Genomic DNA, 63,935 nt, shown 5'->3' on the forward strand with positions numbered 1-63,935 from the left:
TCCTTCTCTCTATCTCACCGAGGACCACCGTCAACAGTCGCCACCGTAGATCGAGCGGTGATTCAATGCATCTGTGTTGGGCTTTGTCTGTGGATGGTGGCGGATCTAGTGGTGATAGTGGATCTAGCAGTGAAGGCGAGTTTTGTTGGATCGACGATAGATTTGTTGGTAGTGTTGTTGGATCTAGTGATGGCGGTAATTTTGTAGATAGAAATGGTGGTGCACGGTGATTTTTGTTGATGTGGGCGGTGGTGGTGGATCTGGCAATGGAGACGAGTTTTGTTCAATCGACGATGGATTTGATGGTAGTGTTGTTGGATCTGGTGATGGCGGTGGCGATGATTTTGTTGATACAAACAATGGTGCGCAATGGTTTTTGTTGATATAGGCAGTGGTGATGATGGTATTTGTTGACACATGTGGTGTTGGTGACTCGGCTACAGATTTGGAAATTTTTTTGGTGGTGGTGGTGGAAAAGGAAATGCTGTGGAGCGGGATAGGTGGAGTCGGGGTAAGGTTGGGGAGGGGGAATATTTGTGATCAATTATTTGGTTGATTTTAACCAATAAATTGATTAATATGTGATCAACAAATAATTTATGACCAATTTTTGATTAATTGTGGTCAATAAATTGGTTAATTGTAATCAACAAATAATATGTGATCTATAAAATGTGATTGTGACTAACAACTTATTAAGTTGTGACCAATTCATTTGATAATATGTGACCATTAAATAAGTTGTAACTCATAAAATTTGTAATCGATAAATGAATTGTGACATATAAAATTTTTGATCTGTGACCAAAAATAATTTGTGATCTATAAATTTTGTGATCTGTGACTCAAAAATAATTTGTTCTTTGATCGAAAAATAATTTGTGATCAATTAATTCAATAATTGTGAAAAAATTGTATAAAATTGTGACCTTAATATTTTTAATTAATTATTTCATAATACAAATTATAATTAATATTTGATTTTTGAAATTTTAAACCTTGCTTCTCAGTTTTGAAGTAAGTAATACTTAATCTCTTATTAAATTTTCCTGTTCGTCATTGGATTTTGGGGCATCTAATTAAAATATAGGCCTAAATATGTGTAGAGACCATGTCCTTTAAGGTTGCATTTCATGATGGGCCCAAATATTTATATATATATATGACTTTTTATTTTTTGTTCCATCCCATCAACACAAGAATCTCAAGAGAAAGCGTATCAAGAAGGGAAAAAAACTCGCAATCAAGAATCAATATCCAAAATCCATAATCAAGAATGCGGAATTAAAGATCCATAATCAAGATCCAGTAATAAAGAATCATTCACAATAAAATAAGCTACGTTCCGCATTTAATTATTCTCTTCGTGATTTGATTAGAAGATATTTAAAATACGGAAAGAGTTTCCAAGATCTTAAGATTTAAAACTTTTAAAATCGTTTCCAAGTTCTTAAGATTCAAAACTTTTAAAATCTAACATGTACCATGCGTAATGAAGGAAATTTGAGGACATCACATCTCTCGTATTAGTAAGTCGAGCTCCATTTTTTATAGTTCCCCAAAGCCCAATTGCTTTCTTTACTTCTTTCGACTCGCAATATAAAAAATTAGCATGGCTAATTGACTCTACTTAGTGCCTCATATCTAAAACATCGATCGATCATTGGATCCCTTCTTATGGCGCAACAAATTACTATTGGTAGACGAAGGATTATGAAATACTCTCCAAAGGAAGATGCATGTCTTTGGAGGCAGTCCTAGCCGCCACATCTCGTTCCACCTACCTAGCAAAGAGTTTCTGCTCGATCCCTTATTCCTCGATTTCGTCTCTTGCAATTATTATATCCTATTAAGAGAGATTTTCATATCGAAAAAGTTGAAAACATTATAAGGATTTAGGCTCCTATTAATAATGTTGACCTTTTAAAATGAAATTCAAGTCTTAATATAGTATCAAAACCCATTAAATTTCAACGAGCAAATCGATTCAATTAAAACAAAAATAAAATAAAATTAAACACCCGAATTTCAAGATTGATTTATTCAAATGAGCCACCTCCCGTGAGGATATGTTAAGGAATAAAATTTCGCATTGAATAAAAATAAAAACATAGACTGCTTTATAAAGCTTTAGATTATTCATTTTAATAAGGTTGACATTTTAAAATATAACTCCAAATCTTAATAGAATTTGATAAAACTTACGAAATTTATAAAATGTAATGTTAAAAATGAAATATTAAAAAATGACAGGCCAAACAGGGGTTGAATAGTATAGACATCATTCTTCTTAAAGTGCCGTGTCTTGACCTTCAAATTTTTAATCCAATGATGAGCGGTTTGGTCAATTGTCGCCAACCAAGTTTTAAACCAAGCTATCAGTCATTATTCATTGTCCATCCTTCATACTTAAAACGCTAAGAGTCTGTTTGATTGCAAAGATAAAATTTGGGTAGAAAGAAAATAAGTTGAAAGGAATTAAATTGCTTAAAAATTGTTTTAGTCGGCATTGACAATTAATAGTGTTTGATTGATATAATTTTTCACCTGAAAAATGTTAAAATAAAAATGTCTTTCAGTGTTCATTTGACTTTATTTTTAATGAAAATTGTCAATTTAAGGGATATCCACTTTTAAAATTGTTCCTATAATTTGTTTCCATTGCCCAAAAAAAAAGATCAAAGAATTATCTATATTTTGGTGTTCGTTTGACTTTGTTTTACATGAAAATTGTCAATTTAAAGAATATCCTTTTTTACAATTGTTCCTAAAATTTGTTCCCATTGCTAAAAAAAAAAATTAAAAAAAAAAACAAAGAACACAAAAAAAAAATGGTGGAAAACCGATTCTCATTGTTTTGATGAGAATTGATTTTCCACAAAAATAAGAAAAATGCACATGTGTGAGCAAAACATAGAAAATGAATTTCATGAAAAATAAATGCAATGAAACACCAAAGAAGTTGGAAAATGGAAAATTTCATGGAATTCAATGCCTATCAAATATGGCCTAAACTTTCTTCACTTCTCGAATATTGAAAGCCAAAACTATCTACAAAATCATCAATTTATTGTGATTTTGTTGGTACTTGAACTTTTATATATATTAGTGAGTGAACGTGTGGTTAATGTTTAAAATAAGAGTGTGTAAGTTTTAGAAAAATTCTTTTATAAATTTGAAAGGCATTTTTCATATGAACATTTGAGAATTTGCATATATTTGTACCAGGTATTTTCCTGTACAAAAGTTTGTGGGAAATTTCTTTATGCGGAATATACTTTTCTATATATATTAGTTCAACCTAAAATATGATTTAACACACTCAAACTTTGCCCCTAATCCATACTATGATTATTATAATGAAATATCACCAAAATATGCAACATAATAATATCTACACCATTGCATTAAAAATGATTTTCATGTTGACAGGCACTATGCAGAATCGTAAATTATGTCTTAAAATGTTAAATGCAATTTCATGTATCAACCTTCTTTCAAAGATCTAATTTTGTAAGATTGCAAAAATGTAATTAGAACATTAGAAAATAATGTAGACATAGGCATAACCATATAGGGAGACAACTTCTTCAAACTTTTCAAAGTTTAATTAAAAAGAATTTTAAATCGAATAAAAAATTATTTACAATATAAAGAAACTTTTTTCAAAAAATATAATAAAAACAAAACAAATTAGACAAAAGAAAGTTACTAAAATTAAATAAAGAATATAGAAATATTATTTAATTAAATTTGAAAAAAATAACTTTTATCATAAATAGAAAAGATTTAAAAAGAATTTCAAAATTTTTTCTTCGTGGGAGCAAACACGACGTCGTGTTGTTTTCAATCATTTCTCCATTTTCATACGCCAGTACACTGCAACCATCATCTCCACTGCAATTTTCCTCTATTTTCACACATTTCACTTCTTGCAATACAATACTAATAAACAAAAGAAACTAAATGATTTAACAAATTAAAGAACAAAAAAAGAATTGCAAGCAAAAATAGAAAAAAACAAAAAAAAAGATTATTATAAAGCTTTTTAATTAAATTGAAATACTTAAAGTTAAAAATAAATATTATTTTTTAATTAAAATTGAAAAAAAAATTACATTTTATCATAAAACGAAAATAATTAAAGAATTTTAAATAGGAAAAAAATATTTATAACACGAAGAGAAAATAAATTTTAAAACAATTTTCAAAAAAAAAATAAAAAAAATTAAACAAAAGAAAGTTATGAAAATTAAGTAAAGTATATATAAATATTATTTTAATAAAATTGAAAAAATTAAGTTTTATCATGGAGAGAAAAAAAATTTTAATCGAAAAAATAATTATTTAAATATGAACAAAATAAATTAAAAAAGAAAAAAATGAGAAAAAACGAAAAATAAAATCCAGGAGAACCCGAAAACCTCCATCATGGATGGAGGTTTCTCCAGATGATGGAGGTTATCTAAAAAATAATAATAAAAAAAAAAAACATAAAAAAATCTTAAACTTGATGAAGCATGCAAAAATAGAAAAAAAAAGATTATTATAAAATTTTTTAATTAATTTGAAATAATTATAATTAAATATTCTTTTTAATTAAAATTGAAAAAATTACATTTTATAATATGAAGAAAAAAGAAATTTTAAAACAATTTTCAAAAAATATATAATAAAAAAATAAATTAAACAAAAGAAAGTTACAAAAATTAAATAAAGAATATATAAATATTATTTGATTAAAATTGAAAAAATTAAGTTTTGAAGAGAAAAGAATTAAAAAGAATTTTAAATAAAAAAAATTTTATTTATAATATGAACAAAACAAATTAAAAAAAAAAAGAAACACAAAAAATAAATTCCAAGATAGAAAAAACAGAACCCTAAAACCTCCAATCTTGATGGAGGTTTTTTTCCAAACCTCCATCTTGAATGGAGATCTAAATAGGGACAGATGGACTAATTCAGATGTCATCTTCTTCAGGACATAAATTTCATATACTCCTTTTGCTATTGAATAATTTAGACATATCTAGACATAAAATTTTGAAACATCAAATCAAAAATATAAAAACCTCTTTAATTAAAAAAAAAATCTCCAAACTTCAAAACATTAATCATCTGATAAAAAACCTAAAACCTCCAACCAGGATGGAGGTTTTCCCTACAAATGGATGGAGGTTCCAAACCTCCTTCTTGGATGGAGGTCTAAACAGGAACAGATGGACTAATCCGCATGTCATCTTCTCCAGGACATAAACTTCATATATTGTTTGTGATATTGAATAATTTAGACATATCTAGACATGAAATTTTGAAACATCAAATCAAAAATCAAATAAACTTTTTGATAGAAAATAAATCTCTAAACTTCAAAACAATAATCATCTAATAAAAACAAATAAATAAACAAGAGCTAGCAGCACGGAGCAACTATTGCTCCATGCAACACGGAGCTCCTGCTCCTATTGGATGGAGTTTTGCTCAGCTACACTTATTTTGAGTTAAATTCATCATTTTAAAATCTATACTTCTCTACCAATTCAAATCAAACTAAAGTACTAAATTCTCTAAAATTCATCAATTCACAAAATAAATAAATAAATAAATAATCACAAAACGAAAAGATGAATAAAAAGAAACTTATATAAACTAGTAGTCTGCAACTCGATTTCGATCTGATTTCAAGGAAGAAAAAGAAAGAACATCATGCATACAAAAGCTTGCAATGCTAGTTTCAATTAAAAAAAAAAATGTATTAGATGTATACAATCTATTTTATTTTATATTATACTTCAAAAAATAGAACAAAAATACCTAGAATGCAAGTAGATATCTGAGGAGCTGATGAACCCATAATGATAGCACGTGCAATTGAGCAAATTATAATTCCAATTTTTTTGATTTCTGGAAAGAAAGGAAAGAAAATGAAGAAGAGCAGAGGAATGGAGAGAAATGGTCGGTTGAATGAAAAAATGGAGAAATGGTATGGCTATGTCTAGTTCGTCCAACACAATAAAAAATAAATAAATGTACATGACAACATATATTGGCGATATGTTTCCAGCCAATTCCTTCGCTCGTTTAAGATATATATATATAGAGAGAGAGAGAGAGAGAGAGAGAGAGAGAGAGAGAGAGAGAGAGAGAGAGAGAGAGATTGTTTTATTTCCAATAAACTAGAAAGATATTGTGTGACTAATAATAAACTAGTAAGTTATATTGAATCAGAAGAAAATATACACAAAGTAGTCGAGGTTTAAAATTAAACCAAATCATTATGTTTTAAGTCTACATTTTTCTCAAATCATTTAATTTAGCTCGTATGATTTTGATTCTTTGAGAATTATTTATCTCTAACACTCATTTTCAATCACACATTCTAAAAATAATGATTATTTTTCAAGTTTCTTTATAAAATTTTCTTAATATTTTTTAAGCACGCATTCACCAATTTTTTTTTTTTTTTAAAGAATTCTTTCCCAAAATATCTTTATCAAGCAAGCGCATAGTTTAGTTTAGGCGCTTGTTTGGGAGAAATTTTCAGCCAAATTATTACCTTTGGAAGCAGAATTCTTCTCGTTGACAGCACTTTAATTGCCTGGTTGTGTCTTGTGTGTGATCCACCTTGGAAAAAAAGGTCAAAAAAGCACTTTCTTGGCTTTAGATTGAAGTGTTTAAAATAACTTGATTTAAGAATATGTCAAAAATCGTCCTAACTATAGTGCTTACAAATTTAAGTCTAGTTTGACATCCATTAAATCAAATTTCTTTTTTTTTTATTAAATTTATTTTCAATCGCACATTTACACAATAAAAATATTTTGTATGTAAATCAAAAATATTTTTTTCATATTTTTAACCGTATATTTCTTTAAAAAATTACTATTTTAAAACTCACTTTTCCTTAAAAAAAAAAACTCATTTTAATGGACATCAAATGGGGGGCTTAGTTTATAACTTGTTCTTGGGCCGTGAAGCCTGTTTCACGGTATTTCTTTAAAAGGAAAATTTCATATCTATGAAATTAAGTATGTTTTATTTTAGAAGTTAGAAATAAGGTTTAAATCTTCAAAAATCAGATATTAACTAGCTTTTATTTATGAAATAATTAATTAAAAATATTAAGTACACAATTCTATAATATTTGATCACAAATCAAAAATTTTATCCTTCAAAATTTATTCATCGATCACAAATTTTATAAGTTACAATTTAAATTTTTATGTCACATATTATTTATTGATCACAAGTTATCGATCACATATTATTTATTAGTCACAAATATCTAATTTATTAGTCACATTATTTATTGGTCACAAACAAACTAATTTATTTGTTACAATAAACCAAATAATTGGTCGTAAACACAACCACCCCACACCATTCCACCCATATCCACACCGCACCATCATCACAACCACCATCACCATCGCCAACCACCACCACTACACTCATTGCCACCGCAACCGACATCGCCAAGGCTAACACCTCTACCTGCATCATCAACAAAAACCATCCCAAACCTCAACACCACCAAATTATAAAAATCACGACCACCACTCCAACGGCCAAAATCAACACCCCACTACCACAGTAAGATCCACCACCACCTATATCACCGCCATCACCACATGTACCATCACCACCGCAACCTATCACTGCACTAGCATCACTAGAAACCGCCTCCAACTGTTATGAATTATTGAGTTGTACCATAAAGCCTTTACCACCACCACTCTCACCGCCGTCCCCAGCATCTTCGCTTGTTGTTCGTGTGATACCTGCAAGCGTACGAGATCGTTGACAAATAATAATAAGTGAGTTAAGAGTTATCGTCCCATGGGAAATAAATTCAACTTAAATTTACTAGTTTCGTATGGAATTCGAATTATAAAAACAAAATAAATATTGTGATTTGATTTAAACTAAACTAATCTAAGAAAGCAATAAAAATTGGGGTTTTATCAAATTATGGAGGATTATATTGGATTTGACTCCGCTTATTACTATTTATTTCAATTTTTAATTCGTAATCTAATTCCATTCACGTGTACTTGACAATCAATAACGCTAAATTATTCAATGCTCTTTTTCAAGACACAAGAACCTATGATTAACACGACCCGATCCTATTCCTAGTCCGAATTCATATGAAAATCATGCATTTAGTTCAAGTTATCAATAGGATTGCATGTATGATAGATATTATTCCTAATCCTAACTATACATTTTAATTTTGCCGCGTTCTAAACTCATTGTGAGTATTCCTACACTACAACAAGCAACTAACTATTCAATTGGTGGCCAAACAATTCAATAGTGCAATGGGAATGCAAAATTAATCTAGAAACACAAGAATTAAACTAAATTACTTGTCTTGAACTAGAAATAAATAAACAATAGGGTTCGTCTCATCCAATACATGAAGGAAATTAGCCTAACATGATGTTGGAATTTAATAAATAAAAGTAGAATGACATCACCAAAAATTGATGGAATGTGAATAATTTCAATCGCTTGTGATGTCCTCTGCGTATCTCCAGCCAACCACTTTATTGTTAATTCCAGGAAGTGTAGCTGCTGCCCTTTATGTGTTCGTATGTATGCGCCAACTTTATTAATTGGAATTTGAAGAAGTCAACCTGCTGTCTTCCAATTCTGCCTCCGTTTCCGTAGGTATATATTAATAAATCTCAGCAATGGGGCAGCCTCTTTAATTTCCCAGTTATTCTTCTCAAGTTGTGCGTGTATATCTGATGACAGCAGCCTCGATTTCTGTGAGTATATATCACAAATTCCAGCACCTGGCAGCCGGCCTTATTAATTGAAAACTCCTCTAATTCAGCAGCAAATTCCCCTCCAAGTCTTTTATGTATATTCCCCACAAGGCAGCCCTCAACGTGTGTGCAAATTATAATATTGGATGCCTTCTATTTTGGCGTGAGAATTAAGATGTATACTATAATTTAGCCCACAATTCTCCCCAATTTCGGCGTGTGAATGTCAGAATGTGTATACTATTGGCTCACCAAAGCAGCCCAAATTTTGCCGGCATGTGAGAATATATATTATAACCTAGCAGCCACCGATTCTGAGTCCAATTGGTAATCCCTTGGGCTTTAATGAATTTCTTTTTGATTTCACTTTGTTGAAGATTAAGAAAATTATTCTTTCCATTCTTAGGCTTGATTGATTTTTCCATTCCCGGTTGTATATATATATTACACTAGGATTGATATATTTAATTAGTTTCCATGTATAGGTTATTTTTCCTTTTGTAAAGATTTTGTACAATGGCTATTTAGTGTCATCCTTCAATTGTAATTAAACAATCCTTTTTTCCTGCATATCGTATTTCAGCCCTATTACTTTTGAACTTGGTATTAGAGCTTGCCATTGGACTATCTATATCTCCATGGCTGAAACATATACCCCGGAAATTACTGCTCCAGAAAAATCCCTCCAGAAAGGAATTTCTTCACCCAGTACACCTATTATTCATGTTCAATCCGAAAATTCTGGTTTTTCTGCTGGAGTTATTCTTACCGAAACAAATTAAGACGTATGGTCACAAATTTTAGAGATGCAAATTTCTGGTCGAGAGAAAATAGATTACATTATGGGAAAGGCACCTGTCCCAGAACCTGCAGATGCTAACTACGGCAAGTGGTATGCTGAGAATCAGAAAGTTAAGGGCTGGTTACTCACGTCTATGTCGCCTGAAATTATGAAACGCTACCTTCGCTTACGGACAGCACGAGAAATCTAGACTGCCCTCGCCAAAGCCTTCTATGATGGCTCGGATGAATCTCAAATTTTTTCCCTGAACCAGCGAGCCTTCTCTACCAAACAGGTTGGTCACCTCGTATCTACATATTATGGTGAGTTGATTGAAATCTTCCAAGAGTTGGATTACCGTGATAAAATTGTTATGAAAGACCCGGATGATGTAGTTATGTATAAGAAATATGTTGAACGACTCCGTGTCCATGTCTTCCTGAATGGATTGGATGTTGAATTTGAGTCACTTCGTGGTGAAATACTCCGCAAGGACCCTCCTCTTGATTTGGAAGAAACTATGCCTATGTTCATTGCAAGGCTGCTCGTCGCCAAACCACTCTTGGTGAAACTGCCCTCCCTGAACCTTCTGCCATGGTAGCTCGTGGGGCTAAACTACATCAGACCAAGCATCGTAATGCTGGATTCCAGGAACATCGCTGCACTCATTGTGGTGAAAGTGGACACACCAAGTCTCGTTGCTATGAACTAATCGGCTATCCGGAATGGTGGGATCCTACCAAAGCTCCTCATAGGCAGAATTCTAAATCACATGCACAAGCATCTATAGCCGTGGTTGAGCCCAACTCCCATTTGACTGGTGCTGCACCTGAACCTGCCAAAGCCACTTCTTTAGTTGTTGCTACAGGTAATATTGGTAAGGCCTTTAATATCTCTACTACTATTGGTAATAATATATGGATAATTGATTCGGGTGCAACGGATCACATGACCTTTGACATTAGTGGCCTTCAATCACTTAAACCCCCCACTCAACCTATCATGGCTACCGCTAATGGTGCCTCCGCTCCTGTAATTGGTGAAAGCTCCATCACTTTAACTCCCAATTTGAATTTAGACTCTGTTTTAATTGTTCCATCTCTTAATCATAACTTGTTGTCTGTTGCTCAAATAACTACAGCTTTAAATTGTGTTGTGATTTTTGGTCCTAATGTATGTGTTTTCAAGGATATACAGACTCATAAGACAATTGGTTATGGTACTAGAAGGGGAAAGCTCTACTACCTGGATTTAATACCGCAAAGCTCGAATCTGGTGGCCCACACTCATTCACCTAATGCATGTAATACATCTCAGAGTTCTGAAATTTGGGTTTGGCATAGGCGGCTAGGTCATGTATCTTTTGGATATTTACATAAGTTATTTCTACAGTTATTTGTAAACTTGAATGTTTCGGATTTTAAGTGTGATATTAGTGAGTTGGCTAAAAGCCATCGTGTTTCATTTCCACGAAGTATGAATAAAAACCCAACTCCTTTTATGGTTATTCATTCTGATGTATGGGGTCCTGCTCATACCACTTCTCTAGGTGGTGCCCGTTGGTTTGTTTCGTTCATTGATGATCATACTCGCATGACTTGGATTTGCCTAATGAAAGCAAAAAATGAAGTTAGTTCCTTATTTCGAAAATTTCATCAGATGATAATTACACAATATAAGTCTCATATTCAAGTTCTTCGTACTGACAATGGTGGGGAGTTTGTTAATAATGAAAGTCGTTTTTGAATTCTAATGGTATTGTACATCAACCCACATGTCCCTATACCCCTCGGCAAAATGGAATCGCGGAGCGCAATAATCGTCATCTCCTAGAAGTTGTCCATGCTTCCTTGTTTGGAGCCAACATGCCGGTTAAATATTGGGGTGAGGCTGTTACCACTGCTGCTTATATCATTAATCGGGTACCCTCTAGCTCTCTTCAATTCCAAACTCCATTTCATGTCCTTCATACAGCTATACTTGCTCCAATTGTTTCAAATTTGCCACCTCAAATCTTTGGTTGCGTTGCGTATGTGCATTTGCCCCAATCTTTGAGAAATAAATTGGAACCAAGCTCATCGCTGTGTTTTTGTTGGCTATGCCTCACACCAAAAAGGGTATCGGTATTATCACCCTCCTTCTCAAAAATTATATGTTACGCGTGATGTTGTATTTCATGAAGAGGACATGTATTATTCTGTCCCTACGGCTCCAATTCAGGGGAAGAATCACAATGAATTGCAGCCTCGAATTGACTCTTTGGACACATGATAGTGGTGATACATATGATCATGCAAATTTGGAACCACTTTTACCTCAATCAAGCTCTCCTGTACCTGTTAACCAATTGTCTTCTCAGACTGATCCTCTCATCGAAACTCAGGTAATTTCTGAACCCTCTCCTGCACTTTATCCTAAAATACTACCTGATAGATCAACAAGAGGTAAACCGAAGATTAACTACGAACCCATCCTTAATTCTAAAGCTAAATATCCCATCAGTAACTCTGTGTCTTACCATAGGTTGTCAAAGGAAAATGAATCCTTTGTAAATCAATTATCTGCTGTATCTATTCCTAGTAGTGTACAGGAGGCATTAAATGATCTTAGATGGAAGGAAGCAATGAATGAAGAAATGAGGTCCCTCCAAAAGAATTCAATATGGGAAGTTGTTGACTTACCTAACGAAAAAAGGCCAGTTGGATGCCGTTGGGTCTACACCATTAAACATAAAGCAGATGGCACAGTTGAATGCTTCAAAGCAAGACTTGTCGCCAAAGGATACACACAAACATATGGAATTGATTATATGGAGACATTTGCACCAGTAGCCAAAATCAACACTGTCCGCATCCTTCGGTCTTTTGCCGCGAATTTGGACTGGCCCCTACACCAATTTGATGTAAAAAATACTTTTCCGCATGGAGAACTACAGGAAGAAGTATATATGGAATTACCCCCTGGATGTAATGTACAAACTAAAGCTTGCAGACCAGTTTGTAAACTGAAAAAGGCCCTATACGGCTTGAAGCAGTCCCCTAGAGCGTGGTTTGGAAGATTTATAGGGGGCTATGAAGGCTTTTGGATACAAACAAAACAATTCAGATCATACTCTATTCTTGAAACATAACAAAGGAAGGATCACTGCTTTGATCGTGTATGTTGATGATATGATAGTAACGGGAAATGATTCGGAGGAAAAGAAGGCACTGCAGAACTACCTCTCTCGTGAGTTCGAAATGAAAGATCTCGGTCAGCTGAAATACTTTCTTGGGATTGAAGTGTCCAGATCAAAGAAAGGAATATTTCTATCCCAACGAAAATATACCTTGGATTTATTGAAGGAAACGGGTATGACAGCATGTAGCCCAGTTTACACGCCTATGGAAGAGAATTTGAAACTAGGAATATATCCCAACCAAATTCCTACCAATAAGGAATGCTATCAGAGATTAGTTGGGAGGTTTAATATATCTTGCACATACGCGTCCTAATTTGGCTTACGCGTTAAGTGTTGTCAGTCAGTTTATGCACTCTCCAAGTGAAGAGCATATGAATGCAGTCACTCGCATCTTGCGCTACTTGAAATCGTCTCCTGGGAAGGGTATCATTTTTACCAAAGGAGATAACTTGGATATTGAAGGGTACACCGATGCAGACTAGGCTGGGTCAATTGAAAAAAGACGTTCTACATCTGGGTATTTCACATTCGTAGGTGGAAACCTAGTTACTTGGCGTAGCAAGAAACAGAATGTAGTGGCCTTCTCTAGTGCTGAGTCTGAATACAGAGGAATGGCAAAAGCAATATGTGAGTTATTGTGGATAAGAAACTTGATGCAGGATTTATGTATTGAGCAAATTCGCCCTATGAAGTTATATTGTGAAAACAAGGCAGCATGTGATATTGCTCACAATTCGGTCCAACATGATCGAACCAAACACGTTGAAGTTGATCGACACTTCATCAAGGAAAAATTAGAGGCAAAGATTATTGAAGTGCCCCATGTCCGATCACAAGACCAGCTTGTAGATGTGCTCACTAAAGCATTACCAAGCCAAGCATTTAATAATATTCTCGACAAGTTGGGCATGTGTGATATCTATGCACCAACTTGAGGGGGAGTGTTGAAGATTAACAAAATTATTATTTCCATTCTTAGGCTTGATTGATTTTTCCATTCCCGGTTGTATGTATATATTACACTAGGATTGATATATTTAATTAGTTTCCATGTATATGTTATTTTTCCTTTTGTAAAGATTTTGTACAGTGGCTATTTAGTGCCATCCTTCAATTGTAATTAAACAATTCTTTTTTCCTGCATATCGTATTTCAACCCTATTACTTTTGAACTCACTTCTCATTCCATTGGTCTAAAGTCCAATTTAATTTCCTTCCAACTTCTTTCGTACTAGAATTTCAATTCCATTTAAACTCCATATTTAAAAGCCCACCAATGCATTATTTATCTTCAATTCCTTTAATTTTCAAAGTGTGAAGTTTAATCCCCAACTTTCATCCAATGGCCAATTTTATTCCACGTACTTTACATTTTGCCATTTTCGCCCGTTTTTGCTCCTTTCCTTCATTTCCTTTTCATTCATAGAAATCCACCTATTAAATATAAAAACAACAATTTAGGATATATTTTATCAAAATACTATTAAATATCGCTATTTTAGAGCCCCGAATAAGTGTACAAAACCAAAACCAAAACCAAAACCAATATCTCACCACCATCACTAAATCCACCACCACCAGCAACAATCACCACTTCACCAACAGCCGAAGTCCCTAGCTTCACCCTGTCAACGCTGCACCATAGAGCCCCTATCAAGTTGTAGCAGCGATAACAACGATGAAGCTAGGCAGTGGCACTCAGAGATGGTCTTCAACGATGACAACGTTTGAGAGAGGGTAGAGAGATAGGAGTAAAGAGAGAATAAGAGGAGATGAAAGAGAAAATAATTTAAGGTTATTAATGGGTGTATAATATTAAAATATTGATTTATAATATTGAAAGTAATTTATGATTTTGATTAAATAAACTTTAGATCAAACTTTTGAAGTTGGATCTAAGAAGATCTGATTGGGTGCAATTTCCACATCTTTAAATTTTGGGCGCTTAAGCCATACTTGGTGCTTTAATGGTTAGGGATAAGTTAGCTCTTGGAGTTAATTTCCCAAATTATCATTGAACTTTGTGCAAAACTTTAGGATGGTCCTTAGAGTGTTTTTCTGATAATTTTAGTTGTTCAAACTAATTAATAGTCGCTTAGTTAGTAGAAGTAACATTCAATCTTATATCGCTCGTAAAATGCCAAGATGGTTAATTGATTGAATTCTCTTGCCATGCGAAAAAATAGTTGTGAAGTTATTTTCACAAATGGACACTTAGGGTGTGTTCGATTACATTTATTTTCTATGGAAAATATCAATTTTTCATCCAAATTTTTACTTGAAGTGCTTGACTGCTATTTTTTTCCCATGGAAAACATTTTTCAACTTTTGAAAATATGCCTAATTTTCCTTGATTTTAAGGAAAATATTTTTCTTGAGTAGAGATGGTTTTTATTTTCCACAAAAGATGGAAAATATTTTCTTTTCTATGTGATATTTTCCATGTCAATCAAACACATTCTTAGATTTATTTATTCAAAATTTAAGTAGGTTCTTAAAAGTGTTTTATCTAACTCATTTAGTCACAAAAAAAATAATCAAAAGTCCAAACGTTGATCATTTTGTTAGTGAAAGTAACTTCAAATCTGATGTGGCGCCCTTTAAATGTTTGCATAGACAAGCGAGTGTTGAATACAAGTGGTCAAGCCCAATTGTCGTTAAAAATTCCAAAATTCAAATTAGATTTAACTTTAACCTGCACTCAATGTCCCACGATCTTGCTCGAAGAAATCTTTCACTTAAAAATAGGGTGCAGTCGAGCCAACCCCATTTGTTGACCACACCTGTTGATACCACTATAGCTATTTCATACATTTTTGAGGTCATTAGTGCATCTCCAATGCAACCATATGTACACGTGACAAGTAAAACGGGAATGGAAAGATGCTATTAGCTATATAAACTATGTCGTCGAAATTTTTAACAAATTTTCGACCTGAACTTACATCCCACCTTACTCTCTGATTATGTTTATCTATTAATTAATAAATCATCATTAAAAACACCAGCAAACAGCATTAATTAATCATGCGTCATAATTAAAAAACCTACGAAATATACTAGCGGTTAGACTGAAATGGAATGGAAATAATTCCGATGGGTCCAAATCATTATTTCGATCATTTCCTGATAAAGAAATAAGAATATGCAAACATAAACTATTCAATGTATTTAAACAAATAATAATAATAATAATAATAATAATAATAATAATAATAATAATAATAATAATAATAATAATAATAATAATAATAAATACTCAACACTCCTCAGTTTTCGTTAAAAATTACTATGATTTTAACAATAATTCAAAAGCAAAGTAAATATTCGAAACACCTTAATGTAACTTTTCAGATGGTAGAAAGAATCACATACTTCTCAAATAGCAATTAAATCATTATTTTTTGGTAAAAATCTTTTACATAAAGTTCTGATGCAATATTCGAGCGTTACTAGGAACAAAAATGCAGCTAGTAATTAAATTTTGCAAGCTTCGATCACGAGTTAATTTTTCCAATGGTCACTTAACTTAGGTTCATAGCTTTGATTGGTCACTGAAATTTAAAATGTCAAGTTTTGGTCACTAAACTTAGATCCATATTTTCGATTACTCACTGAAATTTAAAATGTCGAGTTTTGACTATTGAAATTTGAAAAATGCTGTACATTACTCAATGTAAACTCAATATTTTTTAAAATTCAACAATTATGTTAGTTAGTAATGTACGACATATTTTAAAGTTCAGTGGTCAAAACTCAACATTTTAAATTTTAGTGAGCAATTTAAGACATGGGTCTAAGTTCAGTGAGCAATCGTAGACATTGACTTAAGTTCAGTGACCAAAATTCGACATTTTAAATTTCAGTGACCAATCAAAGACATGGACTAAAGGTCAGTGACAATTGGAACAATTAACTCTTCAATCACCGACTATTTAGTCACTTCCAGCTGCCTTATTTTGTCATCAATAATTCAAGTCGACATTCGAAAAATATGCATTAGGAAATAAAAAGGGTATTTTGACTTCAGTCTAATTTAACATACATACATAAATGTATTGTTCTAAAATACTCGTCTAGGCTTTGTCTAAGGTTCACCTAAATGCGAAGTTTGATCTCGTTATTTAGTCGAATTTTATATTTTTTATGTCCAGACGAAAGAGTTTAGAACTTGACCTTATTGTTTAATCACACTCTACGTTTTTTTAAAAATCGAATAAACGTTTAATCACGTGAATCGTAAGCAACGGACCAACTGTGGGTCATCTGTGTGTAACGGTTATAAAGGAGTGGGAATAATAAGGTGAAACTTGAAAGTGCGTGCCTCTATGTTCATCTAATGATTAACTAATCAGAAACGGTCAAACCAATGTGATCTCCACTCACACAATATATAAATTCACAGGCCCGGATCACCGCATGACCATTTCTTTCTATTCCCTCAAATTCTCCACGACTCTCTTCTTTTTCGGTATCTACTGCGTCTTTCCCTTTTCCCTTTGGTATTTCATTATCCTTCTTGGATTCTTTAACTTAAAAAATATATATATAGTTTACCCATTTGTGTTTCTTTAAATATAAAACAGATTCTTCTTGATTTTCCTTGCTTTTCTTGATATCCGCGTTCCTTTTAGTTTCATCATTCTTTTTCAGAGAGAACTGAGAAGGAAGAAGGGGTCTTTTTAATTCCCGAATGTACTGTAATTGTTGATGTCTTCGGCTGTTGGACTGGCTTCAACTTCCAAGAACATGGGGTTTGACGAAAATAAGGTTGATGACAAAGAGGGCACCCCTGTTTCTGAAACCAATGTAACAGGTTCGGATCATGTCGTCCCTGTGGTGGAGCCTGAAACTGAGGATGAAGATGATGAAGATTTAGAAGGGAAAATCCAGCTGGGTCCTAAGTGCACTCTCAAAGAGCTATCGGAGAAGGATAAGGTTCGTTATTTCCTGGGAATGTCCATTTTTTCTTCTTTTATTTCTGCTGATATTTGGAAAATTCAATTATAGGAGGATGAGAGTTTGAGAAGGTGGAAAGAACAACTTCTTGGAAGTGTGGATATCAATTCTGCAGAAGGTAATTATTTTCTTGTTAAAGTTTTTCATTGATATTGATCCATCGTAGATAAATAATAAGGAGATTCGAATAGTAGCTCCGATATTTGTGTTTTGACGTTTTTAACTCACTGTGGAATTATAGAAACTCTTGATCCAGAAGTTCAGATATTGAGCCTGGCAATAAAATCCCCCGGTAGGCCTGATATTTTTCTTCTAGTCCCCGAGGCTGGAAACCCAAAAGGCCCGTGGTTTACATTGAAAGAGGGAAGTCGATACAGCCTTAAATTCACTTTCCAGGTTAGCAACAACATTGTGTCAGGCCTCAGGTACAGGAACACGGTTTGGAAATCTGGCATCAAAGGTTGTTTACCCTCTACTTCTGTATGTTAATATGTTAATATCCAACAATCAGATATTTTGAGTTTCTTATGACTAAAATTCTTTATTTGTACAAATCTTGTCATCAGTTGACAACACGAGAGAAATGATCGGAACTTTCTGTCCTCAATCTGAGCCTTACACTCATGAAATGCCGGACGAGACAACCCCTTCTGGCATCTTTGCGAGAGGATCATATTCAGCTAAAACACAGGTAAATATTACCTTTTCCCTATCTTTTCCATGTACAACGCATTTATTTTGCATCAGCAGATGATTAACAAATGAAACGTTTTCACTTGTTACAATTTCTCATCAAAATACAGAGGGACAGCTTCTCTTAATTGTTCTGGGTAAGGAATAGCCCCAGACATGAATTCTCTTCACCTGTCAACGAATTCCTAGAATTTTAGGGGGTACAGGAACTCTAATTATTTCTACTTGTAGTCCAAACTTATTAGGATGTGAAAAAATCTCTCTTCCTCGCACATTTCTTCATTTAACATATGCCAAAATAGCATATTAATATCCTTGATCTCTCCTCTTTTCTCTGCACAGTTCCTTGACGACGATAACAGGTGCTACTTGGGGATGACTTATACATTCGACATCAGAAAAGAATGGCAATCCACAAAAAATTGAGAATGTTTGAAGTGTTGTTTCTTTGCCCACACCCCACCCCAAGAATGTATTCCATCTTTTGTTTCGAGTTTATGTCAATCGTTGTGATTTGCATTGTGAAGATGATTGGGGGAAAAAAAAAAAAAGGATTATTGCATAATATTGATTATTAAGACAAGGAAAATTGGTAATTGTAACAGTTATTTTGGAGTGTAATGCTATTTTGCTATACTGTTCTGTTTAAAACTTTGGCTGCTGTTCTTTTGCTTTGCTCTTGTTCTTGTCTTTTCCTTTTCCTCTCTCTCTCTCGGTTTTTGACCAACAGAAACCTTGGCTGTGGCCAGAGGCCCAGAAATGATTGTAGCCTTTTAAAAACAAGAACCCATATGAGAAATTGCGCAGATAAGAACCCGCAGCATATATATACCCACACCCATCATATCTGTAATCTCCATAGTATGTTTGGCTCAATCTGTATGGGCATTTTATTCCAAGCTACATGCATATGGAAAAAGCCAAACGATCTGCACCGTTGACACTTCGGGTGACCGCACCCTCACATGGCCGATGTGAATCCCCCATGAATAAAATAATCCTGACCCCGCATGTATGTGTATTATGTCAATCATGCAGTCACCCGCGCGGGCTATGTAGTTTGGTCTTTAGCTCACGCGTATATTAATAGTTGGAACCTACTATGTAATTGAGATTATTATTGATGAATAATGCACATGCCAAATAACAGTGGCAGAGAGTACTAAGTCCAATAGTTCGAGAGCACTAAATTTTTTCTCTCGATCATGTTACTCCTTGCTCAAAGTCATAGCGTGAAATTCTTTTTCTTTGTAGTTGTTAGTATCTATCGAAACATGACAATTGATATCCAATCATGTAAAGGTCTCATTCGTGTTAGTAAATCAAATGGATAGCATATGCGCACAAAAAGACGAGTTGGTTAAAAACTTAAAATCATTCATCACTCTAGAGCTCTTTTTACAATCTTGACCAAGAAAGTTAGTTGGATCTTTTTTCGTCGATCGATATTTTTAATTATCTTACAATTTCTTTAAATATAATTTATACATTGATTTATAAATTTAGTCAAAATCGAATATTAATTTGAATCATCGGAATTCATTGCATATCTCTTATTTTGAATTTTCAAATTCGAATATTACTAGTACATTAACTTCCTTCTTCTAACTTCTAGCGTACACTACCACGTTTTAAATGGCTGGGCCAGCACTTCACTTTCAATATAAATTGTATGAAGTAACACGACTTCATTTGAAATTGGAGGAAGCTGGAGAGTACTGTAATACTCAATATCGATTGTACATAGACACCTGACCTGAACTTAGCCATGAATTCAACAAGAGACTGAGAATTTTCTTTTTATTTATAGGTTGTTAAAAGATCAAATTTAATTGTGAAGTTATCCAGTAGTATTCAAATGCATCTATCCGTAAACAAGGTCACATTAGGGGTGAATGCGATTCAATTTGGGAGGTATGTGCTATATTTTCAACTCAAACAATTTTATACGATTTGAATTTTTTCCAAACCAAACTAAACCATTTTATTTTTCGAACCAAACAAACCAAACCATAATTTGCAATTTGATTCGATTTTAATCCGCAGTTTACCTATAATGTATTTAAAATAAGTTAATATAATAATGTTAAATGTTAAATTACATTCATGTTTACCATGAAACACATGAATAAAATATTTTCAAAGTTAGTTACTAAAATATGTTAATAGAACAAATACATTTTTTTTTTCATTTTTATTTACATTTTCTTCATATTATCACATAGCGATTGGTAAAGGTAGAATCACGTTCTGATATTATAGTTTGGTTAAAACTATTTCCGTCTTGTTAGTGAAATGTTATATAAGAATTGAACATAATAAGTTTAGATATATAAAAATTGATAGAGTTTAGGCTTATTATGGATTGACGAATTTCATTTTCTAACTACTTTATAAAAGTAGAAATTTAACATTTTCACACAATCAATACATTGTCCTTCGTTCTTCTTAAATAAAAAAACAAGTTCATTAACCATGTAAGAACACAAAGAGTCATTTTTCTATCCAAATCACAATTCATAAATATATAATAAGTTCAAAAACAACAAATAAAAGAAATAATAATGGGAAAATAGTTTGAATGAAAATTTGAGACTTACCGAGAGAAAACGAAAAGAGGCGATTCATGTAGAAATTAAAAGACTAATGAGCAAAAGGCGGCTGACGTTCAACAGTGATAGACAAATGTCAAATGTTTCAAAAATGAAAGTTAATGTTAGGGTTTTTGAAGTTTTGGACGTGATTTGCTACCATAGTTTTGTTGAATTATTATTTGGATTATCGAAAATTTATGTTTTCCCTCCTTTTACATTTCATATAATTTAGAAATAATTTTTATTTAGCTTGGATATAGGGTGGAGACATGTATTGTAAACTTGTTAAATCATGGTCAATAATGATAAACCTAATTTACTTTCTATGATTATTTCATTGTGCTAATTATAATTTGTATTGTTGAATTGATATATATAATTAAAAATTTTGAAAATATTTCGATTCGATTTTATGCGATTTTTGAAAATCGAAACATAAACTAAATCATTTTAAAACGATTTGACTCGATTTGAGGGAATAAAAATCATGGATCCACATTGACTCAAACCAACGGTTTCAAATCAATGATTTCAATTCGATTTGCAATTTTTTTTGTACAGCCCTAAGTCACATGCAACTCGAGAAAGATTTTCCCCTAAATATATGTATCCAATAATTTGTGTGATAATGTAAAAGAGAAATTTTATGGTCAATGAACTTGGTCAACCTTGTTAGTTTACAATGTGTCTCTGCATCAACAAAAGTGAGTTAATAAAAGTTTAAAGATTAATTTGCTCATTTTTTAAGATTGACTACCAGGTTGCTACTCGACCAATAAAATATGATCTAACTACCGCCTTTATTTAATGGCCTCCATACTCCAATTGTGTCAAAATTGTATACTTCAATGAGGACATTCTTTGACGGCGGCTTTACATGTCCCTCACTGTGTGGAAGGGCCAACTATATTCACAAAAAAAATCATTGTGGGATGACTTTCCTAGCAGGGGCCTATTATGTAACTGTAGCATCACTCTACGTTCATAGCATGTGTACCTGAAAATAAATCCGACCATCAATTTAGGTTTAAGTCAAACAATTATCATCCAACTTTATATTTAGTCCTTGTTTGGCCCCCATTTCTTGATAATAAAAATGAGTGAAATAATATTTTTTTTGAAAAATGAGTGATTGAAAAAAAGAAAAGGAAAATTTTTTGATTTAAATGTAATATTATTTTTATAGAAAATTGTATGATTGAAAAAAAAAATAGAATGTAATTTAGCCCTCGTTTGATCCCCATTAAATTCAATTATATTACATTTTATTTTTCTCTCTTATTTTTAACCATACAATCTTTCATAAAATAATATTACACGTAAATCGAAAAACTTTTTATTTTTTTTACTACTCATTTTTTTAAAAAATACTATTCTCCCCATTTTCATTTTCAAGTAATGGAGATCAAACAAGAACTTAATGAGGACCGAACGAGACCTTATTATCATCATGATAATCTAATTTTATTTTATCATGACCATCATACTTTATATTTAATGTCATAATCACTAAATTTGATTTTATTTTACTATGACCACCCAACTTTATATTTATTGTCACTATGACCATCAAATTTGATTTTATTTCATGATGACTATTCAATTTCAAATAATGTTTACTACTTAATTTCATATAACGTTTCACCATAAGTAACTTTCTTTACATTTTTCACTAATTTAAAAAATATATAAAACAAAAACAGCTATGCTACCTACACAGCTCAATTTGCACAGGACCTGTACAAAGTCACCCACATGAAGGTGGAGCTTTCTCTGAACAACGCTGTCACGTGAGAGGTGGACCCCATGTACAAGGACACCCACATGAAAGTGGAGCTTTTTCTGAACAAGGCTGTCACATGGGAGGTGGAATTCACCCCTATGTGTACGACTCTGTACAAGCCCCGTACAAGTAGGGTAGCCGGAGCTTTTTTCGAAGGAAAACTTTACGTTATATATATGGGCTGTGCTATTTGCACAGGTCCTGTGTACAGGGTGTGAGAGGGGGGTGGACCCCCTGTGCAAGGAGAAATATCCTATATATATAAAGAATAATAGATTTTAAAAATAAAAAATAATAAAAACTTATTTAAAAACAAAGAACAACTTTAATAATTTCACATATTTTGGAAGATAAAATATAGATAAATAAATTCATATGTTCAATTTTTTATTTAATCATTTTTTTTACAAAAAAAAAAATAAACATAAATATTTAACCTTCTAAAAAATTCACAGAAATTAATCTAGCTGTGAGAAATGATTTATGCACCTATAGACGCATACTGCTTGAAACTCTATGCAGTGAGCCCGGAAAGTGCAATCAATGGTAATTCATTGATTGATTTCGGAGAATGGTCTCTTAAAACGGCTAAAACCTCTGCCGTTTCATTCTACTTCCATTCTCCTATACATACCCGATCAAATTGAACCAAAATAAAAACTGGAGAAAAATGTGAAAAGTTCGGTAAGCAGATTTGTCGATGAAAAGAAACAACAACCGGCCAGTAAACTTCTCAAAAATTATTGCTATGGCTACAGCCGCATTGGCAGATCAAGAACTAAGGGTATTCAGTATTCAACCCTTTCTTGGAGTACATGTAGCCCCGTTTAGTAACATACAAAAAATAAGAGAAATTCATAATCAAATGAAATTCACGAATAGATTTGGATTTGTATTTGTAGTTATAAAAGAAGGACGAGGAGGAGGAGGAGGAGGACGAGGACGAGGAGGAGGACGAGGAAATTGAAAGACTGCAGGTGTAAATCTTAGCGTATGGTGGCTGGTTTATATATTGTTAGGGTTTTCATTCACTACTGGGCCTTATCCAGGCTTCATTGTCCCTCTGAATGCTCAAGCCCAAAACTTTTATTTTAATTTTACGGAAATATTGGTAAATTTAGAGATATTTGATGTAGCTAAAAAAAAATTTTTTAATAAATTTTGATGAAAGTTAATGAAATGTATAATTATAAAATTATAGATTCTATGAAATGTGTGTAATTAAAATTAATTATTAATTTTGACTTAAATTTTTATCAAATTTTTAATCTACACCAAACAAAGACGGCATAAGTTTTTAAAATTTGTATATATCAGGTCATAGCATACATATATGAGTGTTGTTGTGTGATCATGGCTTTTCTTTAAACCATTACACGGCTGGGGATGAATGCAATTATGATAAAAGGTTGGTGACTAACTTTTCTTTTTCTTTTTTCTGAAAGTGAAAGATCAACTTGCCACAAAGACGATAGCTTGGAGACCATTGGTGCAATTTTTCCTCTTTTTTTTTTTTTTTTTTTTTTTTTTTTTTTTTTTTACTTTTGTAATAATTGCACAATTACCAGCTCGCATCAAGTGGGAGCACGAGATAACACACGTCTTTGTGAGAGAGAATTCAACATACGACACCGCTTCAGATCATCGCATAATTCCCCTGAAGACTATAAAAGAGTCAGAAAAAACGCCGGCAGCCGCCTCAAATCCGGTTTTTCTCAAACAATGGAGGGAGTAGGAGCCAGACTCGGGCGGTCGTCTACTCGATACGGGCCAACCACCGTCTTCACTGGGCCGGTCCGCAAGTGGAAGAAGAAGTGGGTCCACGCGTCGGCGTTCAATTCCAACAACCACGACCATCAAACCCCAAACGGAAACGCTAATGGCTCCTCACATCTCTTGTTCTACAAGTGGACGGTGATAACGCCCAGCCAAAATAAAGACAATAACGGTGGTGATAGTAACAATGGCAATAATAATGTTAGTAGTAACGGTGACTCAAAGAATTCCGATAAAGTAGACTCCTTTGCAGTAGAGGAGCCACCCAAGCGTAAATTTAAGTATATTCCGGTACTTCTCTGCGAATTTAAATTCTCATTTTGTGCGTTTATGCATGTTAGGGTTGGCTATGGGTTTGTGAACGTTGACTGTAAACTGTTCGGGAATTGAATTGGGTTGGGGGTCCTGCAAAATTTTATTTTAAGGTGAACTGTGGTATAGAGTCCTCGAATCTGAAATTTGCAATGGATAATGGTCTTTGTGTTTAAAAAATAGAAGATGGGAATTTCGGAGTCGAAAGAAATTAAAAACATTTGACTAGAGCATTTGAAAAATGTGAACTTGGCTCCAAGAAATTGAAATCTGTGACTTTGAAAAGTATGGGTGTGAGATGAAATCTAATTTTCATGAAGGTCCTGCTAGAAAATTTAAGGGCGAAATGGTAAAGAATTTAGTTATTTAGGGGGAAAGATTCGGCCCACCCCACACCAAAAAATGAAAATGATGTGTACGGTTTATTTGCAATTAGAGAGGAAATATAATTGATTAGATGTTTTGGTTAAATGTAGGATAAAAGTCTTTGTGTCTCTTTCTTGATAACTTCTGTGGCATTATTTTCGGGAGATAGAGAAAGGTTAAAAACTATATATCTATCTTTTCTCTACTTGATTATATACATAAGATATGAGACAAAATTCATTTCATTTGCCTAATTTCACGAAAGGAAGAATTCACTCTTTTATCTTGTTGATAGAGACTTCTTAATTAGTAATCGGGATTCCAAGTTAAAAAAAGAGTTATCTGCAACTTTTTATTCTTTCTACAATTAGATCTTGATTTATATTCATATCATTGTATTTTCTTGGGAGTTTTTAGTTGGTGATGATACACATAGGAAAATATAGTTCTTGAAATTTTGATAAATATATCTGCAACATAGACTAGCTTGCTTCTTCAAGTTGGTGATGATACACATAGGAAAATATAGTTCTTGAAATTTTGATAAATATATCTGCAACATAGACTAGCTTGCTTCTTCAAAGTGGTGACTAAGTCATCTTCAGTCGTGACTCCTTATTATCCTAGTTTTGCTTTGCATTATTGATGGTTATCAGCTGAGAAACTCTCATTCCAGCTTTGAGGACTGGTTTTATCTTTTCTTCATAAGCACGAGGGTCGTAGATCTCTAGAGAGAGTTGAGGGGAGAGAGAAGCTCAATGTTTCTCCTTGTAGACTCAAAGAAATAATCTGTTTTGGTTTGTACTAGAAGTATAACACAAACTTTGGATTTTAACATTGCTCTGCATTTTAAGTAATAATGCCTAAATTATTTCGGTTATTGGCATGAAGTTTCTGAAAATCCGAAATCGGTCTGTTAAGCTTCAAAAAACCTTTTACTTTTATTTATGAAAGACATTCTAGCTTTATCTTCTAGAAAGGGAGCTTGAAAGAGCTAATTCGTTTGCCCCAAACATCTGGCTGCATTTTCCAATTGAAATGGAACTACCGCTTGGCCAGTTTCACTAAAGGGCCTTTTCTTGTTATTGCCAAAACCCACTTATTTAGAGATGGACTAAAGTGCAAACTGAGCGAAATATGGAGGTAATGGTGTGATCAAACTGAAACTTCTATGACTGAGTTGAAATTGGGATGCTGCTGGATCCTCACAAAAATGTTCTTTCTTGTTAGTATATGAACAAGCTGCATTTCATCCCTTCTGCTGCTAATTACTCATTGACCTATGAATTTGTAATATGTTATTCTCTCCGAAATTTACCCTACATTTATTAATCCGTTTGAATTGGACTGATCTCTTGTTTGATATTTGACCTTATTTCCCTACATGTCTACATATGTAGGCATGGCAAGATTTGAGCACTCTGCAGTGGCTGTAAACTATCCGTATTCATCGTTTATGTATATTCTCCCTGCTGTTTGTAGAGAGCCTCCACTTAAATAAAGGAAAAGGAAGCATAGGCGAAGTGAAAGAAATGAAATAGATGTGATGGATTTTCCTAAAATGATTCAGTTAAAGCTTATCTCACTTGTTGGGAAGTGGCACGATAACTTTATTCACTTTTGTCAGTGTCTCATGTTACCAAGATATATCTTTGAATCTAAATGTCCTCACTTCACTAATGTGCTTACTTGGATTTGCGTGATTGTGTAGATGTCTCTTTACTCAAATCTTACTTTCTTTGTATTTTAGATTTTCTAATGCATGTATGTGCAATTTTAAAGTATCATCATCATGGTTCGTTTGTTTTCTTGACATCTTTCCTTATTGCTGCTTTTGATTTTGTTGATTTTCAATCGATTTCGATGCTGAATTAGCAGAATGACAGTGGGTTGTTAAACCTAGTGTTGCATATAAGTAGACAGACAGCTTGAATCCTCATATAAGTACAAAGCTAATTATTTTTTTATTTGTTATTCTAAGACGATACTTTGTTACATCCATTCCTACATCAACATATGGAAATAATCTTTAGAAAATGACAAAAAAAAAAAAAAAACCTGGAAAGTTCCTTTTGTTCTTTGCATTGGGTGTTCTGTATTGCGATTTTGCTGAGGATAGTTCCACTAATTGAGTAATGTTTTACCCCTTTTTTGGGTACTATTGGAATAGATTGCTGTGCTGGAGGAACAAAAAAATGAGTTGTCAGAACAAGTCGAAGACGAAGCTAAACCAATTGAGTTTGATGCAAACGCAGAAGAGGTAACCTCTAAGAGTGACAGGTTTGATGAAAAGCCAGACATCAATGATGTCCCTACGGATGAAAATAAGGCGTGTTATTTTGCATATTCTCCCGGGTTCTGTTTTTGTTCATGTATTTTCAGTCTTATTGTAGAAGAGTTCCAAAAGCCCAACTTCTTCAATATAGAGTGCAAATTATCCTTTTCAATGAATGGGAGCGTCATTTTCCATCTTATTTTTCTTTAAGGGTGGCACGGATATTTATCTCAGGCAATTGCCTGTTTACTGGGTGCTTCTTAGATATTTTGTTCATCCTCCTGGTCCATTCTTCATGCTTTGAACTTCATACTAAATCCATCTTGGGGAGAAACGGGTGGTATGCAAGAGGATAGTTGGCTTGTTATCGAGCACAGCCACTGTTAATCGACTTCATTGATCTCTTTCGTTGTTATATCATTCACTGTTAGAGAAGTTTTGATGCATTTTATTTACGATCTCATTCTTATTGATTGAACTTTCTTCTCAGTCCACGGATAATAGTCCAGAAGAACGACAAGATTTGAATGAAAGCACTACATTTGGCTTGAATGAGAATAATGGAGATAATGAATCGGACTCCAAAACAGATCAAAGTGAGAGACAACCACAACCGGTTTGAAAGAATGAACCTCAGTACTACCGGTACATGATGTATTGTGACGTTTATTTATACCTTCAAGCTGTAGCTTATTATCATGCATGGAATTCCGGTAATACTGGTTGCATTATGAGACAGGCAATTGATATTTTTGTAATGTCGGGATATCAAATTTTACAAATTGTAGTTGATATTGGACACATTGAGATGAAATTTGCCCAGAATGAAATTGACTTAAAACTGAGTTGCACTACACTTGAAAGAATTTTTGTTCACATATGTTTTACAGAAAAGACACATTGGTGGGGTGGGTGATTGATTTTTTGGCATTTTGAGCCTGTTTGTAAGTGATTTTGAGAATTGATTTTTTGACCGTTAAGAGAAAAGTGAGGTCCACCTGTGAGAAAAGAAGTCAAATATGACGACTGAAATAGTAAAATAATGATTAAAAAAAATCAATTTTTTGGCGCAAAAAATCGCTCCCAAACAAGCTGTTTATATCACACATGGGGCCCACGCACAGTGAGGGTTCTAACCAGATTCTATGAACAAAAATTTTGTACATGCAGAATTTTCCCTTCAAATTTCCAATTTTTTAATTCGTAAGATTTCTGTTTACCATTGATGTGTTGTCACTCTCTGTAAAGTTCATACATAAGGACATAATATTCAATTGGTCTTGACATTTAAGTTAGAAGACTCATATTTTCACTCATAAAATATCATGATGACATTCTCTTATTCAAGATAAGCAGTTACAAATGTTGATATTGGGAATGGAAATGAAAGGGAGAAAAAGAAGATGACGTTCAAGGGCATGCACAAGTAATATGTCCACGAGGTGAATTTCACAGTAGCCTACTCGGGGTCATCAAAAGAGGAGTTTCGTCATCATTCTTTAGCCATTGCAGCTTGTTCTTCACTAAAGTAGTCGTGACTGGTAACATAAACCAGGCAATTTTAAGAATATCATCAACAATAGTAACCATAAATGAGTAAACAAGCAATACTTGGGTTTCCACTTTCAACACCACTGATATGTACAGAAATTTTCGTTAGTGCTTATCCCCTGCTCAACAATCATTAAAACAAAACTATTTTTTTTCTCAAACTCATTTTCAATGACATATTCTCACAATAAAATATTTTGTACATAAATCTAAAACTTTCTCCTACTTTTTAACCACCCTTCACTATTCTAAAACTCATTTTCTCCCAAAAAAACTAAAAAAATAAATAAAAAGAAAAATAATAAATCTCTTTTTTATGGTTGTCAAACAGGAGCTTAGAAAAGCACACGACTGACTTACCGAATTTTTCGTGTAAGTTGGTAGATGCCAGTAGCAGCCATTGCAACATTCACACTAAAAAGGTTCCAGTTTTTCTGCAGTTGATAATTCATAACATCCCCCAAGTCATTGAAAGAAAATTGTAAGACATCTAGCTTTAAAAGCACTAAACAACTGAACTGTGAATATAAGGAAATAAAATAGGGTATAAAGAAGAGGAGGGAAATCAATTCACTGCCACATCTATACGTGCATGTGCGCTTTGGTGCTTCTGCATAGTGCATATACATTTAAGTGTACATTTGGCCGTATTATTAGATCTTCTTTTTCATACTATTGTTTAGCGCTATCCTTCCTAGTGCCCAAAGATGCCATGAATGTTAAAACTTGTAATATAAAGAAAACATTGCAAACGTGCATATTTTGCATGATCATAAAACAACTAGTCTACTGCAAAGTACTACTTGCTGTCTCTTCATTTTCCCTTACTACGTAACCCTGGCCTAGAAAGAGTAAGTCATTAGCCCAAGTTGAAGACCGCAGATTCTTAAATGACAAGGCCAGATACCTAAAAAGACCTTGTTGCTCACCACAGATGTTCATCATGCAGAAAGATTCAACTGGAAGCAAGTGATCACTGATCAGTAAGGCTAAATAATAGACTCACCCCGAGACACATGGACAGAAGGAGATTGGTTCAAGAATTTCTTTGAAATGTAAATGACAAGACATACACCTCAATCTCATTGCCAGATATAACTTCATAGAAATTTCCATCTCTCCAAGTTTGCTTCTTCCCAAGGAAATTTCAGAAAAATAAATAAATAAATATAGAGAAGCGAATACTTTCGAAAATCATAAAGATACTAACATGTCAAGGTCTTCAGTTTGTTCATTCTACCCAGGCTATCCCATCAATGAGAGCTTAGATGCTATAAGTGAACAGAAATTCCTTCGTCTAAGCTTGTGCTTTTTCCTACGGAATTTCAGAAAATAACATTTATGAGACATGCATGCTTTCCATGACCATAAAGTTACTAACATGTCAAGGTCTCTACTTTTCTTCCTTCTTCTAAGTTTTTACTTCCCCAAAAATCAACCTATCCGTTGGGAAAATATAACTTCCATTTGAAGAAGCATAATCATGAAATTGAATCCCCCACTCTTTGAATAGAGATATATGGTGTCTATAAATATTAGCTTCAGACACTCTGATCTGGCGATAACAAGATCGCCCAGTAGGGTTCTTACAGCCACTCACCATTCCAAATTAGGCTACAGAGCATGTGGCGTCTATTACAAGTTCCATTTGGATGGCTCTGTTTGTTAGGAAACTTGGCTCGAGGAACCCGGTGAAATGAATTCCTTATTCTTCATTAGTTTCCTTCTTTGAGGTAGTCAAGAGGAGGATCCACATACTAAGGAAGCAACAGAGAAAAAGTAATTGTCAAAGGAAAGGAAAAATGAATTAGCTACTGTTGAACCTTTTTTGTTATCTCAAATAAGGATATCAACTCAGCTTTCTGAATCATACTTCGGTGATGGACTAAGAGCAAAGGAAAATCAAGAATTTGCGAAGTACAACTTCGTATTAAGGCAAAGACAAGGACAGACACCAAGGGAAAAAAATAGAAGCAAGAAGCTGAAAGATATTAGGTGACCTATATAGCAAGTCAATTTGACTAGAAATAATGGAATAAAAAACCTTTATTAGAATAAGCCTTATTTATTTGCCTCTCTGCACTGGAGGCAAGGTGGTCACAGGTCGTATATGGGAGTAAAAAATTCCAAGTATCTCTGAAGACAATGAAAATATCCATGACCACAAGAAAGTAAAAATGAAAAGGAAAAAATTTGTATGGATCTCGTCTCAGCTTCCCCAAGAAAATGTTATACAATCAAAAACATCTTTCACATTCTGCTTCAGTTGACCATATTAAGTAGTAGGATTCTGTTTAGGATATATGGAGACTTTATCTGATCTGATCAAGATAATGCACAAAGTCAGGAAAGATATTACATGAGATGCAACTGGAAGCTACAACTCAGAGAAAAAGGTTATACATGATAATAGAGAGGGAGAAGCTATCCATTTAAATTATGTAACTTCGTAAACTGGATAATTTGCAACTTAATAGGATCTCCACAACATTATAATCTCATCTCAGTAACAAAATTCAGATTATTATTTACAGCATTGCAGTTTTTCATTCCAATTTTAGGGTTTTCTAGATTAGAAATTCTAAATCAATAAACAAAAAGTAATGGATAAATATCAAGGAAAGGGGGCTCAATATTCTAACTGGGAAGAGTGTAATATTCAAGTTTTTGGGAATAAATAGCAGCATTATCTAATTATTCAATGGAAAGATTGTGTGTTGAAGAAGAGAATCGCCTAGCAATGAACTTTTTTCACTGAAGAATATGTATAATAATGTGATGAAAATCTAACGAACATAGGGTCATCACATAAGATATTTACATAAAACATGTACTTGCCAAGATATATGTACTTTATCAACAGTCGAACTTACAGGAGTAATCACAGTGCTGTAGCGTGACCAGATGACTCCAGTGGCTGTAACAGCTGCAGATGCATGACCATATCAAGTAAGAAAAATTTGGTTCTATGATCAACATAACTAAAGGGGAAACAATAAATAGTTGAGCCAAAAATAATATTTGATTAAAAGACCTTATCAAATATACAGACATATAACAATACAACCTAAACACAAAACAATTATCAATCCTATTTTCTGTGCACAGGAGATAGACCAGAATGGATATAAAGAGTACAAAAAATCATCACATGGATATACCTATCTGTTGGGGATACGAAACTTTCTCAGGTGGTTTAGTGGAGTCAGCAATATTGGCTATGCTAATGCCCCACTTGAATGTTGCGAGCGCTACACTCCGAAAGCAAGGTTAAAGATTTTGCTCTTGGGGTTTAATTTGGGCGCCGATCATGTGCGCCCCGGTTTTAGTCGTGGGCGCAGGGCTTCCCTTTGGTTCCAGATTTGCAATTAATCCCTTGGTTTAATTGCACATCAATTCCTTCAACTTTGTCTTGTAAAATTTTTCCTTCAACTTTGTCTTGTAAAATTTAGTTCTCAAATTTTGACTTTCATTTCAATCACATCTCTTCATAAATTGCATCCAAGACCCCTCAGCTTTCAATCCTTGTGCACTTTAGTCCCCAACTTCATATTTTTGTATGATTTTCAATCCTTTTTCCCTTCTTCTTCTTCTTCTTCTTTTTTTTTTTTTTTTTTTTTTGCTTGTTCTATTTTCTTCAAAAATTGATCCAAATTGAATAATTAGATCATTATTATTCACCATTATATACTTCAAACTTCATCCTAAGTGTTTCATTTTTCTGTTTCTAACGTCCTACCAATTATTTTCCGTCCAACTAACTTCCAGCTCCTGGTTTTTAAAGTTTTAGTCTAAAATAGATAAAATCCCTCAAAAACTCAATAGCACCACCAATTTCTGACCTAGAACAAAATCAAAAAAACAAAAATCCAAATTTTTTATCCCGATTTAAAAAAAAAAAAAAAAAATACCCCCACAAACAAATAGGAAAAGTCATATCCGCTGAAAATTAAGATAATGGAAAACTAAAATTTCAAAATAAACTAAATTCGATTATAGAGTTTATGAATATTATTGAATTGGATATAAATATAAGAAACTCATAAGTGGCATTGTAAGTTTATCTAATCATCAAACGAGAATTTCGTATCGACCATATAACATACACACTTATGTATCATCACATATATACATGTATTAAATTGTAGAGAAAGAACTGACTTGTTTTAGGGCCAGCAGGGTGATTCCACAGAGCTTGAAATTTCGAGGTCGCCATTAAATCTCTCTCCACCCACCCACCCTCTCGCTCTCTCTCTTCCTTATTTCTGAAGATGCAAGTGAGCTGAGTCTAAAGAATTCTGCTTTAATAATTCCATTTATTATTTAGCCCTGTTGGTTTGTCTATCTTTCTTATTAATTTTAAAAAAAAGTAGTTTTAAAATAATGAGTTTTCAAAAGATGTGTAATTAAAACATAGAAAAAAAAAATTAGGTTAGGAACAAAATATTTAATTACAAGAATGTACGATTAAAAATAAATTTGCTATAAAAGAAATTTTGAAATAATGATAGGGGGCTTAGCAGCAAATAATTAACATTTCTTTGTATTAATTTGTGTAAATTGTTGATTTAATATTTATGATTATTTTTGGTGTACATCATCAAGTACCCCAATGTGCCCCTTGTCGGGTGTTCATTTGGACACTCTTATGTACTCCAAAAATAACTCTCATGCCTAAGCTTTGCCAAAAGTACAGTACCCAATTTTTTTTTTTTTTTTTTTTTGTCCTCAACCTAATTATCAAATTTCATCCAAACAGTTTCCATCCACATGAGCCACTAAGGCCCTGTTCTCTTTGTTGTTTTCAAGTCCTTTTTTGTTTTCAATTTTTCAAAACAGTGAAAATGCGTTCTCTTTTCCATTTTCGAAAATCGAATTTTTGAAAACAAAAAACAAAAAATTGTGAAGAAAATCCAATATGTGAATTTGGACGTTTTTTATACAAAACCCAATTTTTTATGAAAACACAGGAAACATGAAAGAGAAACTTCGTTCCAGCCCGTCTCTCTTTGGTCTCCTTTCTCTCTTCCCAAATAGTCGTCTCTTAGCCCTGTTCTCCAGTCGCAAACCCCAAAAACTGCAGTAACCCTATTAAATTCACTGAAATTCTTCCTCAAAAAATCGCACACAGTTCCATTTATACTCTTTCCTTTCTTTTTTTTTACCCTTTTTCTTACATGGGTTGCCCTTAGTTTCCAACACTATTCTTCCGATTCTTCATTTCACCAATCGGCGTATGATAGCAATAAGGTGACTTTACATGGCGGTTCTGATAAATATTTTGATGCTAATACAGTGAAATTCCCTTTGTCTTCTTCAATTGTAATGAAGGATGAGGGTGGATGGTTGATTAATCCTGTTTCACTTGCATTGGATGCTGCCATTTCAGGATTTTTCTTTTTTTTTTTTTTTGGTCTATTTTTATTTTTCTGTCAAGAAAGTTATAATTTAGAAGTATCCACCCAATGTCATTTGTTCATAAAATTATTCAAGGAGGAGAAAAAGTGAAAAAAAAAACTATAAATCTTAATACTTGAGCTTGGTGCAACTTTTAGTGAGTAGTGCACAACATTGTGATGCTGCACTAGTTTTTTGGAGGAAAAAGGTTGTGAATTTATTCCATGAGTTTTCAATTATTTTGTAAGTTGACACGACAGACCAAGTTTGTGATTTCTTTTTCCTGCCAATAAATGTAAACCTGTTCATACTTAGGTACAAGTATTTGTTTTTTGGTAATTCTATAATTGATAATAATAGAGAAAAGAAAGGAAAATGACTTTTAAAGGATTAATGCAAGGAAAGGTGTGTTGTGAAAGCATAAGGTTTAGGAATCTGAGACTATTTTCTCGTTGTAAGGTACAACAATAGGTACTTGGCACATGATATATGAGGGGATTAATAGTTAAATAATTTTCTTTGCCATGATAAAAGATTTGCACTTTTGTTATACTTTTCGGCAAATGAGGCTTTTTTTTTTTTTAATTACAGGTTGAATGAGGAAAATGAAAGGAGAATTAAATGTGGATGAATCAACAAACACTCTTACATCCATTTTTTTATCCTGTAACTCTTATTGATCTTGAATCATACGTTGTGGTTTTAAATATGAACTATAAATCTGATTTCTAGGTATTGTACAGATAAATAACTTGGAAACTTTACTCCTTTTGCCGCGATATATGGAGAAAGAAACATAAAGTTTGTGCCTGCACGCATTTTACGTAATGATAAGGTGATATATAGTCAGCGAGTTTTTAAGGCCGTAAAACAATTATATTTACATGCAATAGAAATTAAAAATATATAACTGGCTATAGATTCAAGAATATGGTGTACTGAAAGCCTGAAACTAAGTTGTATTTCGAATTTATTTTTAGCCCCTCCAATACTAGCATACGACATAAGAACCTGTCACAGGGATCACAGGATATACTAGTTCATCGGATCTGTTGCTGCACAAGCATTAGAAGGGGACATAAGGAGGATTATGGGCATTCACCACCCTTTTAAATGATTTATGTGATTTTTATTTAATTCTTATATTTTGCAACTAAAGTTTTCTGTGTTCTTAAGCATCTCTATTTTCTAGTGATTTTCACCAAAGTGAATTGTCACATTACAGGAGGAGCAAGCTTCTGTGCTTCAATTCATTTGGGGGAGATCCGACGTAGAGGCGTGAGGGAAAATCATAGGCACCACACCTGCAATGAGACATTTGTTATTTGGGGAGCAAAGACATTGTTCAAGGTATGTATTTACTTTAATTATAGAGGTAGAATTGGACAAGCCTGACTATCTATTGAAATCCTTTGCTATATTTGGTTTACTGATATTATAAAATGCATAAACTTAAAAAGAATTGTTACCTTCGAGCTACTTCAAATTTTTTCTAGATTAAAAGTAATTTAACTCTAACGAAACAGTGTCTTTCTACAATTCTTCCCAAGGTTGAGGAAGAAGAAAGAAAAGGAGACTTTGTTGCTTGATAGCACCTGCAATTTTGATATTAGAGTTCAATAGGTTTTGAACATTATAGGGATTATCGAACAAAAAGCAATATGAATACTGTTTTCTACTAAGCCCCTGTTTGGTCGCCCTTTTTTGGGAAAAAACATTGTTTTGAATAGTGAATTTTTGGAGAATGTATGGTTCAAATGTGTCGGTAGTGCCTTCTTCTTTTTATTGAATAATCTTTGGCAATATTGAATTTTTGGAGAATGTGTTGGTAGTGCCTTCTTCCTTTTCCTTGAGTTGTACCCCATGAATAATCTTTGGCCATTGTAACTTGCTACCCCTGATGCAGTGAAATGCTGAGCTCTCCCGTGAAACGTATAGATGAGATTCTTGCACTTCATTATCCAGTTGATGATTTCAAGGGTCAGATAAGAGACAAAATAAGATGGAACTTTATGATTGAAGCATAAGAAGAAAATGATGTTATTTTTTTTTTTTAATATATACTTAATTGTAAGTATAAGACTACATACATCGGTGATGTGCAATTCAATATAGAAGGGATTGTTTCACATTTGTACATACAAATGTATTATTTGCCTCAAAAAAGACTATAGACTTTTGAAATAATTTGAACGCTTGAGGTTCAATCAAGACAAGTTTTACTGATCACGAACATGTTTCATGTTATTGAATTTTAACTTATGTTAGTAGTGGAAATGAAAAATAATTACAAATAAAATTGGTTTTAAGAACTTCAAAGGCTATATTTGGCTCATATAAACACTCAAACCAGTTTTCATTAACACTTTATTAAAGAATGTATGGTTAAAAATAAGTTATTTAATACATTTCATGAACACTCAAATCATTTTTCACCAACTTTAAAATTTATATGTTATTTAATACTATATTAACTTTAAAATATTAAAATTTATTGAATAATAAGATTTCTAGAATAAAATATTATCAAAATTTCAAAGTAAACGCATTTTCTAGTTTTATGTTTCCAGAAACTATTTTTCAGAATGACAAAAAACATGAATTTTCAACAATTTCAAAACAACTACTCAAAACACAAAACTTAAAATGAATTCAAAATTCAAAACTACAAAACTAAAACATGAAGAGAATGGCCCCCAAGGGTCTCTGGACATTTGTTTCAGATCCATATTTTTAGGGGAAAAAATATTTTTTGAAATTGTGTTTTTTTGAAGAATATATAGTTAAGAAAATTTTTTAGATTTATATGTAAAATTATTTCAATGCTGCTACAGCTACATTCTACTTTTCAATTTTGTTGACAGCATCTGACATAGACTATTTTTGTCATTAATTTTAACGATTAAAAAATAATGAAATGGAATACATGTGCATGTAATTTAATTATCTGTGTTATTTTGCCATTTGATGTACAAATAGAATAATCAAATTATTTTATGAAAGAATATGTTGTTAAAAATAAATTTTGAAAACATAAATTAAAAAGGAGAAATGGAGCCCAAATTTTTTTAAAAAGGGTAAAATAGTTCAGTCACTATTATCCATTAAAATGGAATAAATTAACAGGTTTTTGAAAATGATAATTAATTTATTAAACAAATTTTAAAATGCAAACAAAAGAAAAGGCTTTTTTGCCCAACCAGCTTCAACGCCACTGTCACCAAAAAAAAAAAAAAATCCCATCACCAAAAATGTATGAATTGTATTATATGTATATAATGATTTATCTACATATAATGTAATAAGATATAATTGAGTCAAAAAAATTTCAACGAAATAAAAAAAAAAAATCCACCTCATCGATTTGTAAATCATTATGCAACTTCATTAAATACAAATAAAATTATTCAAAACAATTGGTCTACACGTACACAAAATTAATCACATAACTCTTATAGGAATACAAAATTGGTGATGTGGTAGAGGAACAAGATCCAAACTTTAAAATAACAAATGAAAGTACCAAAGTCGAGCTAACCTAAACAAAACCATGAAGTGATAATGGACTTCAAAATGAAATGAAATTCCCATTTCCCCAAATCATCGGTCTCAATCTCTTGCCCTAAGCTCCCACTCAAAGCAAAATCAAGAGTTGTGCTTACCATCTTCGTCGGCTGACCCCAACAAAGAGCATACATCGCAAGCATTTCTATCCCATTATTTTGCCACACACAAAATTAGGTCCTTTCTTTACAGCCCCCGCACCATACTCACCTCCATCTCCAATGTTGTACTCACCTCCCTTTATAGCCAAACGGACCTGCATCCTCCAGTGCTAATGTAAATTAGTTAACTTTCTTTTCTATTTGTGGATATCCAAGTCATTTTGTCTCTAATTTAATTTAGATGCCTCATTGTTGCACTTGTTCGCTCTTGATCCAGTTATTTCATATGAAATGGAGCATTTATTGTCAAGATTTAAAGTTGGTTATGATTTGTTCAATTTGACAGAGTCATCCATGACCATTTATGTCTATGTGAACATAAGTTGCAATGGATTTCATTATTCAATTGCATTCATGTGGCTTTAATTTTTTATTCAACGGTTGTCAATTAGAATTAGAGGAAATAATTTTGGAGTTTGTCACAGTTGTAGAAGTAACACTCTACTTTGGACAATGTCAAACAAAACGTGAATGTCTTTGGCGTAAACACAAATTTCAAAATTTTTTTGAGGTCGAATGGGATACTAGAAACAAATGGCGATTGTTCTTCACATATAATAATGACTGTGGATATTTCAAAGCACAATATATACTTCATAAATGGGAAAACAATGTCGATTGTATTTTGCACTACACTGTCTTGATTAGTAATTAATCCATTGGGAGTTTTACCATGCATGTACTCAAGTTGTGTAAACATGTTCTGAACAGTCACACAAAAGTCCATGGGTCCTCATTCGATAACAATCACAACCAAACAGTTTCGATTGTCTTTGATGATTCACGCCAACAAAAAAGACGAACGGCATATCGTACTTATTATCTGCCCAAAATACATTCTTTAGTATTGACTCGTCGTCTAAGTCCATATCGAAGTAAAATTTCGAGGACCTTTCTTACTTCTTTGAAAAGTACACCTGTATTGCAGTGGCATCTCTTTCTCCAATTCATAATGATCTTACTTGTTTGATATAGTTCCGACAATCCTTCTCCACGAATGTTATATTTTCATGTCCGTTTGCCGCCACAACTGCGGAGTTATAACTCTTATGCAAGTGAATTTGTGTCATATCATTCACTTCAAGCTCTTGTTTCCCACTTCCACTCAATTTTCAGTTACATCGATACAACCTAGCTTGGAAGACTTGTTTTATGATTGTGCCCGATGTACACTTCGTTAATTCTCCATATTTCGAGACTATATGAAAATACAGATATTCTTGCTTTACAATTTGTCTTATTTGTTGGTTACGGCTTCAAAGAACCACATGAGCATAACTTCTCCGAAAATGTCACATATCTCATAATTTCATCATTCCCCTTTTTCGAATTTTGTTTCCTCACTAGAAACTTACGGGGTTAGCAAATCTTTTGTAGAAGTCCAACGTTTCTTTCTCACTGTTAAACATCACACTCACCACAAGCTCAATCACAACATCTCTTCCTAGATTTTAGTTCTCCAATATGTTCAAATTGTCCAGTATGTTTTCGTTATCACATGTCAGCAACAAATTTTGATTCTCATCTTTCATAATTTCTTTTCCTACAAATTATATGTAAGCAAGAGCAAAATTCTGCTACTAACATTAATTAACATGCTTGACATGGAAAAAAAATAGTATCATAAGTTACACAACTAAATCCATATGCTCAGAAATTCTCTCTCTCCAGCTTTCTCATTGTCATAAGACCAACAAAATTACCTTCGAATCCGACCAGGTTTCTCATTTCTTCCCCTTTCAAATTTCTCACAGATTTACAAATTTACACCAACATCTTACAAGTTCCATCTCCATGAAAAGATAGAATAAAGTAGTCAATGAAGAATACAATTCAAGCAAGAAACCAATTTATGAGCTAACCAATTTAGAACCAAGAAGTAAAATGCCCTTTTTCATCATCTAGGTTTCTTGTAGTCATCTTCAAGTACGATTTTGATGTTAGGGTGCGATGGGCTTTCGTCTTCACACTATGGTCGAAAGTACGTGCCAATCAGTTAGTCGGATGTTTGCCGGAGATGGAGGAGCAACTTTGGTCGGAGATGAAGAAAGCTGAGTGGCAAGGGTTCCCAAACTCTATATTTTGGGGGAGATGGTACCGAAACTTTATCAATTCACGATTTTGTTTAGGTTAACCCAGTTTGGTTCATTTATTTGCGGCTTTGCTACTCGAGTTGGGGGCTGTGATTTCTTTATTGGATGCAGGCCCCCTCTTTTGTGAGAGGGCTGTACATCAAGCTGTCAGCAAAATTCCATTTATTTGTTATTTTAAAGTTTAGATCTTGTTCCTCTGCCACGTCACCAGTTTTGAAATCCTGTATGAGTTCTGTGATTACTTTCGTGTACCTATAGTCTACAGACTAATGTATTCAAAATGCATATACACACACAAATACATACATACATATAAAGGGCTATTCTTCCTCAAGAAGCCACAAAATTTGTATATAAACATATATGATACATGAGCTAAGCATTTCTATACACACAAAATCAATCTTAAATCATTAATCTCTTTTACAAAACGTCAAGAAAGAAAATATTAAATATAAATTTGATTTATCTTCAACAATGTTAAATCACTCACTAAACTGTTGAATAACTCATGGTGTTTGGGAGATGAAGCTTACTTTTATTCAATAAACATTGGCTTTATATAAGCCTTACAAAGAAAACAGAAAACAAACTCCACGTTGAACACTCCTAAAAACGTGGCAAGAGGTCTAGACCAATTCAAATACTAATTAGCACTAACAACTCACCCCAACAATTAGGAGATTATTAACAGAAGTCAAATATAAAGCATAAATACAATTAAACCTTAATGCTTCAACATATCCTCCCTTAAACTAAATTGCAAAAATGCAATTAGTTTACTCTAACTTCGAACGCATACCAAGCTTATCACACAACCTCAAGAACACATCCAATTTGAGAGGCTTTGTCATAATATCAGAAAGTTGTTCTTGTTTGCTGCAGTGCACCAGTTCAACAGTTTCCTCCTTTGTCAAGTCACGCAAAAAATGAAATTTCACATCTATATGTTTTTCTCCTCCCATGCATGATTGGATTTTTTTATAGTTTTATGGCCGAACTGTTATCACAATAAATTGTTGTACACTTACTTGAGTATGTCTCAGCTTCTCAAGAACTCTCCTCAACCAAACTCCTTGGCATGCACAATATGCTGCTGCAATGAATTCGACCTCTGTAGTGGACAGGGTCACAACTAGTTGCATCTTCGAAGACCATGAAACTGCTCCAGTTCTAAGCATGAAAGTGTATTCAGAAGTGTTTTTCCTATCATCAATGTCTCCTGCATAATCACTATCAGCAAACCCTACCAGTTATTCTTCTCCATCTCTTTTATAAGCAATTCCTAGCTCAATCGTTCCCTTCAAATATCTTAGGACTCTTTTGGCAGCTTGCAAGTGTATTTCAGTAGGCCTCTTCATATATCTACTAATCAAACAAATAGAATACATCTAGTCCGGCCTTGTAATAGTTAGGTACATGAGGCTGCCTATCATTTACTTGAACATTGTTATATCTACAGCAACTCCTCCTCCATTTTCTGACAATCTGAACCCTGGAACGATTGGATTCTTCACCGAATTGCTATTCAGCATTCCAAACCTCTCCAACACTTCATGTGTATACTTCTTCTGATTGATATATATTCCATGCTAATTCTATATGACTTTTACACCAAGAAAATACTTCATTTTACCAAGATCAGACATGGCAAATCCCTTCTTTATTGACTCCTTAAATCTCACAAACATATCCTCATTGTTTCCAATAAAAATCAAATCATCTGTGTAAAGGCTCACAATGAGAATCCTACCTCCATCTTCAGTTTTCACAAACAATGTGTGCTTACAGTAGCATTTCTCAAAACCCTCTTTAATGAAATAACCTTCAATTCTGCTATACCAAGCTCGAGGAGCTTGCTTGAGTACGTACAATGCTCTTCTAAGTTTGTAAACCTTGTGTTCTTCTCCTTTTCTTTCAAACCCTTGTGGTTGATTGACAAACATAGCCTCATTTAATTCTCCATGCAAGAACGCACTTTTCACGTCTAATTGATACACACACCAACCCTTTTGTGCTGCAAGGGCGAGAATTACTCTGATAATATCCCATCTTGCCATCGGAGCAAACACCTCATTGTAATCGATACCATGCTACTGTGAGTAACCCTTTGCCACAAGGCGAGCCTTAAACTTGTCCACCTCACCCTTCTCGTTAAGCTTGGTTTAATACACTCATTTCACCCCTAATTTCTTTGCTCCTTTTGGTAATGTTGTTAACTCCCAGATCCCATTCTCTTCGATAGCTTTGATCTCCAATTTCATGGCTTCTCTCCACTTTGAACTCTTGATAGTTTCTTCAAAAGATGCGGGGTCTTCAGAAGCAATGAACATCATCAAATTTTCAATCTCATCTTCCTCGAATAAACCTTCACCTGACACATAATCTTGCATCCAAGAAAGCTCTCTTCTGGTTCCTCCCTTGAACTGGACTCAAAGAACCTTCTTCATTTGATTCGTCAGATGGAGAATTGATACCTCCTCATTCTTCTACTTCCTCATTTTCAGCATTCACACATTATTCGGTTTGATCTTCTTGATTCTTGTTTTCTTCTTCAACACCCCACTCTAATACATTAGCTTTCAACTCATCAGTGCTTCTTCCCCAATCCCAGTCTCATCTTCAATAAATACCATATCCCTACTAATTACCACTTTCTTTGAAACTAGATTGTGTAGCCTATAGGCTTTCGACTCCCCACTTACACACAACAAGACACATTTCTCACTCTTATCATCCAACTTTGATCTTCGACTGTCTGGAATATGTACATGAGCTACACATCCAAATGCTCTAAAATAATGCACAGTAGGTTCGTTACCACTCCAGGCCTCTTCAGGTGTTACTTCCTTCACAACTGGGGTTGGACTCCGATTCAATATATGTATCGTCCAATTAACAGCTTCAGGCTAAAACTCCTTAGGAATCTGTTTCTCTGATAGCATGCTACGTACCATGTTCATGGTGGTGCGATTTTTTCTCTCTATCACTCCATTGTGTTGGGGGTGTGGAAGCGGTAGTAAGCTGCCTGGCTATTACATTTTCATTGCATCGATTAAACTCCAACGAGGTGAATTCTCCACCTCTATCAGTAAGTAGATAGCAAATAAGATTACTAGTTTCCCTTTCAACGAGTCCTTTGAACTTCTTAGACACATTAAATGCCTCAGACTTTTTTGATAAGAAATAAACCCAGGTCTTCCTACTATAGTCATTAATAAAGTTGATTAAGTACCTTTTGTGACTATGTGATTCGGGCTTGATGGGTCTGCAGATATCGGCATGAACCAATTGAAGACATTGTGAGGCTCTCCATAGGCTCATCTTGGGAATTACTTATCGGTGTTGCTTCTCCACCGTGCAGTCAGAACACACCTTTAATGGAGCTTTGAGAACTGGTAGTCCTCTCACCATTTTCTTGTTAATAAGAGTTCTCAGTCCCTTGAAATTGAGATGTCCAAATCTACTGTGCCACAAATGCGAGTTGTCTTCAGTCACAGTTTGAAAGCATGTTGTAGCTTGAGGCATCACTGAAGCCAACACAATGAACATCCTATTTGCTGACATTATGGACTGCATAATTAATCCTCTCATTGGACGATAAAGATTGCACATCCCATTTTGAATTAGAATGGCAAAACCTTTTTCTTGCAGTTGGCCAATGTTCAAAAGATTATTCTTTAACTCAGGCGCGAAATAAACTTCGGTGATTACCTGAGTCATGCCACCCACTTGAAGTCTGATATTTTCTTTCCCCATCACCATCATCTTTGAATTGTCTCCAAGCCTCACAGACTGCCTGAACCTTTCATCAAGATCTGAGAAAAATTCCTTGGTACCACACATGTGGTTGCTGCACCCAGAATCGAAAAACCAACATTTTTCTTTGTTGAGTTGATCATCTTGACGTAAGACATTAATAGCATCTCCTCATCTTATCCAACTCAGCATAGTTTGCATCGTTCCTCAAACTAGGGCATTCATATTGAAAGTGACCTAATTTGTAGCACTTGAAGCATTCCACAAGAGCTTTATTGAAAAGCTACCTTCCCTTGCCTCGACCTCTTCCTCTAAAACTCCCACGAGCTCTTCTTCTCCCTTCAACTTTGTATTTATCTCTTCTTCTACCCGTCTCTGAATTAGTGATGTTTAAAACATGTTCTTCCTCCTTTTGTTCGTGCATCCTCTGTTCGTGGACTAAGAGGCTGCTCTAAAGCTCATCTATTGTCATGGTAGAGAGGTCATTGGACTCTTCTATTGAACACACAACATAATTGAACTTGAGAGTCATCGATGTCAAGATTTTCTCAATGATCACACTCTGCTTCATGTTTTCTCCATGTGTTTTCATCTTATTTGCAAGGGTTAGTGTCCTGGCAAAGTATTCATCCACTTTTTCACCCTCCCTCATGCTAAGAATCTCGAACTCCCTTCTTAAAGCCTGTAGCTGAGCACGTTTCACCTTCGTAGAGTATTGATACTTCAGTCTCATTGAATCCCAGATGGCCTTCGCAGTCTCCTTATTGAGAATGGTCTCAATAATAGTTTTATCTATAGCTTGGAATAGATAGTTCTTGACCTTTAAATCTTTCAGTTTCAGATCAGTAATGGTCTTACACTGCGCCTCTATTGCCACTTCTGCTGCTACAAGTATCTCGTTTTCAATCAAGTCCCAATACTCCTTTGATCTGAGAAAATTCTCCATGAGCATAGCCCAATGATCGTAATGACCATCGAATCGTGGAATCGCCGGCTGAACAAAGCTGTTGTTCTCCGTCGCCATGATTTGCTAACTTCTCTCTTAAAGAACTGTAGATTCTTAGAACTCTCAATCAGGCCCCCGTGATGGTGGCTCCTATACCACTTGTTAAGTCAGTCACTAAACTGTTGAATAACTCACTGTGTTTGGGAGATGAAGCTTTCTTTTATTCAATAAACGGTGGCTTTATATAAGCCTTTTACAAAGAAAACAGAAAACAAACTCCACGTCGAACACTCCTAAAAATGTGGCTAGTGGTCTAGACCAATTCAAATACTAATGCACTAACAACTCACCCTAACAATTAGGGGATTATTAACAGAAGTCAAATATAAAGCAATAAATACAATTAAACCTTAATGCTTCAACAAACAAGATATATCACATCTCTTGATTAGACCAGAGAATTCAACAATTCATGTTAACTTGTTATTATCAATGATTTCTTTTGCAGCGTTGGGTCGGCACCGCGTAACCACCTAGCAGCCTCTGGTATAAGGATTTGCCTCTTGTTTTGGTCCATTGGGGAGATTGGGACTCCATTCAGGAAATGTTATATACCGTTTACCGCTTCTCTGGTCACTCTCAAACATCGGCAAGGCTTCAATGAAAACGCTAAGAATAATCTTGAATTTCACCATTATTTTTGTGCATGGGATTCATATTTGGACATTATTGGAATATATAGGGATGGAAAAGGGTTGTTTGATAACGTATTTGTGATCAAAACAATTTAATGCATCATCTCAAAAGGTCTATGTTACGGGATTATTTGATAAAATAACACGTTTTTATTAATTGGTATAATGAAGCGATGATATTTAATGTCACATAGATGGGTGATCAACGCTGATATGGTCAAATAGTATTATTCTATTTATTTTGCAGTCAGCCATTCATTTTTGACTATTGGTGTCCTTTTTAACGATTTCTGCCCAAAATAATTGTTAACTAGATGGAAAAGGATGAATTTGTCTTTTAAATTCAAATAAAATAGGAAGAAAAGAAATACATTTTCTCAGTGTGGTTTGCTGTATGGGATGGGCACAAGAAGTTAACCAGCTTTCTAGATAGGAAAAGTTAGGTAGGGTCACGTAATGTCGTTTTTTTCTTTTTTTCTTTTTTCTTTTTTATGACCGTAGGTGTTCGGGTCAATTTACGCGCACCTCGACTAATTCTACGGGGTTATAAAGTTTACAGTCGAATACTCACCTTAGTGGCCCTGAGATGACTCGAACTAGTGACCATTGAAGAGCAAACCCAAAACCTAACCACTACACTACTTCTGAGGGTTAACTTAATGTCGTAATTGTTGTCATTTTAAGGGACAAATTTTTACCTTGCTGAAAATAAGAATGAGGTTAAATGTTTGGTAAACCGTAAGCTTTTTGTTTCAAACGGCATTTTTAACATTGGTAACAAAATCGATTTACTAATAGATAGCATTATAAACCTTATTTTTACTTTGATAACAATATTTAATATTATCAAAAAATATTATAACATAATGGACTCAGTAAAATTATATAACTGTGTGAAAAATTTATATTTATGAAATGTCAAGTTTTATAAAATTGTAAAATAAATAATCAAAAATGAATAAATTTTATTAACTATGGTTATTGTAGTACTTTAATAAATAATTGAAGAAATATAAAATAATTATATACACACCATTATTTTTATATACTGTACCACATTTGAAGCACTTGAGTTCTCAAACTTTGTTAATTGCAATATTCACTAACTTATTTTTCGCGAAATTTTTATCTCAAACATTTCATTAATTAATGTATCCAATTCTTGATGATGGTTTAAGTCAAAATATTTTGTTTGTTTGCATGAGGGTAAAAAAATTCTCTCAGTTTTGCATTTATAATTTTAAAAAATATGGTGGAAAAAAAAAAAAAGATAAATCATTTTGCATCCCAGTGGATTTCTTGGACAAAATTGTTATCGAAGACGGTATGTACTCATTAATGAAAAGTTGATGATAAGAATATATCCAAAAAAGTTAAAAGGATATAACTCTTATACCGAGCAAAGTGAAAAAGGGGCCACATTTCGATCTTTTCAAAATCTGTTATAGATTCTTCAACGTCTACATAGTAAAGACTTGTACAACGTTGTATTCAACAAATCAAAATGACACTGCTATATAATGGTGTTTATTTCAAACTCTAGAATCCCATGAATTCATAGAATACAGGAAACTCAGTTCTTGGTGAAAGATATAGTACTGAAAATTATTGGAAAGAATATGATAAACCACAATAATTAACAGCTGATCCATGACATAATACCATGAAGATTTCATGCTTGTCAAGGTTGATAGACCAACACTGCAACGTATTACAAAGTGAAATGGAAATCGAAGTCTTGTTCAGCATATTGTTTGTTCTGGTCTAACACTGCATGACCAACATGCCCTAAATGTCACAAGGGTTGTTGGACGGAATCTTGGTGCCTTCTTCTAACTTATAGGCAAATGTTTTATTTGGAGCTGTGATAGACATCGAGTACACAAGTAAGGTTTTTATGTATATGTTGTCACGGAAAGGTTCATAGCTTCAGATTCGAAGAAATTACAGTCTCGAAGGCATTCCTCCAGCAACTACCAAAATTTCTCCAGTAACGTAAGAAGCATCATCAGAAGCCAAATACGCAGCTGCTGCAGCCATGTCTTGCGTGGTTCCAAGCCTATTGAGCAGTGTTTTCTCCTCAAGACCCTTCTTCTGCAAACAGCACCAAAATGTCATGTATGTGCGTGAACTTGATCTAGAGGTGTAAACTAGCTTATGCCTGGCCTTACCATGCTTCCATGTACCGGAAGGCCCAATTCACACCTCTAATCAGATAAGTGTTAAGATGGAAAATGATGTTACTGAGAGCTTACCATGCTTTCATCTGTTGTGAGGAATGAGGCAAAATGTGTTGGAACAAAACCAGGTGCAACACAATTTACACGTGTATTTGGGGCCATCTCGGCTGCAAGTGTGCCTTAAAAAAAAAAAAAAAAATTGCAAAGTCAAATAAGATACAAAGTTGCTTAAAAAAGAGATCGACAGAAAGATAGGTACCTTGGTAAGCCCAAGCAGGGCTGTTTTGGTCACCCCATACATAGCCAAGGCTGCAGGTGGATGGTAAGCAGCTATGGAAGAAATGAGAACAACGGATGAACCCTTCTTCAAGTGAGGAGCTGCCTCCTGTCACACAGCAGGAATGCACAATCAAAAACATAAAGCTACAACAATCTAACATTAAGAATATCTTTGGTATGTAAGATTGGACTCGATAATATAATAAACAAGATTTTAGCTTCTCTTTCTTCCTCAAAACGGTCCAATGCTATCCAGCCCTCCATGCAAAAGAATAGCATAAATTCAAAACAAGGTCGAAAGAAAAAGATTGCGTTTACCAAGAACCATGGATTGTATGCCCCTGATGTCCTCTACGACCTGTTATGTACTACTTGGAACTTAATCATGTAGTGAGACTTACTTGTAGAAGAAGTACAGAGGCTTTCACATTGATCTCCCATAATTTATCAAGGACTGATTCTTTTGTTTCCAAAATGGAATCCACAGCCGGGTTGGCAGCAGCATTTGACACGACCACATCTATTTTCCCATATCTCTGCAAAGGAGTGAAGATGACTATGAAGGTGCAATAAAAATATGAGTAAGGTTCACAAATAAGATAACTCATGTTTCAGCCTAATTATGTCATCCAAATTACAAGTCCAAGTTTGTAATTGCACAAACCAGACATCAACGAGGGATACAAGTTTTGGCAAATTAAATCATGTCACCAGGAAATAAAATACAATTGCCTTATAAGAGTTTGGTATAATACAAGGTCTTGAAGCAAGAAACAAACAGAACCTGGATGGAAAATATATTGTCGAAATAACGTAAACAACAATTAGGGTACATTAGAACAAGATCAAACAAAACAAAGTTTGAGGTCTTGATGCCGCGAATTACCTTACTGAAACACATTACCTTAAATGGACAGATCTTACTGCAAAATATCATATTACTTGTACACTTTGTTGAAGATACAATTTTAAGTTAAAAAAATTGCGTCCTCTCTAATGACTCAACATTTTACATGAGACGGGCAGTATCATAGTAGGCAAAGGTCATAAGTCCATTACAACAAATATGATCTTGGGAACATTAAATGACGACCCCAACAACAAAATGAAGACAAAGAAAACCAAATTAATCATCCTGCGCACTTAAGAATGCGGCGGATACGCAGCACTGAAAAGTATTATAATGAACAAGATTTAAGTTACTTTTTTAACACGGTCAGTACTACCCAATACATCGCACTGAAGATGCCAGAAAAAAGAAAGGGAAAATCAAAGGCATTTACAAAAAGAAACCAGCAGTGGTGAGGACTAATAAGCCCAGATTGCTTTCTCTAAGAAAAGAATAATTATTTCCATATTTCAGCTAAAATGAGATAAAAATGAATAAAGATAGTAACACTATTTTATTTTAATACCTGAAGAGTTTGTTCTATCAAATCCTTTCTTTGCTGAGCATTTGACACATGGCAAACTACCCCGAACGCTTCAATTCCTCGAGCCTTAAGTTTATCTACTGCTGCATCTACATTTTTCTGCAAAATCCCTCAAAAACACATGAGTACAATATTTTTTTTTTTAAAAAAAATGGAGTTAGCGAAATTCAAGATATCCGGGTTAATTAAGCACTGATATCTTCACAAATACATTCAAACATCAAGATCTATCAAAGATCCATTAAATAAAAATTGATGGCGGGTAAGAAACCCTAGACCTAGAGGATGAATTATCCAAAATTAAGCAAATCAGAAATTGGAGCATACTTGTCTGCGGGAGGAGATAACAACGGAGGCACCTTCCAAGCCGAGTCGTTCCGCGATGCCGAAGCCGATGCCCTGGGTCGAAGCCGTGACTACAGCCACCTTCCCTTCAAATCTCTTCCCAATCTTCTCCATTTGCTTTCTTTCTTTTCTTTACAATTAGTTTCAGACAAAAATTCGAAATTTGTAATCTGCCAACGGGGAGAACAGTGGTATTGTGCAGAAGAACTTGCTGACAGTATTATGCTGAGTAGGAAATCATAATTCTTAAATTTGAACCCTTCGATGCAATTTTCTTGAGATTCACACCAGTCAACCATTGTAAATATCGAAGCATACGATGCACCCCATATCCACCAAATTGGGGAAAAAAATTACTTCGTCCCGTTTGGTTTCGATTTTGTTAACATCTATGTGATGAAGCACTTGTAAGATTAAAATTAAACCCCGTTTTATTTCCATTTTTGAGATAAAATACATTATGAAATAGTGATTTTTTTTTAAAAATATGTGATTAGAAAGTAAGGAATTCTTAAAAAAATGGAAATCAGAAGGGGATAAATTTTTAATAGATTTTGATGTAAATTGATAAAATAGACGGTTGAAAAGTTATGAACCCGGCAAAATATATTATTAAAACTAATCATTGACTTTGATTTAAATTTAAATTTAAATTTTTATTTTTATTTTTATCAAACATAGGCTGAAATTATTTCCATTTTACTTTGCCTCTGATTTTTATCAACTTTCTTTAGCTAAACCAACGTCTGCTTCTTGTACATTTCAACCGATCCTTTGACAATATGAAAAGGAGATTGACTAGTATTATTTATAGGCCAATCTGATGATGGTGTCAAAACTCATCTAGAGCTTGTTTGGAAATGATTTTGAGAATTGATTTTTGACCGTTAGAAGAAAAGTGTGGTTCCACTTGTGAAATAAGAAGTCAAATATGACGGCTGAAATAGTGAAATAACGATCAAAAAATCAAATTTTTGGAAGGAAAAATCGCTCCCAAACAGACCTCTATTAAGAATGATTTATTAGCTCATTGATTATCGTGAGTACTAAAACAACTTCACTACTATTATTTATCTCATTAGACCACTTGGGTCGTACTTGGTCGATCATCCCTTCAAATTGCAATAGAGGTCACCAGCATAAGCTTGCCTTTTATTGTTCTCCAATTTTTTATTTATTGATTATGAGTCTCTTTATCATTTAATGATTAAAGATAGACACCATTCTCCAATTATTTATTTAGTGATTGAGAGTTTCTTTGCCATTCAATGATGAAATAGATACATCAGTAGTGCTTAGTTCTCATTAGTTATGAAAATAACTTGTTCTGGGAGCCATTATGACCCTATCAAATGCACCTGAAATTTCAATCAACACATTCCTATCAGTAGTTCACAAAATGTAATAGATGCAACATTGAGTTAGAATGAACACTCAAACGACCTCATTCTCTTTCTTGAGATTAAGAGTAATAAATTAATGTAGAAAAATATTATGATGGAGTTAATTGATTATTTTTAGCCCCCATTTGGGCCCCATTTTTTGAAATTAAAATGGGTGAAATAGTTGTTTTTTTCTTTTTAAGAATGGGTAATTTAAAAAGAAGAAAAAAATTTCGATTTAGATATAATATTATTTTATGGAAGATTGTGTAATTGAAATATGAGAGAGAAAAATGAAATTTAATTTAATAAGGGTCAAATGGGGCTTTAATGACAACTTTGTAACCTATAAGACAAATAATTTAAAATTTTGAAAGAAATTCAAAAAAAAAAAGGTCAACACCAATGGCGTTACATTTTCCCCCATTATCTTTTGAATCCATCTATATGAATTTCATTTTCTCAATACAAGAATTTTCAATTTTTTCTTTTTAAAGAAGGTAAATCAAAAGGACATATTCAATAATTAATTGAAAATATTAGTATATATTATTGGTTTTTGAAAAAAAAAAAACATATTTACACAGAAGTAATCATATTATTTAACATTATATTATAAATTATCATGAATTATATATAAATTATATTTCATTTGAAGTCCAATTGGCTGAAAAATGAGAACCATGTTTAAAAATTAGTGATACAAAAACATATATTGATTTATGAAATAGGGTTTAACCATTAATACAACAAATGGAAATATTATTACCAAGATCAACTTACAAATTATAATGGATTAAAGATTATAAGTCTGAAAAATAAATTAATGCATGAAAAATTAGGACGATTAAATGATGTCATAGTTGACCAAAAATAAAAAAATACAAGGACAATTAAAAACTGAATGTTTTCCACCTCTTTACGCTTTTACATATGGAAATGATTGAATATCTGCATTTTAATTTTCATGAATAGTCAAAACATTGACAAGTATATAGAAAGACATTTCTAGAATCAGCATGATTCCATCTTTGATTCTTTCCTTTGAAGAAAAGAATGATCTGTTGGAAAAATGAGTGAATTGACTCACTTTGCAAAATTTTCGGTGGGATCCGTTGGTCCAATTTGAAATATCAAAGTTGATCCTTGTTTTCCTCCATGAAAGTATCGAAACTATATATTTATTTGCCAAATTGATGAATGGATAAATGAGAAATTGGAGCTCAAAGATAACCATTGGAAGATGGTTTATGTGGAAAAATAAGTCTAGTTCCACATAGAAAAATAAAGAAAGTATTAACCACTTTATATAAGATTGCACATTGGAATGGTATAATCATGTGTAGCATAGAGGCTCTCTCCACGTGCACACGCAGGGAGTGCAAATCACGGACCGAAATTGCCTTCGGACCTTAAACTTGTATGCGTACACGAATGTCGGACCAAATGGAGAAAAAATTGGCCCGTTTGAAGTGTCCACGTTTTGCAATTTTTTGCTTTCTTCAACTGACCTTTGAGTTTCCTGAAACTGCCAAAACTCCCAGAAATTGAAACAACTCCATTATTTATTGTTATGGAGTTAATAGGCAGGTTTAAACTTATATAAATTGCCACTTTCCAGCACTTCCAAAACACACAAAAAACCACATGAAAATAGGAGGAAAACATTCTGCATATTTTCGCTTCCTATTTGCATCTCGGTCTCTGTCCAGTATAATTTTGGGGTGATATTGTTCGAACACAAACTCAATTCGTCGGAGTAGTTTCTGTGGTGCTCAGACTTTACTGGTTTTGCCGTTGTATCTTGGGAAACAGACGCTCGGGCTAGACTTCAAGCACTTACAGTGAGGGAGTGAATCTGTTTTTAGGAAATTGTATTTACACGGGCCTCGGGTTAAAAGTTTATTTCCAAATTTATATGCTTCCAGTTTAAATACCAGTGCTTTAATTATTTGCAGAATTATAAGCCTTCCAAATTTATTTTAGCATGCTTTCAGATTCTATTTAACTTTCTGAAATTTATACTGCTTTTATGTTTCTGCAAATTATATAATTTACCATTCTTATTCAAGTAGTTTAATTTGTTTTAATCAGATAATATTTGTATATACGAACCGGGATATGAAATCGTGTTTGTGAAAATTCAAGTTCTGTGTTATTTAAATTATTTTATGAACACAAACAATTTGTCCAAAATCCATGTTGTTTAAGTTATCATAAAGTGTGAAAACTCTGCTGTTACGTCACTGTTATATACAGTGAGCTAACTAGCATACACGGTAAACTGACAAATACGGTGAATTGCAAATACGGTGAGTTGCACTACCAAATACGGTGAATTGCACTGCCATATACGATAAGTAATTGTCAAATACGATAAGTGTGAATTCGTTGTCTAAAACATAAATACGGTCTATGAGAACCCGATTCCATTCCATACGCTACCGATTAAATTTACCAATAGGATCCAATTTGAAACGTTGAATGATGTGTCATCTTGTGTTGTGGTGTAAACATAGGTTGGTCGACTAGGTTCTCCAAGAAACCACTTCTCACAAAATTACTTATCAAAAAATCAACTTGAAATGTACACGTATCTGCATAACTTTTGACCTTAAAAGTCTTCTTGAAGAAGAATGTACATACATTTATTTGCCAGGTACCTAACAGAAGCTCGCGTAATTTGTATACAACAGAATACCTATTACGATCTATATAAATTTAAAATTAACTCACAAAAGGTTGGTAACTCTGTCAGGCAATAATAATAATAACATTAATACAATACCAAATTATTTCAAATAACCTCGTTCAGAGAGGATTGAACCTCATTAAAGACTGGAAGACCAAGTAAAATCACGAAATACCAATTGTCTTGTTCAATATCCAGAGTGTAAGAGAAAGCTGAATTGCAACAATGGTATGGAGCCACGTCCTATCCAGCATAAACCCGTACACTGTAATTCCTGCTCTGTTGTGCTCAAAATATGTCACTGCACAAATTTGCAACCATAATCAGCCGCATGAGGTGCGTATTTGAAGATCTATGACCATTTTAACTTTTTAGATTGCTGATACTTACCTAAGGCTTGTCTCTTCTGGTACGATACAGTATTTGCATGAGCTGGCACCACGTTTTTATTATCCAACTCATCATCTCCATCTCCTTCTTCATTATCTGTATCCCAATCGGCAGTAGCACAATATGTCGCCCGGGCTGAAGCAATCTGGGCTGTAGGAGTTTCATCATCCAAACCATCAAAGGTCTCCATAGTAGCAGAAGCATGCCACTTAGCTGCAAGAGATGTAACACCCTGCGCTTTGTGTGTGATCTTAGCTGCGCTACGCAAGCATATAAAAAGCCCTGTTACCAAGGTGATGGAGCATAACTGCAACAAAGTTATACAAGATTAGTTAGTCAGGCAATGTATACAGTAGAGGTGGAAATATTTTGTATGGACTGGCATAATCATAGTTAGGTTACTCAATATAATGTTATGAGATTAGTTAGTCGAGTAATGATAACTGCAATAAAATGATATGAGAAGTCAGTCAAGCAACATATATATGGCATTATCATCATAAAGTTACTCATTACAAAGAATTAAAGCATGTTTTGGAGACAGTAGTACTGAACATGCTTGGTATTATTAGATCATCATTCAATGGACAAGTATTTTGACTAACTTGCTCGAGGGTCAGAGACTCCTTTTACAATGTTTTCACACATCAAAAAACCTCTCTAACACAGTTATTGAGGATAAACAAACTCAAATCGTTGTACTTAACTCGAACAAGGCTCAAAGTGAAATAATAAGCATCCTGGTGCATCGAGGAGCTAGTACAGTGTGGGAAATGAGTGGGAATGACAGGTGACTTCCATCGCTGCCTTTCAGCCTTTCTTATCCTTTTGCAGCGATTCAAGTAAAAAAGAGAAAGCTGAATTGCAACAATGGTATGGAGCCACGTCCTATCCAGCATAAACCCGTACACTGTAATTCCTGCTCTGTTGTGCTCAAAATATGTCACTGCACAAATTTGCAACCATAATCAGCCGCATGAGGTGCGTATTTGAAGATCTATGACCATTTTAACTTTTTAGATTGCTGATACTTACCTAAGGCTTGTCTCTTCTGGTACGATACAGTATTTGCATGAGCTGGCACCACGTTTTTATTATCCAACTCATCATCTCCATCTCCTTCTTCATTATCTGTATCCCAATCGGCAGTAGCACAATATGTCGCCCGGGCTGAAGCAATCTGGGCTGTAGGAGTTTCATCATCCAAACCATCAAAGGTCTCCATAGTAGCAGAAGCATGCCACTTAGCTGCAAGAGATGTAACACCCTGCGCTTTGTGTGTGATCTTAGCTGCGCTACGCAAGCATATAAAAAGCCCTGTTACCAAGGTGATGGAGCATAACTGCAACAAAGTTATACAAGATTAGTTAGTCAGGCAATGTATACAGTAGAGGTGGAAATATTTTGTATGGACTGGCATAATCATAGTTAGGTTACTCAATATAATGTTATGAGATTAGTTAGTCGAGTAATGATAACTGCAATAAAATGATATGAGAAGTCAGTCAAGCAACATATATATGGCATTATCATCATAAAGTTACTCATTACAAAGAATTAAAGCATGTTTTGGAGACAGTAGTACTGAACATGCTTGGTATTATTAGATCATCATTCAATGGACAAGTATTTTGACTAACTTGCTCGAGGGTCAGAGACTCCTTTTACAATGTTTTCACACATCAAAAAATCTCTCTAACACGGTTATTGAGGATAAACAAACTCAAATCCTTGTACTTAACTCGAACAAGGCTCAAAGTGAAATAATAAGCATCCTGGTGCATCGAGGAGCTAGTACAGTGTGGGAAATGAGTGGGAATGACAGGTGACTTCCATCGCTGCCTTTCAGCCTTTCTTATCCTTTTGCAGCGATTCAAGTAAAAATGGTGTCACAATTGTCATCATCAAATATTAACACGTAAAACTAGTTTTTACATCCATGAATATGCCTCAAATCTAGTATAATGTTTGATGTGTTACTTGTCCAATTGGCACAAGATTCAACTTAAGTCTTACTTAAGTGAAAGGTCAGAGATTCGAATCCTGGGAATGGGATAGAAATCTGTGAAGGGTAAGATGAGCTTAGGCTCTTCTAGAGTGGACAATACGTAAATTAACTACTTGGGCATAGAGGCAGAATTGTTACACAAAGTATACAACAGCGGTGGAAATATTTTATATGGATTGGCATAATTATATTTAGGTTACTCAATAAAAAGACACGAGATTAGTTAGTCGAGCAATGTATATAGGGCAATCATCATAAGGTTACTCATTACGAAGAATTAAAACATGTTTTGGAGACAATAGTACTGAGCATGCATGGTATTACATATTACAGTATTAGACTATCATTAGGTGGACAAGTATTTCGACTAACTTGCTTGAGTGCCAGGGACTCCTTTTACAATGTTTTCACGCATCAAAAAACCTCTATAAGACAGTTATTAAGGATAAACAAACTAAAAAGCCTAGTGACCGATAAACTTTGTGCTTAAGTTGATCAAGGCTCAAAGTGAAATAATAAGCATCCCAGCGCATCGAGGGGTTAGTACGGTGTGGGAAATGGGTGGGAATGACAGGTTACTTCATCATTGCCTTTCAGCCTCTTATCCTTTTGCAGCGATTCAAGTGAAAATGGAGTCAGAATTGTCATCATCAAATATTAACACATAAAACTAATATTTACATACATGAAAATGCCTCATATCTAGTATGACGGTGATTGTAGTGCAAATAAGAGCCAGAAGATAATAAAAGATATTGAAAAATTCGATTCTGCATTTATTCAGCAGCTACTTATTAATCAACAGGAACAAAGCTTGTGATACATAAAGGAATGGATGTTAATTACCGCAAGTTCTCCTGCTGTGAAAATGTCAACTGGGGAGCTAGGTTCAGTCGTGATGAGCAAGGAAGCGAACTGACTCACCGTCACAAGAATCAGAGTCGACAAAATGAATACTCTAAAACGATGGCTTATAACACGAAGGTTCTTTCTGATCCTGAGATGTTCTAACAAGATAGTAGCAACATCAGATTCTTTATTGAAAACCTGAGCAAACTCTTCCAGCCTTAGTATTTGCAGATAACAGGTGAGCCGGAAAATGACACACACCAGAAAGCAAATGGATGTACGATATAGCCATGAACTCATCAACAATATGCACATTACGATTTTGCTAATGTAGATATTGTACAAATAGGGAATTTGGGTTCCACCTGAGGCGAACCACCATATTTTATAAGCACTATCTGCGAGAAAACAGGGGAGAACAAAAGCAGATAGAAGCTTCAGTGATCTCTGCAGAAATCAAACAGTAAAATGTTATGACATAAAACAAATATGCTTCTCCAGTTGGGGGATAAAATAAGAAATAAAGACAAATCAGATGATCTTGCTTGAATGCTGAGCAGACTTAGATTAAAGCAAGTTTAGTATGCTAAAAACTTGGAACAAAATCTAATGATCCCCATAACATTTAGTTGATTGGATCATTAGTAACCCTCTAATGACTTTGCTATATGGATCATTAGTTCATATCAAACTCAACAAGTTCTAAATGAAGTTAGGCATAAAAATGCAAAATAAGTTGACTATACTAAAGAAAATCTCTATAAATTATTGAATTATCCTCTCCCTGCAGGTTAAAAAATCTAAAAGTAAAGGAAAACACAAAAGGTCACAGTAACATTCAATATTCCCCCGTTTTAAAGAAGGAAAATACTTACATCAGCATTTACATAATCTTTTATACATCGATGAGGTGTCAAAAAGAAAGTTGAGGAGTTATTTTTATTTGGTTGATGAAATTTTGATCCTCAACGCATTATCTGTTGAGAAATAAATCCGTAAGCATAATTAAAATCTGAGGAATGAATTAGAAGGAATTAGATCAGATTCATTTCACCAGGTATCTCAACTAGAAAACCTAGTCTTTTGGCCAGCTGGGCATTCAATAAAATATTTCTATGGTCGAAAAAGTAGCGAAACTAGCTGGTTCCTTAATCTTCGTCCACTAACACAAAATATCCGTGATTCAAATAAAGACTATTTTTATTTAAAGGTGTATATTTCTCTAACATTTTCTGTGCCATATTTTCTCAAAATCGATACGAAATGAATTACCATATAATAAAAATGAAAATCAGGAAAAGGGATGCAAAAGCTTACATGGAGTTGCTGAGTATATCCTTCTCGAACTTTATCACTCTCATAAGCCACTTTATCAAGGAACAGAAATTTTCGGACGCCATATTTACGCCCAAAAGTAGAAAGACTAATGAAAGAAAGTGCAGTAAATACCGAAAGAGATAATTGCACGATCGTATCATAAGGTCTCTGGTGCTTCGCATCACAGTTTGAACAAGAGAAAAGAAAGTGGGATACAAGTGGAACGCCGATATTAAGCAGAAAAAAGATTGACCATGAAAGCCCAGCTTGCCATAGACTAGAATAATCAAGAAATACCCATTTGAGACCTGAACTGTAACTCTTCAATTCGATAGGGGATTCATGATTTGAATGTTCTGATGAAGAAAGTGCCGTGTTCTTTGAAAAGAAAGCCTCTCTCTCTTGTTCTTCCATGGATTTGAAGTTTTTTTATGATGACGCTTCACGATCACAGTTTAGAAACGAGAATTCAAAAGAAGTCTATTCGGGCACCATAAAATTTGATGATTGAATGAATGAATGAATGCTTCAGGTTTCAAATACAAGTTGGGAATATAATATTTTTTATATAAAAGATTTTCGCTTGGGGTGGAATTAGAAAAATGTTGCTCTCACGGTCTCTCTAAGAAAGGAATTCTTCAACTCTCTCTCGCTCTTCCTCAACAGTAGCAATATAGAGAGGAGAGTTTCAGCCTTGGACCCAACTCTCTACCTTATACCAATTTAACCACCAATATTCAAATCTGAACATTTATGCCCCTGATCTCTCGATCAGTTACAGCCTTGGACCTCATAAAGTCTCTGTTTATTCCTTTTTTTTTGTGTGTGGGGGGGAGGGGGGGCTAAAATCATGAATTTGACCTTATTTTTAATCAAGATAACAATAAATAACTCTCCCTACTCCTTAACTCTATCGATTGATCCCTAGGGCTTAAAAGAATGAAAAGAGTTTGTGAAAATTTAAATGGTGAATGAGCAGAGAAGTTGAGTGTGAAAGGTAATGTGTCATTTTAATTGAAAATAAAGAGAAATCACGTAATATTTAATAAAACTAAATAACTGTTCATTCATATTTAAAAGGCTGAGGACTAATTTGTTATAAGTATCAAAGGTTGATTACCAGTGCTGTAATTGTTTCATTTAGATTAATACATTTTAGTAAGCGCGTATCAAGCCACGCTGATTAGCTTAATCTAAGACGACAGCTGCTCGCCCAAATAATAGAAAAAAAAGGTAATACAGGTGGCACATTGATTTTTGATAAATGATGTTGATGTGTTTCTGACTTATGGCTTTCTTTTGTTTTCCTTTAATTCCCACTTTTTCAAAGTTCAAAATTAATTTTAATCACACGTTAAGCCCTCATTTGACCACATTAGATCAAATTTTATTTTTCTCTCTCCTATTTTCAATCAAACAAATTTTAATAAAATAATATTATACGTAAATAAAAAAAAATTCTTTTTTTTTAACCAACCATTCAAAAAACTCTTTCACCCATTAAAATTTTAAATAATAGAGGTCAAATGAGGGCTTAGCCCTTGTTTGATTTTCATTACATTACATTACATTACATTTTATTTTTCTCTCTCCTATTTTCAACCACACAATCTTCCATAAAATAATATTACACGTAAATCGAAAATTTTTCTTTCTTTTTCAACCACTCATTTTTCAAAAAACACTATTCTATACATTAAATTTTCCCCGTAATGGGGGCCAAACAGGGGCTTAATAAAATTCATGCTTATTCAAGAAACATTTCGGTATGATAGTCATATATGCACATATGGTAGGATCGATCATGACATTTCAAGTTCACTTTATTTTTCTCTAACCATATCGAATTCTGAAATATCGTGATTCGAATTGTTCCAAATTCGAAGCATCATAATTTAAATGATGAATTCTATTATNNNNTGCTACTTGTTTTTTGAAAAGTAAGTCTTAGCCCCCGTTTGGTCCTCATTAATTTTAATTTCATTACATTTCATTTTTCTCTATCTTATTTTCAACCACGCAATCTTCCATAAAATAATATTATACGTAAATCAAAATTTTTTCTTTATTTTTCAATCGCTCATTTTTCTCTATCTTATTTTCAACCACACAATCTTCCATAAAATAATATTATACATAAATCAAAAAATTTTCTTTATTTTTCAATCACTTATTTTTAAAAAAACACTATTACAAATATTTTCATTTCGATAGATAGTCATATATGCACATATGGTAGGATCGATCATGACATTTCAAGTTCACTTTATTTTTCTCTAACCATATTGAATACGGAGATATCATGATTTGAAATTCGAAGCATTGTAATTTAAATGATGAATTCTATCACGTATGTATATATATAAAATCCGATTATCGACTACTTGTTTCGTGAAAAGTAAATCTTAGCCCCTGTTTGGTCCCCATTAATTTATCATTCCATTACATTTCATTTCTCTCTCTTCTATTTTGAATCACACAATCTTCCATAAAATAATATTACATGTAAATCAAAAATTTATCATTCTTTTTCAATTACTCGTTTTTCAAAAAAATACTATTCCACCATTTAGGTTGAAACTGAAAATACAGTTAATGATTTTGCTTTTGAAGCTTGGAAATGGACTGAGCATCATGATTGCTAATAGAAACCCATCTCTGGTAACCTCATTTACTTTGTTTTCATGCAGATATGTGATAATCATTTATGAAGAGGTTAGATTCAAAATACATACATAACCTCACTACTGGTCATTCCCTTCATTTTTCTTTAAAGTTTGTTCTTATACTTCAATTTGTAAATGCTGCATTCATCTTCTCATGTGAAATCTGTTGTGTTGCATATACTAAATTGTGCAAGATTCATTGCAGTAGTAAAATCCTTCCTCAAGTTTTAGTTAGGCTTAAGTCATTGTCTCTTCTCCTTAATTATCTTTTTATCTGTGCGTTTGTGTGTGACTTTTGTGTCGTGCCAATTTACTTCATAAAATTAATTCATTTTGCTAATCTAATCCACACCGCATATTTTTTGTCAATCCTTGACGCTCGATACACTAACATTACCTTAAAAAGGAATAAAGCTTGTGCCTTGCACAGGCATACGATTAGTTCTCAGCTTACTTTTCAGTTGATTCTTTCAACTAAATTGCGTGTCCTGTAGATTGATGAGTTGTGTATTATTGATTTATGATTCGTTCCAATATATCAAGATCCGCATTTTTGGATTTTTTTTTTTTTATCAAGTGTCAATTTTTTTTTTTTTTTTTTTTTTTTTTTTTTTTTTCATGTCAAGTAAATTGTTAAAAAATATTTTTGTTTTTTTTATATAAAAGTATATTTTTATGTCCAAAATTGCAATAAATCAGTTATTTGTTGTGGATGTAAAATAAGAGTTTTTCATTTTCTTTTTCTTTTTTAACGTAACAACAATCACGATCACACAAAAATTGTTAATCATCGCCGTAAGACAAAACAATTTTTTATTGTAATATGAATAATGGAGGTTATGACCTTAAATTATCTTTAATCCTACACCAAATCTCGCATTAATCTAAAAATCATTTTCAACCATTATACCAAAACTTACGTCAAATAAACAGTGTTTAATTATTTTCTTCATTTTATTTATTTGAAGAATCATTTTTTTATTTATTCTACAACTACATAGATTACTAAATAAATAATTATATTACATTAACGAAAATATTAAATTTATTAATAAATATAAAAAATATAGTACAATTAATGAAAATATTAACTTCATTGACTTTGTTCACATTATTAAAATTTATTTTAATAATAATAGTAATAATTTATCGCATTAAAAAATATATAATACAAATAATACAAGTACACTCAATCAATTGTTAGGAAATGAGAACAAACGGTAAATTTGACTTTGCACAATTGGAGACATTTTGCACTAAAATTTGGTGCATTTTGGTGTCTCCTTTGAAGATGTCCCATATGGATGAATTTATAAATCCATAGAGGAACCGATTTATTTTTTCCTTATTTTCAAAAGAATTAAAAAGGTGAATATACTAATTGTCTGACCTCTTTTTCAAAGGAAAAATTAGCCCCTGTTTGGGCTCCATTGTCAAAAAAATATATTTCTCTTTTTCCTAGGGGTGAGCATGGTCCGATTTGGTTGGTTCTAATGAGACTCAAATAGGACCATAAATTTTCGGATATTTGGTAAGTGGAACCGTAGGGTCCAAATTTAATTATGAAATCGTTTGGGTTCAGTTCCCAGGTTTTGTATTATAATTTTTTTTTAATAATTAGAAAATTACATTAATTCAACTAATGACCGTTCGGGTTCAGTTCCCAGGTTCTTTGTTGAATTTTTCATAGATTTGATTCTTATAATCACATGAAGAGGACGATAACGAGTTTATAATAATTAAGAAAGGAATCGTCGAGTTTCAATTCAATTTCTTCATAATAGTATAAACAGCATTACAGTAGAATAATAAATTTGGGTAAAACTTATGTCAATATGATTAAGTTGAGTTTTGACTAAAAATAAGAAATAGGAAAATTATATTTTTGGGTTTGAATTAAATTAACTAGTTAGTAAATTTATTTAGAGAAAAAAAGATTTGGCTTATTTAAAATAGATTAATTAAAAAAATGGGGAGATTCGATTATTTAATTCTTGATCTAGAACCGAGAACCAAACTGAATTCATCGGTTCTCAATTCATATACCCGTTCGGATATTTAATTTAAGAAAAATCGTTCGATTCGATTCAGTTCGGTTCAAGAGTTTTGCCCAACCCTACTTTTTCCTATTTTCAATAACATATTTTTCAATAAAATAATATTAAACGTAAATCGATTTTTTTAATTAATCATACATTCTCCAAAATATTACTATTTAAAAATATATTCTTTCCCAAAATACATTTTTAATGAAGCCCGAACAAGGGCACAATGAGAGGAAAAAATTTTAATTACATTTTTTCCTACTATTCAAAACTCTTTTTACTACAATAATGGTTGGAGACAAACCTCAATAACCACTACTTAAGGTTACATTATTATCTTATATTGGTCAATTATCATCTATTTTCTATCTATTTTAATATAAAAACTTTGAATTATGACATGAATTCTGGAAATTTTCTCAAACTTCGATATTTTAATATATTTTTAACGAAGCCCAAACAAGGGTACAATGAAAGGAAAAAATTAATTATCGTTTTGTGCTCATTTGATACACATTAATATTTTTTATGGTTTATTTTGAAATTATTTTCAACAACACATTCATGTAATAAAATATTTTACGCGTATACCAAAAAAATTTTAATACTTTTTAACCACACATTTTTCTAAATATCACTATTCAAAACATTTTTCTACAAATTGATAAAATGGGTATTTTAAA

General features: G+C 33.4%; 7 protein-coding genes across 10 annotated transcripts; 3 read left to right on the forward strand and 4 right to left on the reverse strand.

The window, feature by feature from the left end:
- The first annotated feature begins 17,164 nt into the window (after positions 1–17,164).
- On the forward strand, positions 17,165–19,045 carry LOC111407167 (rho GDP-dissociation inhibitor 1-like). 3 transcript variants are annotated; one of them, XM_023036494.1, is made up of 6 exons: positions 17,180–17,244; positions 17,396–17,680; positions 17,753–17,819; positions 17,943–18,161; positions 18,268–18,392; positions 18,737–19,045. In XM_023036494.1, the coding sequence occupies exons 2-6, from the start codon at positions 17,453–17,455 to the stop codon at positions 18,818–18,820; spliced, it is 723 nt and encodes a 240-aa protein (XP_022892262.1). In that variant the 5' UTR covers positions 17,180–17,244; positions 17,396–17,452; the 3' UTR covers positions 18,821–19,045. The 3 variants fall into 3 exon arrangements, with proteins under 3 accessions (XP_022892261.1, XP_022892262.1, XP_022892263.1); XM_023036495.1 differs by having other exon boundaries at positions 17,198–17,213; XM_023036493.1 differs by having other exon boundaries at positions 17,165–17,680.
- Positions 19,046–24,341: 5,296 nt separating this feature from the next.
- Positions 24,342–28,354, forward strand: LOC111407168 (probable serine/threonine-protein kinase DDB_G0278845). Of its 2 annotated transcripts, none has more exons than XM_023036496.1 (3): positions 24,342–24,838; positions 27,396–27,554; positions 27,991–28,354. In XM_023036496.1, exons 1-3 carry the CDS (start codon positions 24,494–24,496, stop codon positions 28,120–28,122), a joined length of 636 nt encoding a protein of 211 aa, XP_022892264.1. In that variant the 5' UTR covers positions 24,342–24,493; the 3' UTR covers positions 28,123–28,354. The 2 variants fall into 2 exon arrangements, with proteins under 2 accessions (XP_022892264.1, XP_022892265.1); XM_023036497.1 differs by having other exon boundaries at positions 24,344–24,838; positions 27,396–27,485.
- Positions 28,355–28,764: 410 nt separating this feature from the next.
- On the reverse strand, positions 28,765–33,267 carry LOC111408143 (mitochondrial pyruvate carrier 4-like). The gene is made up of 5 exons (XM_023037945.1): positions 33,213–33,267; positions 32,213–32,302; positions 31,925–31,977; positions 29,412–29,485; positions 28,765–29,038 (listed from the first exon to the last, which is right to left on the reverse strand). Exons 1-5 carry the CDS (start codon positions 33,265–33,267, stop codon positions 28,993–28,995), a joined length of 318 nt encoding a protein of 105 aa, XP_022893713.1. The 3' UTR covers positions 28,765–28,992.
- A 759-nt stretch (positions 33,268–34,026) lies between these two features.
- Positions 34,027–36,670, forward strand: LOC111408144. Its single transcript, XM_023037946.1, has 4 exons — positions 34,027–34,133; positions 34,244–34,433; positions 35,667–35,798; positions 36,355–36,670. The coding sequence occupies exons 1-4, from the start codon at positions 34,027–34,029 to the stop codon at positions 36,355–36,357; spliced, it is 432 nt and encodes a 143-aa protein (XP_022893714.1). The 3' UTR covers positions 36,358–36,670.
- A 7,806-nt stretch (positions 36,671–44,476) lies between these two features.
- On the reverse strand, positions 44,477–45,049 carry LOC111408146. The gene has a single exon (XM_023037947.1). It carries the CDS (start codon positions 45,047–45,049, stop codon positions 44,477–44,479), a length of 573 nt encoding a protein of 190 aa, XP_022893715.1.
- Positions 45,050–47,171: 2,122 nt separating this feature from the next.
- LOC111407169 (tropinone reductase-like 3) lies at positions 47,172–50,264 on the reverse strand. The gene is made up of 6 exons (XM_023036498.1): positions 49,886–50,264; positions 49,541–49,657; positions 48,527–48,661; positions 48,105–48,231; positions 47,922–48,022; positions 47,172–47,760 (listed from the first exon to the last, which is right to left on the reverse strand). The coding sequence occupies exons 1-6, from the start codon at positions 50,015–50,017 to the stop codon at positions 47,611–47,613; spliced, it is 762 nt and encodes a 253-aa protein (XP_022892266.1). The 5' UTR covers positions 50,018–50,264; the 3' UTR covers positions 47,172–47,610.
- A 3,596-nt stretch (positions 50,265–53,860) lies between these two features.
- LOC111407170 lies at positions 53,861–59,182 on the reverse strand. The gene is made up of 4 exons (XM_023036499.1): positions 58,542–59,182; positions 57,222–57,671; positions 55,403–55,709; positions 53,861–54,278 (listed from the first exon to the last, which is right to left on the reverse strand). Exons 1-4 carry the CDS (start codon positions 58,953–58,955, stop codon positions 54,142–54,144), a joined length of 1,308 nt encoding a protein of 435 aa, XP_022892267.1. The 5' UTR covers positions 58,956–59,182; the 3' UTR covers positions 53,861–54,141.
- Between the last annotated feature and the right edge of the window lie 4,753 nt (positions 59,183–63,935).

Source organism: Olea europaea, chromosome 13, assembly GCF_002742605.1.
Source record: "Olea europaea var. sylvestris chromosome 13, O_europaea_v1, whole genome shotgun sequence".
NCBI classification, from domain to species: Eukaryota; Viridiplantae; Streptophyta; class Magnoliopsida; order Lamiales; family Oleaceae; genus Olea; species Olea europaea.

Coding starts and splice junctions, on each gene's coding strand:
- LOC111408143 (XM_023037945.1), bottom strand. CDS start 33,267: ATGGCGACCTCGAAATTTCAAGCTCTGTGGAATCACCCTGCTGGCCCT. Junction 31,978..32,212: donor TTCGTATCCCCAACAGATAG/GTATATCCATGT, acceptor ATGCATCTGCAG/CTGTTACAGCCACTGGAGTC. Junction 29,039..29,411: donor CAACTTACACGAAAAATTCG/GTAAGTCAGTCG, acceptor TTATGTTACCAG/TCACGACTACTTTAGTGAAG.
- LOC111407167 (XM_023036493.1), top strand. CDS start 17,453: ATGTCTTCGGCTGTTGGACTGGCTTCAACTTCCAAGAACATGGGGTTT. Junction 18,162..18,267: donor TTGGAAATCTGGCATCAAAG/GTTGTTTACCCT, acceptor TCTTGTCATCAG/TTGACAACACGAGAGAAATG. Junction 18,393..18,736: donor CATATTCAGCTAAAACACAG/GTAAATATTACC, acceptor TTCTCTGCACAG/TTCCTTGACGACGATAACAG.
- LOC111407168 (XM_023036496.1), top strand. CDS start 24,494: ATGGAGGGAGTAGGAGCCAGACTCGGGCGGTCGTCTACTCGATACGGG. Junction 24,839..27,395: donor GTAAATTTAAGTATATTCCG/GTACTTCTCTGC, acceptor CTATTGGAATAG/ATTGCTGTGCTGGAGGAACA. Junction 27,555..27,990: donor TCCCTACGGATGAAAATAAG/GCGTGTTATTTT, acceptor CTTTCTTCTCAG/TCCACGGATAATAGTCCAGA.
- LOC111407170 (XM_023036499.1), bottom strand. CDS start 58,955: ATGGAAGAACAAGAGAGAGAGGCTTTCTTTTCAAAGAACACGGCACTT. Junction 57,672..58,541: donor GATATACTCAGCAACTCCAT/GTAAGCTTTTGC, acceptor TGATTTCTGCAG/AGATCACTGAAGCTTCTATC. Junction 54,279..55,402: donor CCAGAAGAGACAAGCCTTAG/GTAAGTATCAGC, acceptor AAATTTGTGCAG/TGACATATTTTGAGCACAAC.
- LOC111408144 (XM_023037946.1), top strand. CDS start 34,027: ATGAAAGAGAAACTTCGTTCCAGCCCGTCTCTCTTTGGTCTCCTTTCT. Junction 34,134..34,243: donor CGCAAACCCCAAAAACTGCA/GTAACCCTATTA, acceptor GGTTGCCCTTAG/TTTCCAACACTATTCTTCCG. Junction 34,434..35,666: donor CACTTGCATTGGATGCTGCC/ATTTCAGGATTT, acceptor GTGAATTGTCAC/ATTACAGGAGGAGCAAGCTT.
- LOC111407169 (XM_023036498.1), bottom strand. CDS start 50,017: ATGGAGAAGATTGGGAAGAGATTTGAAGGGAAGGTGGCTGTAGTCACG. Junction 49,658..49,885: donor TTATCTCCTCCCGCAGACAA/GTATGCTCCAAT, acceptor GGGATTTTGCAG/AAAAATGTAGATGCAGCAGT. Junction 48,232..48,526: donor CCTCTGTACTTCTTCTACAA/GTAAGTCTCACT, acceptor GCTGTGTGACAG/GAGGCAGCTCCTCACTTGAA.
- LOC111408146 (XM_023037947.1), bottom strand. CDS start 45,049: ATGGCGACGGAGAACAACAGCTTTGTTCAGCCGGCGATTCCACGATTC.